Raw genomic sequence first — 72,089 nt, 5'->3', positions numbered from 1 at the left:
AAATTGTTACAATATTAATGACTATATTTCCTAGGGATATATTACAATCCTGTGACTTATTTATTTTTATAGCTGGAAGATTGTAGCTCTTAATTCCCTTCACCTATTTTGTCTGTTCCTTCACCTCTTTCCTCTCTGGCAACCACCAGTTTGTTCCCTATATCTATGAGTCTATTTCTGTTTTGCTTTTTTTGTTGTTGTTCATTTATTTTGATCTTCAGATTCCACATATAATCAAAATTCTAGGGTCTTTGTCTTTCTCTGTCAGATTTATTTCACTTAGCATAGTGCCCTCCAGGTCCATCCATGTTATCTCAAATGACAATATTTTATTATTTTTTTGTGGCTGAGTAATAATCAATTATATATATATATATATATATATATATATATATATATATATACACACACACATATACCCATTGATAGATGAATGAATAAAGAAGATGTGAGATCTATCTATCTATCTATCTATCTCACATCTTCTTTATTCATTCATCTATCAATGGGCAATTAGGTTGCTTCCATGTCATGGCTTCTGTAAATAGTGCTGCAATGAACACAGGGGTACATACATCTTTTTGAATTGTTTTTTTGTTTTCTGTGGATAAATACCCAGATGTGGGAAATGTTGGGTTGTATGGTAGTTCTATTTTTAGGTTATTGAGGAACTTCCATACTGTTTTCCAAAGTGGCTGCACCGATTTACATTACCATCCACAGTGCACAAGTGTTCCTTTTATTCCACATCCTCACCAACACTTGTTTCTTCTTTTTTTTTTTTTAATAATAACCATTCTGACATGTGTGAGATGATACTCATTGTGGATTTGATTTGCATTTCTCTGATGATTAGTGATGTTGAGCACTTTTGCAAGTACCTGTTGGCCATCTATATAGCTCCTTTAGAAAAATGTCTATTCAGGTCATCTCCCCATTTTCTAATTAGGTTGTTTGTTTTGTTTAGATATTGAGTTGTCTGAGTTCCTTTTATATTTTGGATATTAACCCCTTATCAGACATATTGTTTGCATATATTGTCTCATTCAGTAGGTTGCCTTTTTGTTTTGTTGGTGATTCCATTTGCTGTGCAAAACCTTTTGTTTTGATGTAGTCCCATTTGTTTATTTTTGCTTTTGTTGCCCTTGTCTGAGGAGACGTATCCAGAAAAATATTGCTAAGACTGATGTCATAGAGGTTACTGCCTATGCTTACTAGATCTTATGGTTTCAGGTCTTATATTTAATTCTCTAATCCATTTTGAGTTTATTTTTTATATGGTATAAGAATATGGTTCAGTTTCATTCTTTGTATGTAACTGTCCAGTTTTCCCAGCACCATTTATTGAAGAGACTGTCTTTTCCTCATTGTATATTCTTGCCTCCTTTATCATAGATTAATTGACCATATGAGCATGGGTTTATTTCTGTACTCTATTCTGGTTTCATTGAGCTCTATGTCTGTTTTTGTGCCAGTATATATATATATATATATATATATATATATATATATATATATATTCCTTTTTAGCTGTGTTGGGTCTTCTTTGCTGCAAGCGGGCTCTCTCCAGGTGCAGCGAGCAGGGGCCACTCTTCACCATGGTGTACAGGCCTCTCACTGCAGTGGCCTCTCCCATTTCAGAGCACAGACTCCAGGTACATGGACCTCAGCAGTAGCAGCATGTAGGCTCAGTAATTGTAGCTCATGGGCTCCAGAGTGCAGGCTCAGCAGCTGTGGTGTATGGACCCAGCTGCTCTGTGGCATGTGGGATCCTTCCAGACCAGGGATCAAACCCATGCCCCCTGCATTGGCAGGCGGACTCTCAACCACTTCATCACCAGGGAAGTTCCCATACTGTTTTGATTACTGTAGATTTGTAGTATAGTCTGAAATCAGGTAGCATGAAAACTCCAGCTTTATTCTTTCTTTATCAAGCTTTCTTTGTTTATTCAGAGATTTTGTGATTCCATACAAATTGTAGAATTATTTGTTCTAGTTCTGTAAAAAATGCCGTTGGTATTTTGATAAGAATTGCTTTGAATCTGTAGACTTGATTTGGGTAGTATGACATTTTAACAATTTTGATTCCTCCAATCCATGAACGCAGTATATGTTTTCATTTATTTGTGTTATCTTCAATTTCTTTCCTCAATGTCTAATAGTTTTCAGAATACATATATTTCACCTCCTAGGTTGAACTTATTCCTAAGTATTTCATTATTTTTGATATAATTGTAAATGTAATTGTTTTCTTTATTTCTCTTTCCGATAGTTTGTTGTTAGTGTTTAGAAATGCAAGAAATTTCTGTATATTAGTTTTGTATCCTGAAATTTTACTGAATTCATTTATTAGTTATAATTGTTCTTTGGTGACATCTTTGGGATATTCTATAGAATGTAATGTCATCAGCAAATAGTGACAGTTTTACTTATTTTTTCTCAGTTTGGGTCCTTTTTATTTCTTTTGCTTGCCTAATTGCTTTGGCTAATACTTCCATTACTCTGTTGGATAAAAGTGGTGAGAGTGGGTATCCTTATCTTGTTCCTGATCTTAGAGGAAATGTTTTCAGCTTTTCACTGTTGAATATGATGTTAGATGTGGGTTTGCCATATATGACCTTTATTATGTTGAGGTATGTTCCCTTTATTCCCACTTTGTGGAGAGTTTTTTATCATAAATGTATGTTGAATTTTGTCAAATGCCTTTTCTGCATGTATTGACATTATTATATGATTTTTATCCTTGGTTTTATTAATATGGTATATCACACTGATTGATTTATGGGTGTTCAACCATCCTTGTATCCCTGGAATGAAACTCACTTGATCACAATATACAATCCTTTTAATATATTATTGAATTTGGTTTGCTAATATTTTGTTGCTTAAATTTTTCATATAATCTGCATTTTCTTCCTTCTTTTTGCTTTACTTTGTTTGATATTTTTCTAACTTCTTAAGGTCAAAAGTTAGGTTATTGACTTGAGATGTTTCTTTTTCTAGCATAGGTGTTTGTTGTCATAAAATTCCCTCTAAACACTGATTTAGGCATATCCCATATTTTGGTATATAACATTTGTTTTTTAATTCATCTTAAAGTATTTTCTAAATGACCCATTGATTTCCTCTTTGAGCTAGTAGTTAATTAAGCATGTGTTGTTTAATTTCCATTCAGTTTTTAATTTCCCCCATTTCCTTTTGTTATTAATTTCTAATTTGATTTTATTGTGGTTGAAGAATATGCTTTGTATGATTTTAGTACCCTTAAATTTTTTGAGAGTTATTTAATGGTAAATATATTGTTTATCCTAGAGAATGTTCCGTGTACTGGAGAAGAACATGTATTCTGCTATTATTGGGTGGAATGTTCTAAAGATGTCTGCTATGTCTGTTATTTTATAGTGATGTTCAATTCTTTTATTTCCTTATTGATCTTCTATTTGTTATTTAAAGTAGAATAATGAATCTTTCAACAATTACTGTTGAATTTTCTATTTCTCCCTTCACTTCTGTTAGTTTTTTTCATCGTGAGTTTTGGGGTCTGTTTTTACGTGCATATATGTCTATAATTGTTATGTCTTTTTGATGGAGTCATACATTTATAATTATGAAATATCCTTCTTTTTGGCTAGTGACAATAATTGTCTTAAAGTCTGTTTTGTTTGATATAAGTATAACTATCCCAACTCTCTTTTGCTTGCATGGTAAATAATTTTTTCCATTCTTTTACTTTCAACTTGTTTGTGGTTTGGGTATGAAACTGAGTCTAATGTAGAGAGCATATAGTTTGATTATACTTTAAATTGATTTTGCCATTCTCTGGCTTTTAATTGAATGATTTAGTCCATTTATATTTATTGCAATGACTAATAAAGTAAGATTCATGTCTGCACTTTTGTTATTTCCTTTCTCTATGTCTTATAACTTGTTTCTCAATATCATCATTATTGCCTTTTTTGTGTTAGATATATTTAGTATGCCATTTTAATTCTCTTGTTATTTTTTTAATGATTACTTCATGGAATATCATTAACATCTTAATTTATAACAGTCTATTTCAGACAAATAGCAACTTATTATCAGTAGCACACAAAACCTTGCTCCTATATAGCTTTACTCCCCCTCCCTTTGTGCTATTATTGTCACAAATCAATCTTTATGAATTGCGTGCCTATCAATATAGATTTACTATTATTGCATCATACAGTTGTCTTTTAAATGAGATAATAAAAAAGAGTTACAACCAAAATATATTTATACTGTCTTATATATTTACCTAAATATTTACCTTTACTGACACTCTATATTTTCATGTGGATTTAAGTTATTCTTGAGTGTCTTTTTATTTTAGCCTAAATGACATCCTTTACTATTTTTGTAGTGCAGCTTCGATAGCAATAAACTTTAAAAGTTTCTGTTCATATGAAATATTTAATTTCTCTTTAATTCTTATTGCTTTTTTTCCAGTTTAGTTGAGATATTATTCACATATAACATATATAAATTTAAGGTGCACATTGTGATGATTAAGTACATGTATATATTACAAAATGATTACCACAATAATGTTAGTTAACTCCATCCCTTCACATAATTATGATTTGTGTGTTTGTATGGCAGGTAATAAAATGTAAAATTTACTGTCTTAAGAACTTTCAAATATATAATACAGTATTGTTAATTATAGCTAGGAGTTTGTACACTTTGACCAACATCTCCGCATTTCTCCCCCACCATCCTCTAGCAACCATCATTCCACTCTATTTCTGAGTTGAGATTTTTCATTGACAGATTCCACATATATGTGAGAACACACAACATTTGTCATTGTCTGTCTGACTTATTTCACTTAGCATAATACACTCAAAGTCCATCCATGTTGTTGCAAATGGCAAAATTTCACTCTTTTTTGTGGGTGAATAATATTCCATTATATATATAAATATACCACATTTTATTTACTCATTCATCCACTGATGGACATTTAGGTTACTTCCATAGCTTAGCTATTTTAAATCATGCTGCAATGAACATAGGGGTACAGATATCTATTTGCGATAGTATTTTCATTTCCTTTGGATATATACCCAAAAGTAGAGTTGCTGGATCATACATTAGTTATATTTTTAATTTTTTGAGAAATCTCCATACTGTTTTTCATAAATGCTTTACCAACTTAAATTCACCAACAGTGTACAAGGGTTCCCTTTTCCCCACATACTCACCAACACTTGTGATTACTTGTCTTTTTGATAATAAACATTCTTACAGGTGTGGGGTTATATCTCATTGTGGTTTTGGTTTGCATTTTCCTGATGATTACTGATGTCAAGCATCTTTTTTTGTTTGTTTTTTTCTTTGTTTTGTTTTTGTTTTTTGTTTGTTTGTTTGTTTTGTGTGGTATGCGGGCCTCTCACTGTTGTGGCCTCTCCTGCTGTGGAGCACAGGCTCCGGACGCGCAGGCCCAGCGGCCATGGCTCACGGGCCCGGCCACTCCATGGCATGTGGGATCTTCCCAGACTGGGGCACGAATCCATGTCCCCTGCATCGGCAGGCAGACTCTAAACCACTGCGTCACCAGGGAAGCCCTGTAATGACGTTTTAAATCAGTAAGTGTGATGCCTCAGGCTTTGTTCTTCTTTTTCAAATTGCTTTGACTATTTGGGGTCTTTTGTGGTTCCACACAAATTTTAGAATTTTTTTTCTTTCTGTGAAATATGTCTTTGGAAATTTGATAGGGAATTCATTGAATCTATAGAAGTATTGAAAGATAGTATGGATATTTCTAAAATGTGAATCCTTCTGATCCATGAATATAGGATATCTTTTCATTTATTTGTGTCTTCAGTTTCTTAAAATTTTCTGTACAGATCTTTCACTTTTTTGGTTAAATTTTTTCCTAAGTGTTTTATTTCTTTTTCATATAGTTTGTAGTTAGTGTATAGAAATGCAACTGATTTTTGTATTATGATTTTGTATCCTGAAACTTAACTGAATTCATATATTAATTCTAATAATTTTTGGTGGAGTATTTAGAGTCTTATATAATAAATATAGGATCCTATCATCTGCAAAAGGAAACAGTTTTATTACTCCCTTTCTGGTTTAGATGCTTTTTATTGACTAACTGCTATGGATAGAACTTCTCAGTATTATGTTGAGTAGGAGAGCTGAGAGTGAGCACCCTTGTTTTATTCACAATCTTAGCAGGAAAATTTCAACTTTTTACCATTGATTATGATATTTGCTGTGGGTTTGTCATATATGGCATTTATTATGTTGAGATATGTTCCTTTTATACCCAATTTGTTGAGAATTTTTATAGGAAAGAATATTGAATTTTGGCAAGTGTTTTTTTCTGCATCTATTAACATGACCATAAAATTTGTATCCTCTATTAATGTGGTGTATCACATTTATTGATTACTGTATGTTGAACCATTCTTTTATTCTAAGGATAAATCCCACTTAATCATGGTGTATGATCCTTTTAATGTAGTGTTGAATTTGGACTGCTGATATTTTTTTGAGAAATTTGCACCTATGTTCAACAGGAACATTGACCTGTAGTTTTCTTTTCTTGTAGTGTCCTTATCTGGCTTTTGTTCCAGGGTAATGTTGGCCTTGTAAAATGAGTTTGGAAGTGTTTCTTTCTCTTCAATTTTAAAAAGTTGTTCTTTAAATATTTGGTAGAATTTACCAGTGAGACCAACTGATCCTGGGCTTTTCTTTGTTGGGAGGTTATTGACCACAGATCTTATCTGTTTCTTCATGATTGGTCTCTTCAGGTTTTCTATTTTTTTCATGATTTAGTCTCAGTAGGTTGTATGTTTCTAGGAAGTTATCCATTTATTCTAGGTTATTCAATTTGTTGGTACATAATATTTCATAATAGTATTTTATGGTCATTTATGTATCTATGGTATCAGTTGTAGTGTCTTCTTACATTTGTGATTTCATTTATTTGAGTCTTTTTTTTTCTTAGTCTACCTAAAGGTTTGTCAATTTTTTTTATCTTTTCAAAAAAATCCAGCTCTTAGTTTCATTGATGTTTGTATGGTTTTTATGGTCTCCATTTGTTTCTGCTCAGATCTTTGTTATTTTCTTCCTTCTGCTAACATTGGGCTTAGTTTGTTCTTTTTTTCTAGTTTCTTGAGGTGTAAAATTAGATTATTTATGATCTTTCTTCTGTCTTGATTTAGGCATTTATCACTGTAATCTTCACTCTTAGAACTGCTTTTACTACATCTCATAAGTTTTGATCTGTTTGTTTCCATTTTTGTTTCAAGATATTTTTATTTTCTCTTTTGGTTTCTTATTTGACCCATTGATTGTTCAGGTGTGTGTTATTTCATATTTACACATTTTGTGAAATTTTCAATTTTCTTCCTGTTTTTGATTTCTAGCTTCATACCATTGCTGTTGGAAAAGATATGACCAATTTTCTTTAATTTTCTAAGGCTTGTTTTGTGACTTAACATATGCTCTATCCTGGGAATGTTCCATTTGCACTTGAGAAGAATGTGTATGCTGCTGCTGTTAGGTGGAATATTCTGTATATGTCTGACACAATCATTTGGCCTAAAGTATAGCTCAAGTCTAGTGTTTCCTAATTGATTTTCTTTCTAGATGACCTTTCCATTGTTGAACATGGGGTATTGATTGAAGTCTTCTACTACTTTTATATTATTATCTACTTCTCCATTCAGGTCTTTATTCACTCTTTGTTATATCCTCCTGATGCATTGACCCCTTCATCATTATATAATGACTTTGTCTTTTGTTACAGTTTTTGACTTAAAATCTATTTTGCCTAATACTAGTATAGCTACCCATGCTCTCTTTTTTCCATTTACATGGAATATCTTTTTCTATTCCTTCACTTTGAGCTCATGTGTATTCTTGAAGATGAATTGAATCTCTTGTTGGCAGCATATAGCTGGGTCTTATTTTTAAACCATTCAGCCACTCTATGATTTTTGATTATAGAATTTAGTTCATTTACATTTCAAGTAGTTATTGATAAGTAAGAAATGTACCATCTTATTAATTTTTTTCTGGCTATTTTGCAGCTACCTGTTCCTTTTTTAGTCTTTTGTTGTCTTTCTTTATGGACTGATGATTTTCTGTAGTGGCATTCTTTGATTTCCTTCTCTTTTTCTTTCGTGTAAATCTATCTACTGTAGGATTTTACTTTGTGATTACCATAAGGTTTACATGAACCATCTTATAGATATAGCAATCTATTTTATGCTTTCTATAATTTAACTTCAATCACATACAACTCTATCTTTTACTTCCCTCTCAATAATTTGTTTTCAGTGTCATAATTTACCTCTTTTTATACTGTGTATCCATTAACAAATTATTATAGTTATACTTACTTTTAAACTTATGTCCTTTAAATATTCATACTAGAGTTACATTATTAACACACCAACATATTACAGTGTTAGTATATTCTGAATTTAACTGTATACTTATATTTATCATTAAGTGTTATATTTTCACATGTTTCCTTGTTACTAATTTCATTTCATTCCATTTCATTTCAGCTTGGAGAACTCTTTTCAGCCCTTATTGAAGAACAGGGTTAGTGGTGGTGAACTCCCTCTGCTTTTGTTTGTTTGGGAATATCTTTATCTTTCCTTCATTCCTGAAAGACAACTTTGTAAAGTATTCTTGGTTGGCAGTTTTATATTTCAGCACTTTGAATATATCGTCCCACACTCTCCTGGCCTGCAAGGTTTCTGCTGGCTCCTCCGCTGATACATTTATGGGTGTTCCCTTATATGTGAGAAAAAAAATTACTTATTTTAAAATTATCTCTTTATCTTTGATTTTAGACAGTTTTATTAAGATGTGATTTTGAGAAGATTGTTTTTTAGGTTAAAACTTTGGGGAGACCTCTTAGCTTCATGGTCTTGGGTATCTAAATTTTTCCATAGATTAGGGTAGTTCTCAGACATTATTACTTTAGATAATCTTTCTTTTCCTTTTTCCCTATCTTCTTCTCCTGGGACTCTAGTAATGTGTAGATTCTTTTCTTTTCTTTTTTTGCTTCTCTGACTGTATGACTTTATATGACCTGTCTCCTATTTTGCTAATTGTTTTCTTCCACTTGGCCAAGAATTTCTATTTGATTTTCAGTGTAGTCATTGTAGTGTTCAACTCTAGAATTTCTGCTCAATTTTTTTAATGGTTTCTATTTCTCTGTTGAACTTATTTTGATCATGCATTGTTTTTCTAATTTCATTTTGTTGTCTATCTCTGCCTTCTTATAGTTTACCAAATTTCTTTAAGAGGATTATTCTGAATTCTTTGACAGAGATCATCATTTATTTAGAGTCAGCCATTGGAATTTTATTAGTTTCCTTTGGCACTGTCATATTTCTTTGATTTTTCATAATCTTTGTGGTCTTGCATTAGTGTCCACACATTTGAGGATATAGGCACAACTTCCAGTATTTACTGGCTTCAGAAAGCAAAGCCCTTCACCAGTCAGTCCATCCAGAGGTTCTAGGTGGGAAGCCTGGTGGTGTCTGCAGGCATGTTTGATGTTGGAATCCTTGGGCAGCCTGGTGCTAAGGAGGATTAAAAGCCTTGGACAGCAATACTCAGCTTGGTGATGAGCCCTGCTGGGACCCTGGGGTTACAGGTGGCTCTGTGGAGCCTGGAACTGTGGGTGTTGAAAGAGAACCTGAGGCCTCAGGAGTCTCCAGGACTGTGGGGACCAGCCAGTGTTCTGATGTGTTAGGAACCTGAGTTTGATGGAGCACTCTGTGAGCCTCTCATGGACACAGGATCCAGCTGGTGCTGGAGGGAACTGGTAATATGGGTTCACAAGAACCCACTAGCAGCTTGGTGCCACTGGCAGGCACAGGGTGACCTGGGGCCTGTGTTTGCAGAACCCCATTGAGAATTTGGAGCCAAGGATGCTGTTTAGAACTGTTTGGTTTCCTTTAGCAAAGGAAACCATAACCAAGACGAAAAGACAACCCTCAGAATGGGAGAAAATATTTGCAAACGAATCAATGGCCAAAGGATTAATCTCCAAAATATATAAACAGCTCATGCAGCTCAATATTAAAGAAACAAACAACCCAATCCAAAAATGGGCAGAAGACCTAAATAGACATTTCTCCAAAGAAGACATACAGATGGTCAAGAGCACATGAAAAGCTGCTCAACATCACTAAATGTTAGAGAAATGCAAACCAAAACTACAATGAGGTATCACCTCACACCAGTTAGAATGGGAATCATCAGAAAATCTACAAACAACAAATGTTGGAGAGGGTGTGGAGAAAAGGGAACCCTCTTGCCCTGTTGGTGGGAATGTAAATTGATACAGCCACTATGGAGAACAGTATGGAGGTTCCTTAAAAAACTAAATATAGAATTACCATATGACCCAGCTATCCCCCTACTGGGCATATACCCAGAGAAAACCATAATTCAAAAAGACACATGCACCCCAATGTTCATTGCAGCATTATTTACAATAGCCAGGTCATAGAAGCAACCTAAATGCCCATCGACAGAAAAATGGATAAAGAAGTTGTGGTACATATATACAATGGAATATTACTCAGACATAAAAAGGAATGAAACTGAGTCATTTGTTGAGACGTGGATGGGTCTCGAGACTGTCATACAGAGTGAAGTAAGTCACAAAGAGAAAAACAAATATCGTATATTAACGCATGTATGTGGAACCTAGAAAAATGGTACAGATGAACCGGTTTGCAGGGCAGAAGTTGAGACACAGATGTAGAGAACAAACGTATGGACACCAAGGGGGGAAAACCGCGGTGGGGTGGGGATGGTGGTGTGCTGAATTGGGCAATTGGGATTGACATGTATACACTGATGTTTATAAAATTGATGACTAATAAGAACCTGCAGTATAAAAAAACAAAGAAATAAACAGAAAAACACAACTAATACTAAACTCTCTTTGGGTTATTTGTATGGAAATATGTTAATATAAATGTTTCAGACATTACATTAAATTTCTAAAAATCTTATATGTTCTAGTATAACGTTATAAGTCATAATTTTAGTTATTACTTTAAAATGTATATCTCAGAAATAACTCAATTTCCTTGTCAATTGCATTATTATGAACTTTCATCAAATCTTTAACTGTGGGACGAGGGGAAGATGGCGGAAGAGTAAGATGCGGAGATCACCTTTCTCCCCACAGATACACCAGAAATACATCTACACGTGGAACAACTCATACAGAACACCTACTGAATGCTGGCAGAAGACCTCAGACCTCCCAAAAGGCAAGAAAGTCCCCACGTACCTGGGTAGGGCAAAATCAAAAAAAAGAATAAACAGAGACAAAAGAATAGGGACGGGACCTGCACCAGTGGGAGGGAGCTGTGAAGGAAGAAAGGAAGCCCTTTCACGGGTGGAGACTGCGGGTAGCAGAGGGGGAAAGCTTCAGATTCCTGGAGGAGAGCACAGCAACAGGGGTGCGGAGGGCAAAGCAGAGAGATTCCCGCTGAGAGGATCGGTGCCAACCGGCACTCACCAGCCCGAGAGGCTTGTCTGCTCACTCGACGGGGCGGGCGGGTCTGGGAGCTGAGGCTTGGGCTTCGGTGGGAGCGCCGGGAGAGGACTGGGGTTGGCAGCGTGAACACAGCCTGCAGGGGCTTAGTGCACCACAGCTAGCCCGGAGGGAGTCCAGATAAAAGTCTGGACCTGCCGAAGAGGCAAGAGACTTTTTCTTCCCATTTTGTTTCCTGGTGCACGAGGAGAGGGGATTAAGAGCGCTGCTTAAAGGAGCTCCAGCCATAAAAGGAAACGAAATTGCGCTATTTGTAATGAGGTGGATGTACCTAGAGTCGGTCATACAGAGTGAAGTAAGTCAGAAAGTGAAAGACAAATACCGTATGCTAACACATATATATGGAATTTAAGAAAAATAATTCGTGAAGAACCTAGGAGTAAGACAGGAATAATGACACAGACCTACTACAGAATGGACTTGAGGATATGGGGAGGGGGAAGGGTAAGCCGTGACAAACTCAGAGAGTGGCATGGACATATATACACTAACAAACGTAAAATAGGTAGCTTGTGGGAAGCAGCCGCATAGCACAGGGAGATCAGCTCTGGGCTTTGTGGCCACCTAGAGGGGTGGGATAGGGAGGGTGGGAGGGAGGGAGATGCAAGAGGTAAGAGATATGGGAACATATGTATATGTATAACTGATTCACTTTGTTATAAAGCAGAAACTAACACACCATTGTAAAGCAATTATACTCATTGTAAATATACACATTGTAAAGCAATTATACAATAAAGATGTAAAAAAAAATCTTTAACTGTGGTCATTTTTAAGTCCTTTGTCATTTGCAGACAGTTCTGGGTATACTCTGATGCTTTTGCAAATTTATTCCTATAAAAGTGTTTCATCTTCACGGAATTCATGGAAAAGTCTCTGACAAGTACACGTTTCTGGTAACTGACTATACTGCTGAATGAATATGTGTTTTCAGAACTCTAATGGAAAACTGATGAATTCATAAAAGTGCTAACAAAAGATCAAGATGAAAAAAATTAATTACATGGGACTGAGTGAACTCGTGAGGATGATTATAATTTTTGTGACTTTCCGTTTGAATAAAAAAAATAAAATTAAATTAAAAAAAATTAAAAAGAACTGTTTGAGCTGCCTGGAGTCACTGGAGCTAGCAGGCACTGTGTGGAGAAGTCAGAGGCAGCCTGTATTTGTAGGATCCAGCAGGGAGCCACCTAAAGTTGTAAGTCAGCCTGGTGCTGGGGCAGGTTGACTCTGGGGTCTGTGTTGAAGTAGGACACTCACTCTACTCTCCTTCTGCCACAGCAATGTTTCTCTCTCCACACTGGGTTGCCTGGGTTTGGAGGAGTAATGGTGGTAGTTTGAATCTATCTTTTCTACCCTCCCCAATGAGTCCTTTCTTATTTCTGTGCTTTACCCATGTGGTGTACTGTTTCACCTGAAATACTTGGCTTATGTTAAGGCATTTTCAAGCACAGATAGTAGTTCAGATTGATGTTTCTGGGGGGATGAGTGGTAGAAGTTCCTATGCCATCATTTTTCTCTTATTCATTTTTGAAGAATTGTTTTGATGGATAAATACTTGGTTGATAGTTATTTTCTTTCAGCACTGTTAATATGCTATCCAAGTGTCTTCTGACCTCCATGGTTTCTGATGATAAATCAGCATTTTAATCTTATAGAAGATCTTATGGATGTGATGAGTCACCTCTCTCTTGCTGTTTTCAGGATTTTCTTTGTCTTTCAACAGGTTGATTATGGATTATGGTATATCTGAGTTTGGATTTCTTTGGATTTCTTCTGCTGGAGTTCACTGAGCATCTTGGATGTGTATATAAATGTATTTCATACAAGTTAGGAAGTTTTTTTGCCATTATTTTTTCAAATATTTTTTTCCTCCTTTTTCTCTCTCCTCTTTTTGAACTCTCATTATGTGGTTTTGGTATGTTTGATGGTGTCCTACAGGTTTCTTAGGTTCTGTTTATGATAAGATATTTCAATTAACCTACCTTTCAGTTTACTGATTCTTTCTTGTCCTTGCTCAAATATGCTATTAAGCCTCTTAATAAAATTTTAATTTCAATTATTGTATGTTTGAACTCCAGAATTTCTATTTGGTTCCTTTTTAAGATTTTCTTTCTTTATTAATATTCTCTGTTTTTTGACACATTGTTCTCCTACTAACTTTTATTTCTTCATACATGACTTCTTTTTCTTTTTTTGAACATGTTTAAAATAGCTGATTAAAGTCTTTTTTAGTAAGCCCAATGTTTATGTTTCCTCAGGAACATTTTCTATTGATTGCTTTTTTTCTTGTGTACGGGCTATACTTTTTGATTTTTTTGCGTGTCTAGTATTGTTTTTATTGAAAACCAGACATTTAATTTTTTAATTTTTTAAAAAGTTTCATTGAGATGTAATTAATATGCCATACAATTCTCCCATTTAAAGCATACAACTCACTAGTTTTTGGTGTATTCACAGAGTTGTGCCTCCGTCACCATAATCAACTTTAGAGCATGTCCATCAACCAAGTAAGAAGCCCTGTACTTCTTAGCTGCCATCCCTCACCTCCTCCATCCCTCCCAGCCTTAGACAACCACTAGTCTACGTTCTGTTTCTATACATTTGCCTAACAATGGGGGTTTTGCTCACCAAAATTCTTGGGTCTTCCATCACTTGGGTCATTCCTGGGTGCTGATTCCCTGGCATATCTGGCCTGCCCAGAGGGCAGGCTCACAGGCTGAGCCCACCCAGAGAACACAAAACCCTTGAGGCAGAGAGGCCTGGAAGCTGAAGACATCAGTAGGGGTGTGTGTGTGTGTGTGTGTGTGTGTGTGTGTGTGTGTGTGTGTGTGTTTGGGGGTGTTTCAGGGCTGTGGACCAGATTCTGACAATATCTGCTTATCATGCTAATTCCCTATGCTGCCGGTGGTCCTCTTCCCATCCAAGTATCTTCTTTGTTTCCGTCCATTAAATGGCACCTCTTTCTTCCAAGATCCAGGACCAGTATTGTGAAAAGTCTCTCCTCCTCATCCTCATCTCATTTACTGCATCCTCTTCCCAGATGGGAGGGACTGTGGCTTTAGAAATAATGGTCAGGGCATGTGTTTCTGCTCTGAGACCTAAAGATGGAGATTGGACAGGTGAACAGAGTTCTGGGGGAGAGCATCCACAGGCAAATGGGGGAAGCAGAAATAGGCTTGGAGTTTGCATGGATCAGTTAGCAAGCCTGAGGGCCTGGAGTGGGACTCCTGAGGGTAAAGGCCATGATGAAGTGGGGAGAGAGGGTGAGAGCAAGATCCTGCATGCAGGTTCTTGGTGACCTTGGTAAGGAAAACCAGACATTTAAAATAATATAGTATGGCACTTCTGGAAATCACATTCTCCTCTCACTCTAGTGTTGGTTGTTTTTGTTGACTTTGTGTTTGTTGTTTGCTTGTTTGGTGAATTTTCTGAACTAAGTCTGTAAAGTCCATACTCTTTGTCATGTGTGGTCACTTATGTCTCTCTCCAATTAATTTGTTGGTCACCTAATGATTTAACAGAGATTTTCTTAAACATATGTAACCAATATGTCTCCCAATCTTTGCTAAGAGACCTATGTTCATGTTGGGACACACTTTGAACACTCAACTAGGCATTTTACCACTTTGCTTTAGCCTTCACTTCCTGCTAGCTCAAAGCCTCAAGGTTAGCCACTAATGACACTTAGTGCCTATTTAGGTCTTTGCTGAACATCCTGCACAGCAATAGGTGAGTACATGACCATTTAGATTTCCAAGAATATGTTTGAGCTTTTCAAAACCCCATATATATCTCTAATTTCTCAGCTTTTCATTCTAAGGAGTTTTATTAGCTAAATGTTTGCCTCAAGTTTTAATCATCATCCTAGTTACTCACAATGCTCAACAATTGCTTCTGATTGTTTTTGACATGCTCCCAGAGAAAAGACAATTCACACTGAGTGAGTTCTGAGGTCAAGTAAAGACAATCTTGCAAGTGAGGTCTTCCAGGGTAATCCAGCCATTTCAAATAAAAGTAATTCTCTTGGAATGGGGCTCTGTAAGAGTAACAACCTCATTCTGCTCCCTTCAATGCCAGACTGCTTGCTGGTTTTCGCTGTGACTATGGGCTTTTTGTATTCAAGTGTATCTTGTTGCTGTCAAAGGAGTGATAGGATTAGGCCAAGTTAACCTGCCACAGATCCCATTGTTCTTACCAGGATTCAGATGTATTTCTTGAACATAGGCTTCCCAGATTGGTGTAAGCCTTTGCTTAATTACTAGAGTTGTGAGTAAATTTATTCTGACAATTTTTGCTAGTATTCTCATTGTTTTTATAGAGGAGTGGGTTTTCAGAGGTCTTCACTCTGCCATTTTTGCTGATGTTTTTTGTTACCTGAAATTTGTACTTTTAATTTTTCTACTTTAAATTGAAACATTAAGGCCTCACAATTGTGAAGCCAAAAAAGGTAATTTTGAAAAGTGACTTTCATTTAAAAAAACTTACTGTAAATTGAGTCTTTTCTTTGACAATGTAACTTTCTTCAAGGAGTAAAAACAATACAGTGTAGTAAAAATAGCCTGGTCAAATGGAAATGTATGCATATTTTCATAGACATCAGGAGAGCCCCATTAATTTTTATTTCTTTTGACCTTATATTTATATACTACCATGATGTAAAATTAGACCTAACAAAATTAGACTCTTCATCAACAAAAAATTGTTTTGCATGACTTGACTACTCCTTGCCTGTGTTAAGTTACATTACACAAAAGACCCTTATTTATTAGATTCAGGAATAAAGAAGAAATATGACACCTCAATAAAATTTCACATAACAAGCATTGGTTATTTATTGTTTCATCAACATTTAAATAACCGGCATCGCACACAAAAAAGAGAAAGATGATTCGGTGAATGTGACAAGTACAAAGTATTATCTCTCTTGTAAATGGGACTAAAAGGAACTGAAATGCAAGGCACAATATTAAAAGTGTGAATTATGATTGTTTTATATTTTTTGAAAAGCAATGTCTATCAAGATACTGCTAGTTTCCTGGCACTGGTGACTTCTACTATTTCAAATTCTCAGAGTACTTATCAGAGCAATTAGCTACTATGTGCCAACAATGAAGTCTCTGTGTTTAGATGACTCATCTCCTGTTTTAATTGTTCTAGTTAATTTCCTATTTATCATCCTGCTTTCTTTGCTGAGTATTCTCAGTGTGACTTATTTCTTCTTATCACATATGCCCTAGGTCCTAAGGCCCAGTTGGTAACTTAACTTTGAGCTTATCTCCACATAATTTTTTTTAACATCTTTATTGGAGTATAATTTCTTTACAATGGTGTGTTAGTTTCTGCTTTATAACAAAGTGAATCAGCTATATATATACATGTATTCCCATATCTCCTCCCACTTGCATCTCCCTCCCACCCTCCTTATCCCACCCCTCTAGGTGGTCACAAAGCACCGAGCTGATCTCCTTGTGCTACGCGGCTGCTTCCCACTAACTAGCTATTTTACATTTGGTAATGTATATATGTCCATGCCTCTCTCACTTCATCACAGCTTACCGTTCCCACTCCCCATGTCCTCAAGTCCATTCTCTACATCTGTGTCTTTATTCCTGTCCTGCTCCTAGGTTCTTCAGAACCATTTTACTTTTTTTAGATTCCATATATACGTGTTAGCATACTGTATTTGGTTTTCTCTTTCTACTTACTTCACTCTGTATTACAGACTCTAGGTCCATCCACCTCACTACAAATAACTCAATTTTGTTTTTTTAGGGCTGAGTAATATTCCATTGTATATATGTGCCACACTTTCTTTATCTAGTCATCTCTTGACAGACACTTAGGTTGCTACCATGTCCTGGCTATTGTAAATAGAGCTGCAATGAACATTGTGGTCTACATAAAATTAATATGATGATATTATTTACTATCCAGAGCAGGCAGCTCCAGGTATTTTCCATTTGTCCTTATAACACTGGAGTGAGAAGGAGTTTATATGAAGTGTTCTTGTCTAACAGGGGTTCTGTATATGACAACAATGTGGCAGTGTGTATTAAAAAAGAAGTGGTAGGTGAAGAATCTATGGTAACTGCTTCATCCAAATAGGTTCCCAGCTCTCAGTAGATAGGTTTATTTTCACCTTTCTCTAGAAACCCCTGTACCTATTACAATCTGCTTTCAGATAGTAGATGACTTGGAATATCACACAAATTTTACCAAGGCAAAGAGAAATTAAATTGTATTTTTTAAGGATACATTGTGGAGAATGTTTTTGCAGTTCTGATAGAAATATTACTTAATCCATTCTTAACCCAGAAAAATATATTAAAAACACAATGAATACAGAAAATTTCTCTAATTTGAACCAGCATGGAAGTATAAACTAAATTGTTTCTTTTAAGTAATGAATTTATTAGTTTCAACTGCATATTATTCCTAGAACTGGGCCAACAGTGTTACAAATTTCAGCTTCTCAAGATATTTGCCTTAATGAAGTGTTTTTTATAATTGTTGTATCAGGTATTTGTATGTATATTAGTACTTGTAAAATGGCATACATTTAAAATAGTTAATGCTCATCTTAAACACATTCAGAAAGCTACATCTGATTCTTATTAATCACGTAGAATGTTACAGTTGCCATGTTATTACTAGAAATGAAGTTAAGTAAAAATGATCTTTACTCTCTAAGCACTCTCAATCTACTGTGAAAGACTAAAAAAATGAAAAGTAAGGGGTGCTACTAAAGCTCAGAAGAGAGGCATGTAACCCAGGCATAGAGGACATTTAACCCAGAGAAATACCTGGAGTTGCCTGCTCTGGATACTAAATAAGATTATTATATGAACTCTTATGAAGAGATAAGCCAAAATTCGTTATATTCTAGTCAAAAGGAACAACATGTGTCCACGCCCATAGATCTAAGAGAACATGGCCCATTCAGGAAGTACAAATAGTTCAGTGTGGTCGGAGCATAGATGGAGGGAAGGTTGATGCCAAAAGACAGACATATGTGTGGGGTATATGTGGGGCAGTGGTAGAGGATGTGTCTGACCGGGTAGGCAGGATCTAGGAGATAATAAAGGGTTTTGTATACCATATTAAGGAATAATGATTCAAACTGAAATTGATGTAGAGGTATTGAAACGTCTTAAGCAAGGGAGTATTCTAATCAGACCTGAGTTTTAGAATGAATGTAATACAGTTATTCCAGAGTAATTTGTTATAGAAACCCAAGCTAAGACAAAAATTGGTACCAAGAAGTAGAGTGCTGCAGTAACAAATACCTAAAAATTTGAAAGTGGCTTTGGAGCTACGGAACAGGTAGAGGCTGGAGGAATTTTAAGGTGCATGTTAGAAAAAGCTGATATTGCAATGAAGCGACTGCTAAAGGTGATAGTGGTGAGGACTAAGAAAGAGGCAAGCTGGAGAAAAGCTTACATTTTCTTAGAAAATGCATAAATCATCAGGAAAAGAATACTGCTAAAAATATGGATGGTAAAGGCCATTCTGATGAAGTCTCAGAAAGAAATGAGGAACCTGATGGAAACTGGAGTAAAGGTGGCCCTTGTTATAAAGTAGCAGATAATTTGGTTGAATTGCATTTGTGTTCTAATGTTTTGTGGAAGGTAGAACTTGTGAGTGATGAAATTGGATGTTTAACTGAAGAGGTTTCTAAGCATAATGTTGAAGAAGTGGCTTGGTTCCTCTTGGCTGCTACAGTAAAATTCAAAAAAAACAAACAAGTTGAAGATAGAATTGTTAAGCAGAAAGGAAGCAGAACTTAAAGATTAGGAAAATCTGAGCCTGTCCATATTAAAAAAAAATAAAAAAAACATGTTTGGAAGAGAACACTAATGATGTGTGATCAACTGATAAGAATTTTAGCGCAAGTGTGAACTAATTAGCTATCCCAGTAGGAACATGCCAGTTTCAGCTAAAGGGGACAGAGAAAGCAGGATGAAATGAAGGAAAGCTGTGAAATTTCTTGGATTTTACAGGATGAGATCATAGGGCCATTTAGGTGTTTAAGTGGGCTGTTGAGACAGGGGAAGAATGATCCTGAAGGTAATTCAGAGATTATCAAGGCTGCTGTCCTAGTTTTTAAAAGAGGGCGTTGGTATCATTTTGGTTTCAACAGGCCGAATAGCCTCTGCCGAAAGCCTTGGGAAGAGGACCACACAGAGCTATGGTAATGGGGTTGCTCCAAGTCTGGGAGGCATAACCCCTACCTGGCAGAGCTGCAGGGGCAGGACTGCCACATCAGTGGGTCCAGAAATTGAGACCTCCACCCCAGTGGGTCTGAAAGACAGAGCATAGAGCCAAAGCCAATCCTCTTTGATCTCATAAAGTTTGCCTTGCTAGGTTTTGGACTTGCTTGGGACCTATCACCCCTTTTATCTTTCCAAATTAACCCATTTGGAATGGGAAAATCTAGCCTATGCTTGTCCCACCATATATTTTGGAAGCACATAACTTGTTTGCTTTCACAGTTTCATAGCTGGTGAGGAATTTTGACTCAGTATTAATTGTACCTCTCAAGTCTCACCCATACCTGATTTAGATGATATTTAGGTGGGACTTTGGGCTTTAGACTTGAGAGTTGATAATGGAATGAGTTAATACTTTGCGGGCTCTTGGGATAAAGTGAATATATTTTGTATGTGAAAAGCATGTAAATTTTTAGAGACTATGGATGGAATGCTGTGGACTGAATATTTGTATCCCCCCAGTTCATATGTTGAAGCCTTAATCCTCAATGTGATGACATTTGGAGGTGTAGCCTTTGGGAGGTAATTAGTTATGAAGGTAGAGCCCACATGAATGGGATTAGTACCTTTATAAGAAGAGACACGGGAGAAATGATCTCTCTCTCCACTATGTGAGGATACAGCAAGAAGCTGGCTGTTTGCAGACCAGGAACACAAAATCTGTTGGAACCTTAATCTTGGACTTTACAGACTCAAGGACTGTGAGAAATAAATGTTTGTTGATTAAGCCACCAAATCTATGGTAATTTGTTATAGCAGCCCAGACCAACTAAGACAAATAGTGAACCCACCCACGTGTAGCTAATTTTGCTCATCTTTCTAAAAATTTCCTGCACAAGTCCTTCATGGTTTCACACTGTCTTCATCACAAAACACAACTCCTACGCCAGACTGTGGGTGGTAGGGTAATCAAGGAAGGCTTCTGAGAGGAGATATTGCCTGAGCTGAGTCATGTAAGAAACAGAGGAGCTATTTGTGCTAAGAAGGATGTTTTGACATAGAAGCAGCAGCACTGGCAAAGGTCCAGAAATATAAGGAAGCAAAGCACAGATAAATATATGATGGGAGTATAGACTGGTGAAGAACATGACAAAAAGTGAACATGGGGTGCATGTGGAAGAGTTGTGGGGTCTAGAGAAACTGGTACATGTTTCAGAGATTTTTAGAAGATAATATTGACAAGACTTTGTGTCTGACTTGATGAGTAGGACTCACAGGGATGAAGAGGAAGAGATTGAGATGACTTTGATTCTTCTGTTTTGGGCCACTGGATGGATGGTGGTGGCATTCAAAGAGACCACAAGAGGGTAAATGAGCAGATTTTAGGTAGAAGATACTGAGTTCAATTAGGGGTATATTGAGTTTGAGGTGTTCAAGTAGAGATTTCCAGTGGGCCTAGGGCTCAAGGAACTATCCTAGGGAAAAATTGCTTAGACTATTAAAACACTTCAAACCGTATTTTGATACTACAAATATAAATTTACATAAATTTTAGCTTAGAGCTTACCTAGTCTATTAAATGTTTTAGCAGTAGCAGCCCATTTGGTAATCATTCACTCTATTCTATACAGTATAAATAAACTAGAAACTACTTATTAATGTGTGACTTCAGAGTTTTAGATTTTATAAACTAGCTTTTGACATTTATATTTATACTTGTGCATACTCCATTAGACTGTAGAGAAGAGAGTAGTTGACAAAGAGAAAGTAAAGATATTTGTTTTTATTAATTCAATTTGCTTAAAACTGCATTTTTATTTATTTATTTATTTGGTTGTGCCAGCTCCTTAGTTGCGACACGTGGGCTCCTTAGTTGAGGCACGTGAATTCTTAGTTGTGGCATGCATGTGGGCTCTAGTTCCCTGACTTGGGACCGAACCTGGGCCCCCTGAATTGGGAGCTCGGAGTCTTACCACCGTGCCACCAGGGAAGTCCAAAACTGCATTTTTAATAAGCATAGTAGAGTAGTAGTAGAGCCTGGAAGCTGATTTTTTTTAAGATTTATTATTTATTTATTTATTTAATTTATTTTTGTCTGGGTTAGGTCTTCAGTTGAGGCACATGGGGTCTTTGTTGAGGCATGCAGAATCTTTCGTTGCAGTGCATGGGATTCTCTCTAGTAGTGGTGTGTGGATTTTCTCTCTCTAGTTGAGACACGTGAGCTCAGTAGTTGTGGTGCACAGGCTTAGTTTCCCAGTGGCATGTGGTATCTTAGTTCCCTGACCAGGGCTCGAACCCACGTACTCTGCATTGTAAGGTGGATTCCTTACCATTGGACCACCAGGGAAGTCCCTGGAAGCTGAAATTTATTAGAATAATTTCAAGAATAGACTAGAAGGTTGAAGATGCATGTATTCTATTTTACTTGCATTTTATTTATCATTTCCTTTAAGGAGAAGGAAACTAAAATAAAAATTTATAGAGTTGTTATACTAATGAGGTGCACTATCATGATTAGGATCATGACAGTAATGATGTCTTTCTTTTCATCACATTTATATCTACTTCTTACCAAATAATTCTGTTAATATTGTAATTGTTAGAAATAGCTCATTCTAAAACTTTATTTAGGCTCATAAATATTTGACATTAGGGAATCTTCCACTACAGAGACTTTTAAAAATAATGCAGGTGGCTAAATATCAAGATTTACTTAACTAGCCATTGCAAGAGAGGGGAGAGTTGACACAAGATCATCCCAGTGACAGCTTTGGAGCTTGATGAATACCAATGGATATCATTAAAACTTTCTCCCTAACTTGCTTTTCATCATAATAAATGCAGCAATTGTATAGGCCTTATTTCCTCTAAATCATATATTGTAAAATGCTTTAAATTATATTCATCTTTTATGGAATGGATGACTGCTGTTCAAAATGCATTACAGAGGCAGACAGGAAAGGGAAGAATTTTCTCAGAAATTTAAACTTATGAAAGCCTGGATTTGTGATAACTATGCATTCTGTGCTCCTGAAACAATAGCACCCATCTGTAGTTATCAATATCAAAGGCAACAAAGCAAGAGATAATCTGAAAAAAAAAGTCTTGAGAAAAGCAAGAGAAAGTCTGCTGGTACCCACTTAACAGATATTTGTAGCTAAGGGAAACTCATGTGAGGCACTTTGAAATGAAAGAAATCCCATTTTGTGGGTTTTAATGTCCTCTGCTGGTTTCTTGTGTGTAGTAAATGAATGTGCCCACTGGTATGGAACCTAATGCGCTTGTTAGCAGGCTCATATTGCTTATTTGTGCCCAGGGCCACAAAGAATTCAAATTGAAATGAGTGAGAAAGTCATGTAGATCAGACTTTCCTTTTTATTTTCATTTTGTTTAGTTTATTCATTCATAAAGTCCCTTATTTATTGATTGCCTACTATTGACTTCTGTGTTAGGTAGAGGTAGCCAGCAGGTACTGAGACAGTTAGTTACATAAATGAACTGGACAGTTCTTGCCCTGGGAGGAACTCAGTCTAATACTGGAGTAGTTCATTTAAGTAAATAAATGCACAGTGTAAAGAGTCCTCTAAGAGATGTCTAAACAAAACTGAAAAGAAGCACAGAAGACAGAGCAATTAGCTTCAAGGGAAAGTGGAGGAAGAGTGGCATAGGAAGAATAAATAATCTCCAGATCAATGTAATGTGTTTGCATCCTCTCTCCCTATGCTTTGCTTGCGATCATACTAGAATTTTCAAAGATTAGCATTTCTATTGCTCTTAGGGATTAGCAACTGTAGTTCATGTTCCTATCTGTACTCCCTTTACATCACCCCTATGAAGTATGCATAGTGGGTTTGACAAGATGTATTTGCCAGGAAAAAAAGGATATTTAATTTATTATGTCTATGAGAAAAGTATATTTTCTTCCTGTAACTCATATTATGAAAGATCTGCCTCATTTCTGACTGTGGTATTATGTCTTTAGGGCATATTTTCTGCCAAAAGTATCTATTTCTCCTTTTGTGAACATAAAAGTTGATGATAAATGTATTCAATTTAGAAATTTGTAGTTGGGTTATTTTTTCAGGATCAGAAATTTTCAGTTAAGTGAATTCAGCCATGCAAAGAGCCACAGGCAGACAGGAATGATTCTTGTTGAGGTACTGTTGTGTTTACCTGGCCTGCCAAATCTGGACTACAGATGTTGCTTGAGTTTATCTGTTTTCAATTTTTAACTTAACAACTTATGAAGAGGTCCTATGAAATCACCAATTAGTTGAAAGAAACCAAGTGCTTGCACAAAATTATTTAAAAGATGAATAGTTCCATGATGGAATCTGTAATTCCAAAAACCACTGAAAAGTTAAAGTGTTTTTCTTTTTAAATTGGTGCCAAAATTCATTTAGTGGTGGGCATGATCTGAACTAATTTATGATTGTTTATTATCTTTACTTATACATCTAATGTAAATATTTATATACTTCATGACAGAAATATTTATCGATTTGATTATGCGATGCTGCTCCAAATGGTGATGGGAGTGTTAATACATGCAATATATGTCCCATTACATTTTTTTTTTTTTTGCAGTACGCGGGCTTCTCACTGTTGTGGCCTCTCCTGTTACGGAGCACAGGCTCCGGACGTGCAGGCTCAGCAGCCGCTCTGCGACATGTGGGATCTTCCCAGACCGGGGCACGAACCCGCATCCCCTGCATCGTCAGGCGGACTCTCAGCCACTGCGCCACCAGGGAAGCCCCCCATTACATTTTAAAAATATGAACTGTCCCGATTTCTGAAGAATATCTAAACCTAAGGAATTGAAAAAATATAATAGCAATTGTATATCTAAGGTGATCCCTAATCTTTAGCTCAAAAGTATGCTTCTGTACGAGATCATTAAACAGTACTTCTCTTATGCATCTGGTAAGATTCTACTCATCCTTAGGAATTCACCTTAGCTGTGACCTCCTCTGTGAAGCCTTTTCTTACTCTCATAGTTAATAATTACTTCCTCAATTCTTGATTTATATGTCTAAAATACTTATTATATTGTATAGACGTTATTTCTTTGCAAGATGTCTCTACAATTAGACTATGAGCTCTCAAAGGGCACTACTTTTTTCTTTCACTGTGTTTAGTAGAGTATTTGTCACTGACTAGATTTTCAGTAAATTTTGAATAACCTTCTGGTAGATGCCATACAATTTAAAAATAATTAAAAAACTTGATATTTGCCTAGGGATTTCTTGATAGCAACCAATCATCTTATTCATTCATTTATTATTCTGGAGCATGTGCTATGTGTATAGAAAGCTGATATTTGCTATGAAAGAAATAAAATGAAGTTTAAATTTATTTCTTATTGTTCAAGATCTCACAATGTCATTGGCTATCAATAAATCCACATGCAAATTTAATAATAGGTTATCTGTTCTGTTTAAGGGCTAAAAGAATGCACAGACATTAAATGCTAAAGGAGATCAGAAAAGATATAGAATTATAGGGTAGAGCTTGCATAATCCACATGGGCCAGATATATGCATAGACCTTAGTAGAAGATGAAATCTACTGGAAATGGGCAAGGCTAAAGTAACTAACTGGATATAGGACCAAGCCTCATAAAAGAAGAATGGCAACATCAGTCAAAGTTCCAAAAGGTCATAGTAGAATCATAATCCTGCTTGGTGGACACTCAAGAATTCAATATGGTGGGTCAGTCATGGTCAAAGGAATCTCTAGCTAATACTTTTTTTTACAAGGTATGGCCAATTGACCTACATGTATCAAAATCACTAGTTGAGTTTATTTAAACTGCAGAGGCCTAGGCCCAATTTCAGACCTTTGAATTAGAATCCTTAGGAAATTAGAATTTGCTTGTAGTTTTATTTGCTTGTGTATTAGTTTTCTATTGTTATATAACAAGTTACCACAAAAATAGCACCTTAAAACATCACTCATTTATTATCTCACATTTTCCATAGGTCAGAAGTCTGGGCATGGCCTGGTTGGAAAATGTTAGATGAGGCTGCTATCTCATCTGTGGCTCAGGGTCCTCTTCTAAATTCATTCAAGTTGTGGACAGAACTCAGTTTCTTATGGTTGTAGGACTGAGATTCTCATTCTCTTGCTGGCTGTTGACCAGGGGTAACTCTCAGCTCCCAGAGGTTGCTCCAAGTCCTTGCTGTTGGGGCCCTTTCATCTTCAATTCAGCAACAGCACATTAAATTCTTCTGGTGCTTTGAGTCTCTGGTTTCCTCTTCTACAACTAGCCAGCTAAAAATTTCAGCTCTTTTTTTTAAATGAAAAATATAAAATCAATTTATTCACGAAAAGAGAAATAAGCCTGACAGGGTCTTCTAGTTTACCTACTTGTATGTCTTAAAAAAATACATATACAGATTTCTAACAGAATATTAATAGAGTATAATTAATAGTTGATATTAACAGAGTTAATTACCAGCATTGTAATATAGACTTTGATTTATGATATATCAACACTGGTTTAAAAAATCACCTATGTCAACAAAGTGAAGAAACCAGAATAAGTTGTATCAACATATTAAAAATCATAACAGAAAAATATAACATGATTTTGTTTATTGACTTGCTCCATGTCACAGAACTACCAAAATATCAGTGATCTCAAAATATGTAAATGCAATTAAAATATATAGTAAAATATCCAGCATTTTATCCAGTAAAGATCAGAGTAGGGAAGTAACTGAGGTCAGGATATTTATTTTCCCATTTATCTGCTCACTGATTTGCAATGGGTTGACTGTCTCCCTATACAGAAGTCATAGTTCCATTAACAGAACCCTCATTCGATCTATACCACTTTATGTTTTGGGAACTGATCTTTTAAAACTTTCTGCTTTTAAAGGGTTTATATGATTAAGACAGGTCCAGCAGATGTTCTCTGTATTTTAAGGTCAACTGATTTGTGACTTTATTCACAACTTCAAAATCCCTTCACTGTAGTACCTATATTAGTCTTTATTTGAATAACCATGGACCATGGACCAGGAATCTTGTGGAGAGCATCTCAGAATTCTGCTTCCCACAGTTTTTTTTTTTTTTTTTCGGTACGCGGGCCTCTCACTGTTGTGTCCTCTCCCGTTGCAGAGCACAGGCTCCAGACGCGCAGGCTCAGCGGCAATGGCTCACGGGTCCAGCCGCTCCGCAGCATGTGGGATCTTCCTGGACCGGGACACGAACCCATGTCCCCAGCATCGGCAGGCGGACCCCCAACCACTGCGCCACAAGGGAAGCCCCCACAATTTGTTTTTAAAGTAATATATACATATGACAAACACATTCAAAAAGTACAGAAGGGAATGTACTGTGAAAAGTAAATCTCCCTCCCATACCTGATCCTGAGTTTCCCAGCTCTCTTCTTCATAGTCATCTGTTGAGATCAGTTTCTTCTGAATCATTCCAGATCTAGTCTTGTCAAAAATCATGTTTTTTTTTCTCTACACTCATTAAAGTGTACTATACATATTATTATGCACTTAGATTTTTTTCCACTTGACAATGTATCTTGAAGCTCTTTAAACATCAGTACATCTAGACCCACTTTATTCTTTGTATTGGCCATGTATACAATTTGTGTGAAATGTCCTTCTAACCAGGCTCCTCCCCCACTCACCCATGGCTCACTTTCTCACTTCAATCAGCTCACTGTTTAATTTCAACTTTTTGAGAGTCTTTTTCTGATCACCCAATATCAAGTAGTTACACTCTCATCATAGCACACTATTTAATTGTCCTCAACCTTTACTATTTGAAATAATCTCGTTCATTTATCTGTTTACTTGTTTTTGTCTATTTTCCCACCATACAAATAGAAGGTAAGCTTCATGAGAACAGAGATCTCATCTATCACTGCTTTATCGTTAGCTCCTGAAATAGTGTTTGGCACATGGCAGATGTGCTATAATTCTTTGCTAAGTATGTAATTTCATTATATTAATTCCATATTTCATTCAACTAATAATTCGCTTAGTTTGTTCACTACTATAATGCTGAAATGAAAATCAATGTTCATTGTTCCTGTATTTGTAAATGTAGCTGTAAGATATATTTGTAGAAGTGTAATTATTAGGTAAAATGATATATGCACTTATTATTTTGATAAGTATTCCCAAATTACCCAACATAAAGTTTTTTTTTAATTAATGTGGACTCCCAATAAAAATGCAAGAGAAATATGTATTTCCTTCAAATCTTGCACAACAAAATTTATTGTCAAACTTTCAAAAGTTTATTTTCATGTTTATTGTTAACATTAGGAGTGATACTGATTTTTTTTATGTTTATAGCAATTTTTTAGTTTATTGTTATTGTTACTTATCCATGTCATTTTCTATTTTCCTATTGAGATTTTTGGGGTTTCCCCCTATTTTTTTGATTTCTAAGGGCTATTTGTACATAAAGGAAATGAACTTTTTGACTGTCATATGTGTTGTTAATATTTCCCCCAGTTTGACTTTTATATTTTGACTTGCTTTATGATATAATTTGCTATGCATTATTTTTTATAAAATTCATGTAGTCAACTACATGAATCATTTTATGTCTTCTGGATTTCTGTTTTGTATTTTGCTCAGGCAGTCTTTTCTCATCCCCAGAATTTCTAAGAAAAACAATCTCATGCTTCTTACTCCTTGAATTTAACTATTTATTTTTGAAAATATATCTTTAAGGAATTACTTATCAAATAATTTATCCTTTTTTACTCTGAGTTGAAGTTTCATCTCATCAGACACTTAATTTCTATATGTACTTGTGTCCATAGCTGATCTCTCCTTTCTATTCCATGTATCTTTCTATCTATTCATGTGTCTGTACCAATATATTTAGAATACTGTAGCTTTATAATATGTTTTAATATCTGGTAGCTCCAATTGACCTCCACCTCTAATATCTTCTTTTCCAGAATATTTCTACCTATTCTTGTATATTTATTTTCTCCACATGAATGATCCCATTGAATTTATGCAGAGAACTAACTTCTTTACATTATTGAATCTTTCTCCCAAGAGCAACGTACAGCATATGTTTTCTATTTTATTAGGCTCTATTTTATTTACTTCTTTTTTTTTTAATATTTGGTAAAAAATAAAATTTATGTCTTGAATTTTTCATGAAATTGAAGAATGGCTATCAAATTCTTCCTGATACTCCTGAAGCAATAATTATATATATATATATATGTATATATATACACATACATATATACATACATATATATATATATATATATATATATATATATACTTCCTTCTATGCTTCTATTGTTGCAAAATTAATAATTATCTCTTAGCAACCTGTGCTTTGAGGTCTTAAGCTGACTGGCTATTTGAGAAAGCATGTGACAGAGCTGAATCAAGCTGGCAGTCATTCACTAAATAGCTGTGAATATAGTCAGCCAGTAAATCATCCATAAATATTTTCCTTAATTACAAAATCCCATGCTATTATACAGAATTGTCTTATTGACAGTAAAAGTTCATACTTACCAGGCTAATATCTTTATAAATTTGGTGATTAACCTTGCTATACTCAACAGAAACTCTCTCAAACAGAATAATGCAGATAAGGGGACTTTCAACTGCTGGCTGTACAAATTCTTATGATTTTCCTCTTTGAATATCAATAGTAGAAAAATTTGGGATCTTTTATTAGCAAATGGATGTGTATTCAACTTCTACCACTTTTCCCATGAGGCACTGGTTGCACACATGTCAATTGATTCTCTGATGACAATAAATGTTGCTGTTGCTGTTGGTGGTGGTGGTGGTGTGTTTGTTTCATTCCTCTATGGCCAGTTTTATACTGTTTTGTAGCCTCTTTCAACTACACCTGGGTCATTGGCTTGACCCAGAATTGATGGCTTCAGTTCTTGTACAGCTAGATTGAAAATCGCTTGCAAATTCAAACCAGTTATCTTAATGTGTATGCTTTCAACTTCTCCATCCATATATGTTCTTGAACTCAGAGATTCCTGATTCAGCCTCAGAGTTTAACTGACAACCTTGGTAAAATTCTGTAGGAGTCCAAGTCTGGGTCTTGTTCAGCAGACTTTCCCTTAAGCAGATCTCTTCCATTCCTGAAGAGCCTGTCTGGTATTTCCAGTTAATAATGTTTTAAAATTTGCTTTCATGTGCAGGTTCTTTGAATTTTTAATATAGTTTATTGTAAGCATTTGTAATTGCTATTTTAAATAGTAGTTTCATTTTATTTATGTTAGAATTATTATTTTCAGAAGAGTGTTTTCAATGTGCACTAAAGATTGAGAGCCAAGGCTTAGGAGTAGGGGATGGCTTTAGGAACAGAGTGCAGGTCCTGAATCTAAGAAGAACTCAAGATCCAAATCAGTAAGTTGTGGTTCAGGGCCAGGCTTTAATCTAGTAGGAATATTGGATACATATAAGAAAACTCAGATCTTACCTCATAGATGGCCTCATAGGAATTCATACATAATTGTATCTAAACCACCTGTCACGTCGTGATTACTTGTATACCTATTTTTCTCTCTTACTAATTGTGAACTCCTTTAGGTTAAGGGTCACATCTAGTTTATCTCTGAGCCTCTAATGCAAAAATCCAGACATAGCCTGGCCATTGAATGAATTGTTTTCACTACTTATTTCTGCTGTGCTATCTTGTGACAACTACCCAATATTTCTTCCATGTGCTCTTCAAGGTCAAGTGATACTGACTAGGTAATTCAGCTACTTGCAAAATATCTAAAACTTCACTGGAAAGGAAGTTGATGAACCATGATTTAGACATATTGAGTTTGAGGTAATTGTAAGAGATTTAAGTATAAACACCTTGGAGGAGTAGAGAGAAGATCAGAACTGAAATCTTTTTCTATATAATTGTGATTGTCCCTGCAAAAGGTTCCATAACGTTGCCATGTCAAGAAGGATGGTTTAAAAAAATTTTGTACTGTGGAGTGTTACAGCAAGTGGCAATACTGACTTTCCTCCTCGGTTGAATCAGACATATGTAAATGTCATCAGACAGTACATTTGCAATGCTATTACTATAGGCTTTTTTTCATGTTTAAGCAACTTTATTTTTTAAAAGTTATTTATTGGAGTATAGTTGATTTACAATGTTGTGTTAGTTTCTACTGTACAACAAAGTGAATCAGCTATGTGTATACATATATCCCTTCTTCTTTGGATTTCCTTCCCATTTAAGTCACCACAGAGCAATGAGTAGAGTTCCCTGTGCTATACAGTATGTTCTTATTAGTTATCTATTGCATACATAGTATCAATAATGTATATATTTCAATCCCAATCTCCCAATTCATCCCACCCCCTTTCCACCTTGGTATCCGTACATTTGTTCTCTACATCTGTGTCTCTATTTCTACTTTCTAAATAAGATCGTCTATACCAATTTTTTTCAGATTCCACATATATGTGTTAATATATGACATTTGTTTTCCTATTTTTGACTTACTTCATTCCATTTGACAGTCTCTAGGTCCATCCATGTCTCTACAAATGACCAAAATTTGTTCCTTTTAAAGACTGAGTAATGTTCCATTGTATATATGTATCACATCTTCTTTATCCATTCCATTGTTGATAGACATTTAGGTTGTTTCCATGTCCTGGCTATTGTAGATAGAGCTGCAATGAACACTGGGGTGCATGAGACTTTTTGAATTATGGTTTTCTCTGGGTATATGCCCAGTAGTGGGATTGCTGGGTCACATGGTAGTTAAATTTTATTTTTTTTAAGGAACCTCCATACTGTTCTCCATAGTGGCTGTATCAATTTACATTCCCACCAACAGTTTAAGAGAGTTCCCTGTTCTCCACACCCCCTCTAACATTTATTGTTTGTAGATTTTTTGATGATGGCCAACCTGACCAGTGTGAGGTGATACCTCATTGTAGTATTGATTTGCATTTCTCTAATGATTAGAGATGTTGAGCATCTTTTCATGTATTTGTTGGCCATCTCTCTATCTTTGCAGAAATGTCTATTCAGGTCATCCACCCATTTTTTTATTGGGTTGTTTGTTTTTTTGAAATTGAACTGCATGAACTGTGTGTATATTTTGGCGATTAATCCTTTGTCAGTTGCTTCGTTTACAAATATTTTCTCCCATTCTGAGGGTTGTTTTTTCATCTTGTTTATGGTTTCCTTTGCTGGGCAAAAACTTTTAAGTTTCCTTGGGTCCCATTTGTTTAGTTTTGTTATTATTCTCAGTACTCTAGGAGGTGGGTCAAAAAAATCTTGATGCAATTTATGTCAGAGAGTCTTCTGCCTATATTTTCCTCTAAGAGTTTTATAATGTCTGGTCTTACATTTAGGTATTTAATCTATTTTGAGTTTATTTTTGTCTATGGTGTTAGGGAGTGTTCTAATTTCATTCTTTTACATGTAGCTGTCCAATTTTCCCAGCATCAGTTATTAAACAGGCTGTCTTTGCTCCATTGTAAACTCTGGCCTCCTTTGTCACAGATTAGGTGACCATAGGTGTGGGGGTTTATCTCTGGGCTTTATGTCCTATTCCATTGCTCTATATTTTTGTTTTTGTACCAGTACCATACTGTCTTGATTATTGTAGCTTTGTAGAATAGTCTGAAGTCAGGAAACTTGATTCCTCCAGCTCCATTTTTTTTCCCCTCAAGATTCCTTTTGCTATTCGAGATCTTTTGTGTTTCCATACAAATTGTAAAATTGTTTGCTCTGCTTCTTTGAAAGCTTCCATTGGTAATATGATAGTGATTACAATGAATCTGTGGATTGCTTTGGGTACAATAGTCATTTTCACATTATTGATTCTTCCGATCCAAGAACATGGTATATCTCTCCATCTGTTTGTGTCAACTTTGTTTTCTTTTATCAGTATCTTATAGTTTTCTGAGTACAGTTCTTTTGCCTCCTTTAGTAGGTTTATTCCTAGGTATTTCATTCATTTTGTTGTAAGGATAAATGGGATTGTTTCCTTAATTTCTCTTTCTGATCTTTCTTTGTTAGTGTACAGAAATGCAAGAGATTCTTGTGTATTAATTTTGTATCCTGCAACTTCACTAAATTTGTTGATTAGCTCTAGCAGTATTCTGGTGGCACCTTTAGGATTTTCTATATATAATATCATGTCAAATGCAAACAGTGACAGTTTTACTTCTTTACCAATTTGGATTCTTTTATTTCTTTTTCTTCTCTGATTGCCATGGCTAGGACTTCCAAAACTATGTTGAATAATAGTGGTGATAGTGGGAAACCTTGTCTTCTTCCTGATTTTAGAGGAAATGCTTTCAGTTTTTCACCATTGAGAATAATGATTGCTGAGGGTTTGCCATATATGGCATTTATTATGTTGAGGTACGTTCCCTCTGTGCCCCCATTTTGAGAATTTTTTATTATAAATGGGTGTTGAATTTTCTCGAAAGCTTTTTTCTGCATCTATTGAGATGACAATATGGTTTTTATTCTTCAGTTTGTTAATATGGTGTATCACATTGATTTATTTGCATATATTGAAGAATCCTTGCATCTCTGGGATAAATCCCACTTGATCATGGTGTATGATCCTTTTAATATATTGTTGGATTGGGTTTGTTAGTATTTTGTTGAGGATCTTTGTGTCTATGCTCATCAGTGATATTGGTCTGTAATTTTCATTTTTGGTGATATCTTTGTCCAGTTTTGGTATCAGGGTGATGGTGGTCTTGTAGAACAAGTTTGGGAGTGTTCTTCCCTCTTAAATTTTTTGAAATAATTTGAGAAGGATGGGTGTTAACTCTTCTATAAATGTTTGATAGAATTCACCTGTGAAGCCAGCTTGTCCTGGACTTTTGTCTGTTGGAAGATTTTGAATCACAGTTTCAACTTCATTACTTGTGATTGATCTGTTCATATTTTCTATTTCTTCCTGGTTCAGTCTTGAAAATTCTTTTCATTTCTAATTTTATTGATTTGATTCCTCTCCCTTTTTTCTTGATGAGTCTGGCTAAAGGTTATCAATTTTGTTTATGTTCTCAAAGAACCACCTTTTAGTTTTATTGATCTTTGCTACTTTGTTTTCATTCTTATTTCATTTATTTCTGCCCTGATATTCATGATTTCTTCTAGTAACTTTGGGTTTTGTTTGTTCTTCTTTCTCTAGTTGGTTTAGGTGTAAGTTTAAGTTGTTTATTTGAGATTTTTCTTGTTTCTTGAGGTAGAATTGTATTGCTATAAACTTTACTCTTAGAACTGCTTTGCTGCATCCCACAGGTTTCAGGTTGTCATGTTTTTGTTGTGATTTGTTTCTAGGTATTTTTTTTTATTTCCTCTTTGACTTCTTCAGTGATATCTTGGTTATTTAGTAGCAGATTGTTTAGCCTCCATGTGTTTGTATTTTTTACAGTTTTTTTTTTTGCCTGTAATTGCTTTCTTATCTCATAGCCTTGTGACCAGAAAAGATGTTTGGTATCATTTCAATTTTCTTAAGTTTATGGAGGAGTTATTCATGATCAAATATGTGAGCTATCCTGGAGAGTGATCTGTGTTCCCTTGAGAAAAAAAGTGTATTCTGTTGCTTTCAGATTGAATGTCCTATAAATATCAGTTAAGTGTATCTGATCTAATGTGTCATTTAAGGCTTGTGTTTTCCTTATTAATTTTCTGTCTGGATGATCTATCCATTGGTGCAATTGGAGTGTTAAAGTCCCCTGCTATGATTGTGTAACTGTCAATTTCCCCTTTTATGGCTGTTAGCATTTGCCTTATTTATTGAGGTGCTCTTATGTTCGGTACATAAATATTTATAATTGTTATATTTTCCTCTTGGATTGTTCCCTTGATCATTATGTAGTGTCCTTCTCTGTCTCTTGTAATAGTTTTAATTTTAAAGTCTATTTTGTCAGATATGAGAATTGTTATACCAACTTTCTTTTGATTGCCATTTGCATGGAATATCATTTTCCAACCCCTCACTTTCAGTTAGTATGTGTTCCTAGGTCTAAAGTGGGTCTCTTGTAGACAACATATATGGAGTTCTTGTTTTTGTAGCCATTCAGCCAGTCTGTGTCTTTTGGTGGGAGCATTTAATCCATTTACATTTAAGGTAATTCCCAATAGGCATGTCCCTATTACCATTTTCTTAATTGTTTTGGGTTTGTAGATCTTTTTCTTCTCTGTGTTTCCTGCCTACAGAAGTTCTTTTAGCATTTGTTGCAAAGCAGGTCTTGTGGTGCTGAATTCTCTTAGCTTTTCCTTGTCTGTAAAGCTTTTGATTTCTCTGTCAAATCTGAATGAGATCTTTGCTGGGTAAAGAAATCTTGGTTGTAGGATTTTCCCTTTCAACACTTTAAATATATCCTGCCACTCCCTTCTGGCCTGCAGAGTTTCTGCTGAAAGATCAGGTGGGGACTTATGGGGACTCACTTGTATGTTATTTGTTGCTTTTCCCTCATTGCTTTTAATATTTTTTTCTTTGTATTTAATTTTGTTAGTTTGATTAATATGTTTCATGGCATGTTTTTCCTTGGGTTTATCTTGTATGGGACTCTCTGTACTTCCTGGGCTTGATTGATTATTTCCTTTCCCATGTTAGGGAAGTTTTCTACTATCATCTCTTCAAATATTTTCTCAGACCATTTCTCTTTCTCTTCTTCTTCTGGGAGCCCCATAATTCGAATGTTGGTGAGTTTAATGTTGTCCCAGATATCTCTGAGACTGTCCTCAATTCATTTCATTCCTTTTTCTTTTTCTTCTCCATGGCATTTATTTCCACCATTCTATCTTCCAGCTCACTTATCCCTTCTTCTGCCTGTTATTCTGCTATTGATTCCTTCTAATGTTTTTTAAATTTCATTTATTGTGCTGTTCATTGCTGTTTGTTCTTTAGTTCTTCTAGGTCCTTGTTAAATGTTTCTTTTATTTTCTCCATTGTATTTCTGAGATTTTTGGATCATCTTTACTATCATTACTCTGAATTATTTTTCTGGTAGATTGTCTATTTCCTCTTAATTTATTTGGTCTTGTGGGATTTCACCTTGCTCCTTTGTCTGCAATGTATTTCTCTGTGATCTAATTTTGTCTGTCTTACTGTGTTTGAGGTCTCCTTTTGGCAGGCTGCAGGGTTGTAGTTCCTCTTGCTTTTGTTTTCTGCTCCCAGGGGGTGTGTTTGGTCCATTGATTTGTGTAGCCTTCCTGGTGGGAGGGACTGGTTCCTGTGTTCTGGTGGATGGAGCTAGATATTTTCCATCTGATGGGCATGGCCACGTCAGGTGGTGTGTTTTGGGGTGTTCATGGTGTTAGTATGACTTTAGGCAGCCTATCTCCTGATGGGTGGGTTTGTGTTCCTGTCTTCCTTGTTGTTTGGCATGGGCCACTGGAGACTGCAGGCATTTGGGTGGAACCAGGTCTTGGAGTTGAGATGGAGACCTCTGGGTGAGCACTTGCTGAATAATTGCCGGGGACCAGCCCCAGCTGAACAGGTTTCACCCAAAGGGGAGACGGAGTCGGCGTGGACAGAGCACAAGACACCTCAGAGGATGCAAGGATCTGCCAAATTTATTCGCATAATTCTCAAGTACTTATACTATAAAGTAATCTCATTTTCCATCTTAAAAACTTCATTCCCATGCCAAAAAAATCCCCTACATGAATCATAAAAACAAAAGTAATTTACATCAGCAGGTTAAACAAGTTAAGTAATCTTCTTATTGTTTCCAGTCTCCTTCGTCCCCTGTGGTTAGGTACATCTTGGTCACATCTAGGTCAGGAACTCTGTTTGTTCTTCTCAGGAGATTAAAGTGTTCTTGTACCTGCACATTCTGCTCAATCAAGCCATTATTCTGTTAATACTTAAAAACAATAATACAACATTTCATCCACAGATTTTCTCACCCTATCATTATAATCAAAACAATGTACATTATTTTTTATACTTCTAAAAGGCCTTGGGAAATTATAAACAGCTGCCATATAGCCTATTCTATTTAATATTAAATTCTATTTAGTATTGAATAAACCCACCGTTGCATAAAACCTCGCCACCATACCCAGGTATTTCCCAACATGTTTATAACTCCACTGGGAGGCCATAACTCTTGCAATTTTTCTTTTAAAGTACAAAGCTGCTGCAGAAATGTTCCCACCATTGTATCTCCCCAAGTCCAATGCCCTGGCCTGGGAATGAAAATTTCAAATATAATCATTAAAGGAGCCGGAGTAGCTACAATCCTTCTCTTGGTTTTTACCCTAAATTGGGGTCTTTCCTAAACCCCTGCATTAAAACTATACATTTTTCCCAACACCAATAGCAATCCTATAAAAATCACCTTAGGCAAAAACAGGGGAAAACAAGGGGAACCACACAGAGCAAAGCTTTGCTTCCACACAGAGGAAAGCTGTGGTCCACGGAGAAAATGGGAAACAAAGCCCTGCTGCGGCGGAAGAGCAGTTGCCATTGGCCAGGTCTCTGGTCTGCTACCTGGGTTCCCATCTGAGCTGGGCGTGGGAAGCGAAGCAGCCATGGGGACAAGAGACCTCCCTCAAAAGGGGTGAGGGTTCAGGCTCCTGCAAAGTTGGGGGGGTGAGGGTCTATGCCCCACCTCTGTTGGCCCCCAAGTTCTCTCCTGATGGCCCCTCTGCGACTGTGCCTGTCTTAGGTTGTTCCTTCCCTGAGGAATCTTACCCGTCTCTGGCTAACCAGCCATCCTCCGGGGCCAAGCAGGGAGATGTGAGGTGTGCGAGTGAGCGAGGTGCAGCGCCCCCAGAGAAGGTCAGTTCTCTGTCACCTTGGTAGCCTATGCCCCCGTGGCCTCCACGCCCAGCACCTGCCCTGGGATTCCCTCGCCAACTGGCGGGGCCCCGGCTCTGGTCACATGTCTTCGGGAACCCAGGTTTCTCCTCCAGAGAGGGCCCAGCTTACAGCACTGGGCAAGAGAGACCAATTACACGGCACCAGCCACCAGGAGGGAGCTGCTCTTCATGGAACAACAGGGTAGGGGGAGTGTAGAAAACCCTGTGTTCAGGAAGCTTTGCAAACGAGAGCTTTGCTTTTCCATTTTTATGTCCAACAGCATCAGCTTTGCAGAGGAGAACTTTGCCTCTCCATATTTATACCTGACAGCACCAGCTTTGCTGACACTAAGGGTCTCGTCCGTGCTGAGACTCAAAGGCACTTCCTATGTGGCTCCCGACAAATAATATTCCCTAGGGCCGGGAATTCTCTGATGTTCCAGTGTCCTGAACTTGGTGCTCCCACCCCAGAGGTTCAGTACTGATGCCTGTCCTGGGATCCAAGACCCCACAAGCCACACTGCTCAGTAAAAAGTGGGAAAAAAAATAAAAGAAAAAAGGAAAAGAAAGAAAAAGGGCAGGAAGAAAACAAATGAAAACAAGCCGACAAATAAGACTCAAGACAAATAGGAAAGACAAAAACAAGCAAACAGCAATAGCAACAATTAAAAAGAAATGAGCAGACAAACAAAACCCCAGGCAAATGGTAAAAACAAAACAAAAAATGAAAAATCCAAAGAAATAGACACACGCAAAGTAAGAAACAAAAACAAAATCAGAGACAACAACAAAAAAAGAGAACAATGAGACATACAAAGAATCCCAAAACAAGATCAAACAATTAAAAGCAAAACTAACAAAACAGAAAAACAAAATGAAAGCAGAATACAAACTGAAGGAAAAAGCAAACAAAACAAACACATGCAAATAATAGGAAAAAATGATAAAAAGAAGAGCAAATAGAACAAAGAAAAAAGGTAAAAACAAAATAGAACAAAGGAAAGAAAAAAACAAGGAAAAAATACAGAAGAACAAGAAAGTAACACAGAAATAGAAATATACAAAAAATTAAAATACATTAAAAATTTAAAAATATAAATAAAAATAAAAGTAAAAACAGATTTAAAAAAACAACAGAACAAAACAAAACATAAAAAAATAGTAATAATTCTATTTTCCTGGGGTCTCATCTGTCAGTGTCCTTGCCCCCACTGTGAGTCACAGACAACCTCTGCCTCCCTAGGAGGCCCTCCAAAACCTCTAGGTAAGTCTCTGGTCCCTTTATGGGCATTGTGGGAGCAACTCAGACTCTGACCTGGTCCAACTCCCACGTGTACTTGTCCCCAAAGTCTATGGTTGCTAGAGCTAGATTGGTTTCAGTTGTGGGAACGTTTGCTGCCCATTCAGATATTCCGTAGATGCAGGGTTTACCAAGCTGATTGAGGGGATTTAATCTTTAGTTTGTGCAGCTTCACAGAAAGATTTTTGTTCCTCTTCCTAAGTCCCCCTGCCCCTGGGACTCAGCTGTGGTTTTATCCCCCTCTGTGTGTGGGCCACTCACAGGAGTCTGCTCCCAAGGCTGCCCTGGAGCAATTGAGTCTTCCCTGGTGAGGACAGTGCATGGAGTTGGCATGGCTGCCTGGGTCGCAGGGCCCTGGCAGTGACAAGTGCACAGGAAAGCTGGCGGCCACAGGTGGGAGAGATTCGGCCTTAGGGGGAGCCTGTCCTAGTTTCTGGCAGCTGGCACGAGATAGTCAGCCCTGGTGAGGGCTTTTTCTAGTGCCTGGTGGGGAAGAGGGCCAGCACGTGGGGAGAGAGGCTACTGTGGTGGCTCCACTTCCTGTGTGTCACTCAACTGTGGTGCCTTGCTTCTATGGCAGTCTCGGTTTCCTCCACAAGCATTCCTGGTTGTGGATTACCTCCCTCCCTTCCCTTCAGACTGTCTCCTCACAGCCAACAGCAGTCCTCCCCCTGAGTTTGCTCTCCAATCCCCATGTTCCAGCTCTCAGCCCCCATGTGCACTATGGACACACATCCAGTCTGTGGCATGCAAGGCTGTGGCATGCACTGTCTGTGTAGGTCTCACTCTGTCCTGTCTGTCACAGACCAGCCATTTCACCCTCCTCTGACAGCCTCAGATGCTCCCCTTGTGTTCCAACTGATTTCCCTGTTGGTGAGGGGGCTTCCTTGGATGCAGGAACCTCTCCTCTGCTTCGGCTCCCTATCAGGGGCACAGATCCTGTCCCACTTCCTCTCCTCTTCTTTTTCCTTCCTTTCTTTCATCCTACCTGGTTATGTGGAGATCTTTCTTGTCCTTTCTGGTGTCCAAGGGCTTCTTCTAGTGTTCAGTCAGTGTTCTGTGAGCACTGTTCCATCTGTAGATGTATTATTGATGCATTTGTGGAGAGAGATGGGCTCCAAGTCCTCCTACTCCTCCGCCATCTTGGTTTTTTCTACCATAGGTATTAAAAATTTAAAATACACTGCAGGTCACAGCCAGACAACATCTTATTTTTCATTTTATCTGAGAGTCTGTTTCAGGTTGACTAAAATTATAATAAACTTCATTAAGCACTGATAGTAACCATTAAATATTGTTACCTGATATTCCTGAAAAGATTTCTTCCTTAATAAACTAACAAAAATATCTTTCCTAATTCAAACTTTATTAAGCTTGTATTCCAGATATGTTCTTTAATGGTATAGAGTAGTTTTTTTTTCTATGACCATTCTGTAACATGCTTTTGGTGAGTCTACAGAGATGCACTTAATCTAAGTGTTCAACCAGTTCTTAAATGAACATTTTTTGAATATAGTAATTATAAACTTAGAAAGTGGTAAGCCTGCATGATGGATATATGAGCTATAAGTAAAAATGCTGTTAAGGTGTTTCCTAATCTTTAATTCCAATAAAAATATTAGATCATATATAATTAATGCCATAAATAATTAATGACAGAAAGTTTTAGTAAAGGGGATGTTAATACTGGTATAGAATTTGGTGCTTTGTGACCACCTAAAGGGGTAGGATAGGAAGGGTGGGAGGGAGATTCAAGAGGGAGGGGATATAGGGATATATGTATATGTATAGCTGATTCACATTGTTATACAGCAGAAACTAATACACCATTGTAAAGCAATTATACTCCAAAAAATGTTAAAAAAAATAGTCTCCACCATATTGGGTCATTAAATTAGGCATTACAATCTTGAACTTTTCTTACTTTACTTTAGTTGTACACCCATATCATTCAAAAATTTGTTTAAAAGTAGCATGACTTTATTTATGATACTTCATCTTTTTCCAAAATGTGTTGTCTTTGTCATGCTTAGATTTCAGTAACTAATGAAAAAGTAAATTAAGTAATCTGATTATAAGTAAGTATTTGCAAAGATTATTTTAAAAGAAGTATTGGTATAGAACAATGGAAAGTCCATTCTATCCCTGTGGAAGGTCTTTCTTGGTAATTGAAATTATTTTTTTTTTGATTTTTTTTTGAAATTATTTTTGAATAATTTTCACTATAGCCTGCTTTACTGAAGATCAACCCTGACTTCCAGAGTTATCTAATCTAAAACTGGACATTTGAGTCAGCATTGCATAATGGTTAAATGGTATATGAGTTCTGAAGGAAGATGAATCTGGGCTTTGAATTGAGGCATCATTGTTTACTAGTTGTGTGGCCTTCTGCAAGTCATTTAATCCTTCTGAGTTTCTATTTCTGGTATTGTAAAATGAGGACAATTATTGGACCTTTTTTTATGGAAAGAAATGAAATAATGCAAGTAAAGTCTTTGGAATGGTTCTGGCATATAGTAAACAATAAATTGTAATATTATACAATTATTACAATGAAATCCCCACAGATGTTTTCAACTCTGTTTTTATTGTTTTTATACTCTATAATTTGATCACATCAAAAATTTAAAAACTCTTGAAAATATCCTATATTAAAATGAATCCCATTGGCCTTGTAGAGCACCCGTAACACATAAATAAGGCTGGCTGCAGTGGAAGATAATACACATTTTAAACTGTTTTAAAAAGCTAGGAATTACTTACATAAGACAAATATGTTATTTGAACTTGCTGGAACAATTCTAGTTTTAATTAGCTTTTGAGCAGCTTCTAAACTGATATACATTTCACTTTTTATTAAAAATGAAAATAATTCATTCAACTTTTAATTGAAAGTGAGAGTTGACACAGACATGGTAACAGTGAAAGTGGTAATTAAATGGCAGCTACTGTAATATTCAATGCTCTACAGAATGGAAGGCAGGAGAAAGGAGCACCAAGACACAGATCTCACTGAAAACATGCTAGTATCCAAGGCCAGTCTCTGCTATTTCAATTACGATAACTTGTCAATAGCTGTAAGAGAAAGGAGAATGACTTGCAACATATTGGTAATGATAACCAGTTGTTCCTGGTGCATTCAAGAAGTGATTATCACAAATGTGTAAAAATTAAAAAAAGATACATGGATATATATATTTTCAAAGAACAGTATGGCTTAATTAGAGAAAAAAGTATAGCATGTTCATGTAAGAATTACCAGCAGCTGAATTTTTTCAGCTCAGTTAAATATGTAATTTTGTATTTTGAAATTTCAATTAGGAAAAAACAAAATGAAATCATGCACAGAGAGATTATTTCTACTCTATCATAATGAAATCTAGAGTTGTGAACACTCTAGATTCAATTGAACATATGGTTATTCAATGACAAACTCATTGTATGATATGCTAATCTCAGGAGAAGTTAAGACACTCAATTTACTACAGTCTTTCTTAGAATATATTCATGTGGAGAACACCCCAAATATTTTCATACAGGTAGTCCTGCTTGATTTTGGAAAGTATGTTTTCTAGTTATCCTATTATCTCTGTCCCACAGTAGTCTGCTCCCAGGGCAGGAAATTTACATGGAACTTGTCACTGTCATATGTGCTTATCAATTTTCTTTAACCTTCCTTCCTTTCTGTGATCACTCATCTTATTCTACTCTTTTCCCTCTTCTATTTATCATAGAAACACATAAAATTAGGGCTGGAATGTTGTTTGAGATCATTAGATACAACCACATCATTTTACAGATTAAAAAGAATGTTAAAAACACTTAACATTACAAGATAAATTGAAGGCAAAGTCAGGCTTTGGACCCATATCTCCAAACATCAATGTTTTTTGACATACAGGTTTCAACTATAGCTTGAGCCTTCTAGAATCACTTGATGATAATATACAGGCTTCAGATACTGTTGTTAGTTCTTCATTCATTTGGGGACTCAGCAAATATTCATTGAGTACTATGTATTAATGTGGGGAGGGAGGATACATAGTGAACAAAAGCAGATGTTAAACATGGTCCCTGCCACCAGGAAGGCTACAGTCTAGTGAGGGTGGCAAACATTTACTAAGTTATATATACACTCATATAAAATAAAGCCTGCAAAATCCTAACAGGGTCATCATGCTATGAAAGTGTGTAAAAAATAGAACCTAACCTATGGGACATGTATAAGGGAAAGTGTCAGGTATGGATTCCTTAAGGATTAACTGAGATTGAGCTGAGAGCAAATAACTGAAAGGATTCAAAAGGTAGAAAGGGATGAGAAGGGGAAGGAAAGAACATTTAAGGTAGCAAGCAGCATATGTGATAGCCCTGTGCCAGGAGAAAGCACAGGGTACTGAGAGATGTCTACTGTGATCATGAGAGAGAGAGAGAGAGAAAAGAAATATTGTACACCCCTAGCTGCAGGATTGGGAAGGTCGGACCATTTAGGGCCAGCTTTCTGATATTGATATTAGGTATAAAATAGATAACTAATGAGAACCTACTGTATGGCACAGGGAACTCTACTCAATGCTTTCTGGTGACCTAAATGGGAAGGAAATCCAAAAATGAGAGGATATATATACACATACAGCTGATTCACTTTGCTGTATAGTAGAAACTAACACATTATCCAGCAACTATACTCCAATAAAAATTTAAAAAGAAAAAGAAACCAAAAGATAAATGCTAGTCTTCACTGATCTGTGGTAGACAATTCTTTTAAAATAAGTACCATCCATTTAAATGGTGTGACAAAAATGTGGGGAGTAAGGAAAAGAAGAAATAATAATGGAAAGGGGAATTAAAGGAGTGCAAAAACAATTAAATAGCTTACGAGTAATTTACATAATGAAAAATACAGTTAGTTTCCAATTTAACTAATTTTCACCTCTTTTCCACCAGACTACATACACAGGCATATGAAAAAGGAATGTTTTTGAGGGGGAGGCTGTGGCATGCTAAATTTTGCGTGCCTGAAAGCTTAGTTTATTCAGTGGCAAAATGCCTGGACCACTACAGTCAATTCAGAAATATTTTACTACTTTAATAGCTAGGGGGCTTCCCTGGTTGTTCAGTGGTTAAGAATCTGACTGCCAATGCACGGGACATGGGTTCGAGCCTTGGTCTGGGAAGATCCCACATGCCGGTGAGCAACTAAGCCCATGCACCACAACTACTGAGCCCACTTGCCACAACTATTGAGACCCACACGCCTAGAGCCCGTGCTCCACAACAATAGAAGCCACCACAATGAGAAGCCCACGCACTGCAACGAAGAGTAGTCCCTGCTCGCCACAACTAAAGAAAGCCCGCATGCAGCAACGAAGACCTAATGCAGCCAAAAATAAATAAATAAAATAAATAAATTTTAAAAATAAAATAACTAGAGACTATTATCATATATCCGTAATAAGCACTGTTCTGTATAGTGAGGGAAGCAAGGTCACTGCCTGAGTATCATGTATTTGGTAGAATGGGATAGGAAGTGTAATGTGCAATTTGGGGAAGGGAATATCATAGAATAAAATCTGTCTTCTGCTTACAGAATTAGTATAAGTAGTTCTCTAATTTTGTGAGCATAAATGTACCTTATTAAATTCTAGCTTAATCTAAACCATTGATAAATTTGGACTAGGTGTATTACAGAATACATCTCAGAAAACTTCAAAAGAGATTTAAACTAGAGTATGATCTCAATAAGGAAAAATCTGTGCATAGAGAAAAGAATAACTGGCTGGAACTGCACCAAAATGTTATAGAGTGATTATTTCTAAGTGATGATATTTTAGGAATTTTTTTCTTTTCTGTACTTATTAATATTTCCAAATTTTTACATAAACATATTTTTCACATAACCATAACAAAGTTATTCACATTTAAAGAAAATATAGAGGAGCAAAATGAAAAAAACAAAAATAACCCAGAGATAACTAATTTTAACATGTACTGTATTTCTTTGTGGTTAAATTAAAAAAAACATTTATATGAGTATGTTTTAGCAAAAATGAAACTGTGATATACATACTATTTTGTTACTACCTTTCACTTAATATGTTGTGAATATCCTTCTGTGCCATTACTTTTCTACTCATTCTTCTTAGTGGTTGTAAATTTTCTGTTGTATGAGTATGGCTTTTCCCCAAAATTATTTTTTTAAACAAGACAAAGATTTCAAACAGTATAGGAAAACTACATATTAATGCTTGTACAAATCAAGATTTTTTTATGTCATTTAGGAAGGACATCATATATTTTTTGTCTCTTTCCTATGCCTTTCTCTACACATAAGATATTCACTCACACTTTAACAACTCATCAAATATATAGATTGACTGTGTCTCAAGTTCAGCTCCAACGGTGCAGATTCCAAACCTGATTTACATGTGGTAGTATTTAAGAGCTATCATTGAGAGAAGAGGGTATTGTGCAATTTCTTTACAATAGGGGCATGTTTCATGTATTTAAAATATATGACAATATTTGAGAAACAAAGCACCCAGTCCTAAGGAGACCTCTTTTAGAAATCTCATTTTGTTCTGAGGTAAAGTAAACCTGACTAACAGATGTTTGGGGGTTTCAAACCCTCAAATAAAGGTTTTTTACCTATTCTTAAAATTTGCCAGGTCTAAACCTTGCTGATAAGTGCTAAATTAACTGGTAATGAAGTTGGTAGTGGAGGTTGGGGTGATGTAAGAGCTGAGCTTCTGAGAAATACATGAGAGAACCCCATGTTTCTGTTATACACCAACAAATAGCATGTGGAGTATAAAAGAGGGGAAAGAGACAATGGGCAGTTGTGGTTTTCTTACTGCAATTTGAGGTTGGAAGTTGGAGAGGCCAAATGTGATTTTGATGCTAAAAGTCATTCTAACTGGCTTGGTATATATACAAGTGACAGTACACTTCAGATTTCTTCATTAAAAAAGTACTACTGGGTCTCCCTGGTGGCGCAGTAGTTGGGAGTCCGCCTGCCGGTGCAGGGGACAAGGGTTCGAGCCCTGGTCCTGGAGGATCCCACTTGCTGCAGGGCAACTGGGCCCATGCACCACAACTGCTGAGCCTGTGCTCTAGAGCCCCCTAACCACGACAGCTGAGCCCGTGTGCCACGGCTACTGAAGCCCGCACATCTAGTGCCCAAGCTCCACAGCGGGAGAGGCCTCCTCGGTGAGAGGCCCATGCACTGCGGTGAGGAGTGGTCCCTGCTTGCCGCGGTTGGAGAAAGCCCATGCGCAGCAAGAAAGACCCAATGTAGCCAAAAATAAATAATAAATAAATAATTAAATTTAAAAGAAAAAGTACTACTGTAGCCTGTCTGGTGAATCTAGGAAATTTTTAAATTTTTCTTTGATATAAAGCAAAGTGTTTACTGGTACATAATCCAAAAATATTAACCTAAGTTAGATGACTATAAAATCTATTAAATATCAAGTGTTATGTATATCAGCTGAACAGTTGATTCATTTTACATTGATTATTTGCTATTTTTATTTTCCTAAATTTGGTGAGTAAATAAAAATACACAGCCAGAGCTGATTAAATAAGAGTTAACACTTTTATTTATGAACTTAGATTAATTTCAAAGTCTTAGTTATAATTTTGAATGCATTTCCCTTTAACAACACAATTGCTTTCCATTCAAAAGGGGAAAGTACTCTCTGAAAGGCAATTGATCTATTTAAAGAATTATGGTTCCTTTGAATCTGTGGGTGCATCATAGTGTTTCTTTGATACTGTTGATTGTACTCTTTCCAAAAGCAGCTAAGCCAAATTGATGAAGGAAAAAGATGCTTTTTGTTCCTCTACAACCCCATCATAAGAGAAACAGTCAGAAATTAGACTTAATAGCTCATAATGGAGGCTAAAAATATAATTAACACTTACAGGAATGACTGCTTTGGAAGTAATGGTCAAACTCTGTAGAGTGGCCAGATACGCGGTTACCATGTTGGTTTGGTTTTCAAACATAGATTAGACAATAGTCCAGATTATAAAAGCGATTCATATGAGAAGTTACTGAGGGATAGAACTTCTGGGGCTGGAAAGAATCAGAGGCAGTGTTTTACAAAGTGTGGTGTTTAGGCCACCTGCATGAGGGAAATTGAATGAGGTTTTATTTATTTACTTACTTTTTGTTTCTTGTATTTTCATCATGGTAAGAACACTTAACATGATATTTACCTTCACAAATATTTAAGTGCACAATAGAGTATTGTTAACTATAGACACCATGTTGTACACCAGATGTAATAGAAACTTTATACCTATTGAACAGCAACATCCTATTTCCACCCAACTTCCAGCCCCCTGCACCTACAGTTCTGCTCTCTGTTTCTGGGAGTTAAAATACATTAGATACCTCATAAAAGTGGAATATTTGTCCTTCCATGACTGACTTATTTCACTTAGCATAAAATTCTCCAGGTTCATCCATATTGTTGCATATGGCAGGATTTCTTTCTTTGTTTTCAAGGTTGAATAGTATTCCACTGTATGAATACCAGTTTGTTTCAGGAGTCCATAAGGTGAGACAGAACCCGTGATTTGGGTAGTGTACCAAAAGGCTGGGGACTTAGACATTTTACTCTCTTTTCTCCCCATGCCTTTCCCCCAAGGGAGAAGTCACTGACTAAGAGATGTCTCTCAGGCTGAGCAATGCTAACTTGAAGGAAGGGTTGACATGGGTAAGGCAAAATTGCTCTTACCTGTTTCAGTGTGGTTGTTCTTGGTTTATGTGTTTATCTGGGATAATGCAACTTCTTAACTCTATTCAGGCCTTCTTATAAAGGTATTTTGGTCTTTTTAGTCTACATGTTATTGTTTAATTAGTGTTTCTATGGGGAAACAGGGCTGGGACTTGCTAATCTTGACAAGATTCTGCTATCTTGCTGATGTCATCCTTGGGATGCTTTTAAAAATGCAGAATAATAGGTCTCTCTCCAGACCTAGTGAATCACAGGAAATCACTGTGGACTTGGCAGGGAAAATGCATTTTAATAAAGAGGTACAAAATGCTTAATTGTCTGACGCTGGCTGGACGGGGGCAAAGAGTGTAGATATGATTTTTAGATGGACCTGGACAAAATCCCAGCTCCCTCACATCCTAGCTGTACCATGCTGCACATCGCTTCTGTGTACTATGCTCCTCCTTGCTCTGATATACCCTCTCTTGTTCCTCTTCTATGTAACTGTCCTCTACCTGTTCAAGCTCAGCTAGTTTCCTGTTATCCTCTTTTCCTTAGCAACAAGAGGCCCCTCAGTGTGTGTTATTACCCCCAGCCCCTCAACTTCCCCTGTCTTCTGAACCTGTGCAGGGTAGTTATCCAATTGGCATTTATCTTGTCACTTCTTCCCCCACCTATCTTCCAACCTCAGCTTCCTAACTAACATGACCTCTGGTCTTCCTCCCTGGTTATGGTTGTCATCAGGTAGGCACTCACTGCTCTGATCTTTCAGAGGCCTCATACTGGGTATTTTGTAAATTCCCCAGCTCCCAGTCCTTGTTGTAACTGGAACTAAATAGGAACAGAAGGTCAATGCAAGACCTGAGTGTTAATCTGATAACCCTCCCCGCAGCAGCATACATGGCTGTCCCATTCCATCTCCCCATGTGCCCTGGATTCCCAGTACCAATGCCTCTCCACCTCCTGTCCCATAGCAACAGGAGAGATCACATCTTGTAGGAGTGGATGGCATCGGTCACAGATGCCTTCACTGGAGGCTGATGTAAGCCTAGCCTTAGAGGGAAGGTAGGATTTCCATAGGCAGAGATGGAGGGACCAGACATTGCCAAAAGAGGAAACAACAGGATTGAAGGCATGTCCTGGGGACCAGTATAGTGCTAGAAATGCTAATAACATTATCTCATTGTTTCTCCAAGTGTTGCCCTTGCAACAGTTGATTGGAATTACCAGTAGTGCTTATTAAAAATTCATATTACTGCACCTTACTTCAAATCTACTGGCCCAGAATCCCGAAGGTTGGGTTCAGAGAATCTACCTTTTCACAAGCTTTCTATATAATTCAATGGAACTATAAATTTTGGGATCACAGGATCTGAGGAGAACTTCTAAACAATGCAGGTTTACACTCCTTCTTTGGATGTAAGACAGAAATAGTACAATCTATTTAAACAGAAACAATTTAATAAAATATTTTTTAACTAGGTATAAAGTTAACTTAGTAACAAAAAAGGCCTAAGAGGGAGCTCAAATGAAGCAACTACATAAAGCAGTTACTACCCTTGGGGCTGTGGGAACAAAGGGATGATATTAGAATTATTAAAACTTAGAGAAGGAGCACTGTGCAGCTGAAAGCCAGACTGCTGAGGAGAGAACAGTCCTTGGCTGGTACTGGTTTCTCTGAACTCTAAGGAGAACCTTATGCAATTGGGACATCTGGGGAAAAGATACCTGTTGGCTGGTGTTAATGTCTTTGAGAGGGGATGATGAATCTGGCTTTGCAAATAATAAAAATTTGCACACAGGATTCAGCAGCTACTACAGGCAATAATGCTGTTTCTAAGGTGACGTGTGGCTGTGGCTCCGTGCTATAGGAACCTCAAGCCAACTGGAAACTGAATTAAATAAACGTTGCAATTTACCTCTAATGCAGCCTACCAGAATACTTTAATAAGGGGTCAACTGGTAAAGTAAAATTCAACACACAGAGTACCAGTTCCAGCAACACAAAATGGAGAGAAGGCTGTGGGGCTAACAGACAATAGCTTGATAACTGGCTCAAAGTCAAACAAAGAAATAATAATTTTCCTATTTGTATTTGTGGAAAACTCATGAAGCTATTTTCTCTTTCTCTCTCTTCCCTTCCTTCTTCACTTCCTCCTTCCATTCCTTCCTCCCCCCCCCCTTCTCTTTTTATCAGGGTCACACTTAACCTCAGTCTTGGATTACCTTATAATTCTTATGGTTTTACATCGACTTGAATAAGAAAATTGGCTGGATGTTCTATTCATAGTTGCAGAAATGTCATTTTGAAAACATGAATAAGGAGCCAGGAGGAGGTGGTGTCCAGTCAAAGCAGAGCCATTAGTCAAAGGACAAGACTTAAATTCAACGGTTGGAAAAAGAATCAAACAAGTCCCACTCTTCATTATTGAAAGTGAGAGAGAGAAAAGACACTCAAATTTTGAAAAATGGTTAGCAGATGCCTGTTACTTCTTTTCCAGGCAATATGGATTAGTATTTCAAGAAATACCTGGCTGTGAACAAATATCCAACTACCCGTCCTGAGTAGGAGTTTTCGATACCTAGCATTTCAATACCTTTGAGTTTTAATGAAAAGTATAAAACTAACTTTTTGTTTGTTAAAATCTGTTACCTATCCTTGTCCATGCTAGCTTCTTGCTCTAAAGGTAACCATATTTGATTTGCTGAAAAATTTAAAGCAAGATCTTGGAGTTGTATACTTCTGGGTGAGAATCTCCACTTTTACTAGCTTGTAACATTGGATTAGTGATGTAATCTTCCTGAGCATTAGTTTCTTTTCTCACTTGTAAAAATATGATAATAATCCCTATGTTTTATGGTTATCATAAAGGTTAAAAGAAGTGATGATGCCAAGCATATTATTGAACACAACACTAAGTAATTGGTAGCTATCAATTCTTATTTATATTCATAAAGTTCTAATTGTTTTCAGGCATCTTGATCCTCATACCATCATGGAATTTTAGACAAAACAAAGCATGGTTTCTAGGTTAAATAGGTAAAAAATAAGTGATTATTGTGGCTTCACAACTGGATAAAAAAGAAAAAATATAGTCAATTTTTGAGGTGTCCACATGACAAGACGTATATTGAAAAAATTCAGAGATTTGAAAAATAGTTTTAGCTTTCATGAAGAAGGCAGATGATACAGGAGCCATTTGTTAATGAATTCATCTTGTGATGCACATATTTCACCAAGACACTGGGAGAAATCCTGATTTGGGCTAAGATGTAGTTTTTAAGAAAAGTGAAAAACGTTAAGAACACATTAAATCCATGGGTGACTTTTAATCAATGAGGGCATCAAAATTAAGGCTATAAATTTACCTTCAATTTTAGTTCAAACACAGTATGCACTGTAAAATGGTCCCATATAGAATTAGAACCAAAGTATGTTAAGAGAAGTGTTAATAACAAGCTTAATATACATCACCTGAAAACAGAAATGAAAGACTCACTCTACCATATGAAAAGGTGTAAGGGGAGTAATTAACATAGACTGTATATTACTAACAAAGTGCAAACCTGAGGGATTTCTTTAGCAAATCTTATTTCATTGTGCACAGGGTGGTAAGTAAAAATGACCATTTGTGCATCATTAGCTTTTGGAAATACAGTTTATAATCCAGTAGAAATATGCAAATGGTTTAACAATAGATTAAGATATGAAAAGCTTCATAGCTGAAGCTTCACAGTACCTGTTTGCCCCAACTTTGCTAATAGTATTGTGTGGATGAAGCTATGTCTAACTACTACAAGAAACCATGGTAGAATTTGATGAAGGATTTGCTACAGAGGTTCAATATAGTTATTGTTACTAAAGTACACAACAAATATATAATTAAACTCTAGCTATGGATAGGACCAAATTATAAATGGCAAATAGCCACATAGTTATATGTATAATCAGAAGATGAATCATGTTTAAGTGACATGGATTAGAATTTCTCAAAATGGAATACTCAAACCATCTGTCCTAATCATCTGAAGTGCTTGCTTAAAACACAAATTCTGGAAATGCCATTTCAAGCTTATTGAATTAGAATATTTTGGTGAGAATCTATGAATCTGCATCTTAAACAGCATCCCAAGTGATTTTTATGGTTACTAAAATTTGAGAGCTAAAATTAAACAAAACTCCATTGTTACAGCTCTTCAAGTACAATCCCAAGATTATTTTAGAATATATTTGCTAAAATATATGTAGGGAAAAAAACATAAAAATGAGTAAATAAATATTGGAGAATAAAACAAATAATCTTTTTGATAAAAATTAACAACAGTGGAAACATGTCAATGTTTGTCCCAATTGGTAAAACTACTAAAATCTATATAGTAAAGAAAAGAAAGCACATAAGCCTAACAAGAAGTACTTCTGTATAGTGGGTTAAAATCTCTGCTCTCCAACTCAACACCTGTATGACTTTGGGCAAATTACTGAACTGCTCTATACTTCAGTTTTCATATCATGAAGATAAAAATGAACCTATCTCATAGGATTGTTTTAAGCTTAAAACATAGTAATGTACATAAAGTCCTTAGAACAGCACTTGAACATATTATTGGGTGTGCCAAAAAGTGCCTTCAGTTTTTAAGTAAAAATAAAAGACACATTTTTCATTTTCACTGAGAACGTTATTGAACAATGTATTCACCCTTTTGTTCTACTACTTTCTGCCATTTTTCAAGCAACTTCATAATTCCATTTTCCCCAAGCTTTTTATCTTTTTGAGCAAAGACCTGTTCCATGTGCCTTTTACAGTCTTCCAGGGAACTGAAATTTTTTCCATTAAAAAAATTGCACAGGGAGGTCAGCTCGGTGCTTTGTGACCATATAGAGTGGTAGGATAGGGAGGGTGGGAGGGAAATGCAAGAGGGAGGGGATATGGTGATATATGTATACATATAGCTGATTCACTTTGTTATACAGCAGAAACTAACACAACATTGTAAAGCAATTATACTACAATAAAGATGTTAAAAAATTTTGTATAGACTGAAATAAATGGAAATCCGAAGGTGCAATGTCTGGTGAATACGGCAGATGAATCAGAACTTCCCAGCCAAGCTGTAAGTTTTTGCCTGGTCATCAAAGAAACAAGCGGTTTTGCGTTATCCTGATGGAAGATTATGCATTTTCTGTTGACTAATTCTGGACACTTTTCATCAAGTGGCATTTTCAGTTGGTCTAATTGGGAGCAGTACTTGTTGGAATTAATTGTTTGGTTTTCTGGAATGAGCTCATAATAGAGGATTCCCTTCCAGTCCCACCATGTACACATGGTGTATATGGATGGATGAAGACTGGCCTTTGGTGTGGCTGGTGGTGGTTCATTTTGCTTGTCTCATGATCTCTTCCATTCCACATTGTTGTACAGTATCCACTTTTTATTTCTCATCATAATTTGTTTTTTTTTTTTTTTTTTTTTTTGTACACGGGTCTCTCACTGTTGTGGCCTCTCCCGTTCCGGAGCACAGGCTCCAGATGCGCAGGCTCAGCAGCCATGGCTCACGGGCCCAGCCGCTCCGCAGCATGTGGGATCCTCCCGGACCGGGGCACGAACTCGTGTCCCCTGCATCGGCAGGTGGACTCTCAACCACTGTGCCACCAGGGAAGCCCCATAATTTGTTTTAAAAAAGGAACATTTTCATTAGGCCCCGTTTATTTATTTTTGATTTATTTATTTGGCCTTAGGAAACAGATACAAAAAATATTGGTATGATTTATGTCAAAGAGTGTTCTGCCTATGTTTTCTTCCAGGAGTTTTATGGTTTCAGGTCTTACATTTAGGTCTTTAATCCATTTTTGAGTTTATTTTCGTATATGGTGTGAGGAAATGTTATAATTTCATTCTTTTACATGGAGCTGTCCAATTTTCCCAGCACCACTTTTCAGAGAACAGCTTTTATCCATTGTACATTCTAGATTATTTGACCATAGGTGTGTGGGTTTATTTCTGGGCTCACTATTCTGTTTCATTGATCTATTTGTCTATTTTTGTGCCAGTATCATGTTGTTTTGATTACTGTAGCTTTCTAGTATAATCTGAAGTTTGGAAGAGTGATACCTCCAGCTTTGTTGTTTTTCTCAAGATTGCTTTGGCAATTTGGGAACTTTTGTGGTTCCACATGAATTTTAGGATTATTCGTTCTAGTTCTGTGAGAATATCATGAGCATCTTAATAGGTATTGCATTAAAACAGTAGATTGCCTTGGGTAATTTGGTAATTTTCACAATATTAATTCTTCCAACCCAAGAGCATGGGATATCGTCCCATTTTTTGAATCATCTCAAGTTTCCTTCATCAGTGTTTTATAGTTTTCAGAATATAGGTCTTTCACCTCCTTTGTTAAGTTTACTCATATATATTTTATTCTTTTTGATGCGGTTTTAAATGTGATTTTTTTTTACTTTTCTTTCTGATAGTTCATTATTACTGTATAGAGAGACAACTGATTTCTCTATATTAATCATATCTTGCAAACTTTGCTAAATTCATATACTAGTTTTAATAGCTTTTGCATGGAGACTTCAGTGTTTTCTACATAATGTATCATGTCATCTGCAAATAGTGACAGTTTTACCTCTTCCCTTCCAGTTTGGACACCTTTCTTTCTTTTTTCTTTTGGACACTTTTTTGTCTGATTGCTGTGGCTAGGACTTCCAAAACTATGTTAAACAGAAATGGTGAGAGTGGGCATCCTTGCCTTGTCCCTGAATTCAAAGGAAAGGCTTTCAGCTTTTTACCACTGAGTATGATGTGGGCTGTGGGTTTCTCATAAAAGGCTTTTTAAAAAAATATTTATTTAATTATTTTTGGCTGTGTTGGGTCTTCGTTTCTGTGCGAGAGCTTTCTCTAGTTGCGGCGAGTGGGGGCCACTTTTCATCGCCGTGCATGGGCCTCTCACTGTCGCGGTCTCTCTTGTTGCGGAGCACAGGCTCTGGATGCACAGGCTCAGTAGTTGTGGCACACGGGCCTAGTCGCTCCGCGGCATGTGGGATCTTCCCAGACCAGGGCTTGAACCCATGTCCTCTGCATTGGCAGGCAGATTCTCAACCACTGCACCACCAGGGAGGCCCTAAAAGGCTTTTTTATGTTGAGATATGTTCCCTCTATAACGACTTTGATGATGGTTTTTATCGTGAATATATGTTGAATTTTGTCAAGTGCTTTTTCTGCATCTATTGAAATGATCATGTGATTTTTATTCCTCCTTTTGTTAATGTGGTTTATCACATTATTGATTTACAAATGTTGAACCATCCTTGTGACCTTGGAATAAATACAACGGGTCATAATGTATGATCCTTTTTATATATTGTTGGATTTGGTTTGCTAATTTTTGTTTGTGATTTTTACATCTATATTCATCAAAGACATTATTTGTTGTGTCTTATTCTGATTTTGGTATCAGGGTTATGGTGGCCTCAGAGAATGAATTTGGGGGTGTTCCATCCCCTTCAATATTTTAGAGTAGCTTGAGAAGGATAAGTATTAGTTCTTCTTTATATGTTTGGTAAAATTCCCTTGTGAAGCCATCTGGTCCTTGACTACTGTTTGCTGAGAGTTATTAATTACAAATTCAACTTCACTATTAGTAATCAGTCTGTTCAAATTGTCTTTTTCTTCTTGATCCAGTCTTGGCAGTTTCTATGTTTCTAGATATTTGTCCATTTCTTCTACATTGCCCAATTTGTTGGCATATAACTGTTTGTACTATTCTCTTATGGATTTTTTGTATCTCTGTGTTATTGGTTGTTATTTCTCCTTCTTCATTTCCTATTATGTTCATTTGGGTCCATTCTCTCTTCTTAGTGAGCTGGCTAAAGGTTTATCAATTTTGTTTCTCCTTTTAAAAAACCAGCTTTTCATTTCATGAATCTTTTCTCTCTATTTTATTTATTTCCTCTCTGATCTATATTATTTCCTTCCCCCTGCTGACTTTGGGCTTTATTGGTTCTTCCTTTTTTACTTCCTTGAGGTGGTAGGTTAGGTTGTTTACTTGAGATTTTTCTTGTTTCTTGAGGAAGGTCTCTATCATTATAAACATCCCTCTTAGAACTGCTTTTCCTGCATCCTATCAGTTTTTGAGGGATGTGTTTCCATTTTCATTTGTCTCAAGGTATTTTCTGACTTCCTCTTTGGTTTTTTCATTGACTCGTTTTTTTAGTAGCATGTTGTTTAGTCTCCATGTGTTTGTTCTTTTCCCATTTTTCTTTCTATAGTTGATTTCTAGTTTCATACCATTGGAGTTAGAAAAAATGTTTGATATAATTTCTATCCTCTTAAACTTGTTGAGACTTTTTTCTGTGGCTTAGCATGTGATCTGTCCTGAAGAATACTCCATGTGCACTTGAAAAGATTGTGTATTCTCCTGCTTTTCAATGGAATGTCCTATAGATATATATTAAGTCCAAATGGTCCATTGTGCTGTTTAATACCACTGTTGCTTTATTGAACTTCTATATGTATGACCTATCCACTGATGTAAGTGTGTGTTAAAGTCCCCTACTATTATTGTATAATTGTCAAATTCTCCCTTTATGTCTGTTAGTATTTGGTTTATGTATTGAAGTGCTCCTGTATTGGGCGCATATTTGTTAATGAGTGCAATGTCCTCTTTTTATATTGATCCTTTTCTCATGATATAATGCCTTTCTTTGTTTTTTCTTATAGTCTTTGTTTTGAAGTCTATTTTGTCTGATGAATATTGCTACTCCTTTTTCTTATTTCCACTTGTGTGAAATATCTTTTTCTATCCCCTAACTTTCAGTCTTCATGTGTCTTTAGTTCAGAATTAATTCTCTTGTAGGCAGCAAATGGAAAGGTCTTTATTTATCCAATCAGCCACCCTATGTCTTTTGATTACAGCATTTAGTCCATTGACATTGAAAATAATTATTTACAGGTATGTACTTATTGTCATTTTATTACTTGATTTCTTGTTGCTTTTCTCATTCTTCTCTGTTCATTTCTTCTTTTTGTTTTTCCCTTGTAGTTTGATGATTTTATTTAGTAATATTTTTGCGTTCCTTTCTTTTGGTTTTTGTGTATCAATTGTGCATTTTTTTATTTTTGATTACCATGGGGTTCATATGCATTGACGTATAATTTTATCTACTTGTTTTAAACTAGTAGCTGTTTAAGTTCAAGCACATTCTAAGATATCTACATTTTTTACTCCTCTCCCCTACTTTCTGTGTTTTTGATGTCATATTTTACATCTTCATGTTTATCCCTTAATTATTCATTGTAGTTATTGTTTCTTTTACATTTTTCTTTTAATCTATGTACTGTATTATTTAAGTAGTTGATCCTTAATTCTTACTACTATATATTTGCCTTTCCTAGAAGGATTTCCTATGAATTCTTACTCCTTTTGCATTTGGAGAAGATTCTTCAACATTATTTTTTTAGGGTAGTTTTAGTATTGATGAATTCTTTTAGTTTTTGCTTATCTGGGAAGTTCTTTATCTCTCCTTCCATTTTCAATGATAATCCTGCTCAGTAGAGTGTCCTAGGTTGAAGGTTTTTCCCTTTCAGCACATTGAATGTATTATGTCCCTCCCTTCTAGCCTGCAAAATTTTTGCAGAGAAATCAGCTGATAGCCGTATGGGAATTCCCTTGTATATGACTGTTTGTTTTCTCTTGTTGCCCTTAGAATTCCTTATCTTTGATCTTTGCCATTTTAATTATGATATGTCTTGGTGTTTGCCTGTTTGGGTACATCTTGTTTGGAACTCTCTGTCCTTCCTGTGTCTGGATATCTGTTACTTTTTCACGTTTGGGATGTTTCCAGCCATAATTTCCTGAAATACATTTTGATTCCACTTTTCTCTCTCTTCTCCTTCTGGAACCCCTATAATGTGAATGTTGGGATGCTTAATGGTATCCCAGAAATCTCTTAGATTGCTTACAATATATTTTTTTCTGCTGTTCTGATTGGGTGATTTTCATTGTTCTATCTTCCAGATGACTTATGTGTTCTGTATCACTTAGTCTGATACTCATTCCTTCTCATGTGTGTTTTTTTTTAATTTTAGCTATTGAATTCTTTATTTTTGATTTTTTTTTATACGTTTTAATTTTTGTTAAATTGTTCAGTATTTAGATCAATTATTTTCCCTAATTCATTAACACTTTTATTACTAATGTTTGGAATTCTTTATCTGGTAAATTGGTAGTTCTGTTTCATTATTTTTTCAGGGATTTTTTTCTTGCTCTTTCAATTAAAAGTAGCTCCTCTGCCTTTTCATTTTACTTAGCTTTCTCTGCCTCTATGAATATAGGTGAAACAGTTAACTGTCATGGTCTTGAAGGAGTGTTCTTATGTGTGAGCTTCTTTAGTCAGACTGCATGTGCCCAATGCCTTTAGTGGGAGAGCTGGATTTGATGTGGATGCAAGTCATGTCTTTCCTTATGATTTGCTGGCCACTATCACCTTGGTATGGGATGGGGCTAGAGATTGAGAAGCTAGAGCTGGTACTGGATATGAAGCTGGATTTTCTTTCTGTTTAGTGGTCATCACTGCCCTGTCAGTTGCATGGTCTATTCCCAAGTGCTGGAGTAGAAGCAGTGAGGGTTGGTCTTGAGTTGGCTCTGTCCTCTTAAAATGTGTGTTTTCCCCTTTCTCTGAACCAGGACCTTTGTCCCAGAGGAGGGGAATGCTGAAGCAATTGGGGCCCTTGCACATTCAGAGGTCTCATGCCCTGAATGTGTAGGCATCTGCAACTCTGCTCAGATGCAGCCCATTGTCATGTCTTTTCCCAGGCCATGACTTCCCCAGATCCAATGCCACACTGTGGCTTGCTCTGAGCAGGGATGGAGTGATCATTTGGCTTGGGCTGGGTCACACTGTGCTGGGGCATAAGGCAAGGTGGTGTTGGGTAATCTGACAACTGCTAGGGCAGAGCTTTCTCTGCCCTGCCTCAGGAGCAAGACCCCTTTGCCCCTACAACTGATCACCGTCCCAAGCCTCTACCAGTCCCACCACTGCCCTTTTGTGGGACTACTCCACAGGGGAAGTTGGACCTGTGTGTTTTCTCTGTATGTATTGGGGGTGGGGTTGAGCTATTCTGGAACAGCTGCCATCAGAAGTCTGGGATTTATCTGGGGCACCACTTGAGTAAGCACAAACAATGGCCATGGGAGTCCCACCCAGGTTCTGCCCTGGGACCAGGTCACCTCTTTGTGCCAAGGTCAAGCCTTTTCCCTGGTCCTGGCTGCCCCAGATCCAGTGCTGTTCTGTGGCATGCGGTGAGTGAGGCTGGAGAGTTTGCTCTGCTCAGTGTGAGACATGAGGCAGAACAGTCACAGTGAACCTACAGCTTCTAGGGAAGACCACCCTCTGCTCTACCTGGGGGCTAGCCAGCATGTGCACATTCCTCATGAGTGGAGTCCAGGCTACTCCAGCCTTTTTATTTCTCCCAGTAGTCAGTCCTCCAACCAGCCAAGGGGGCTTATCTGCTCTGCATAGGACCCCATGACTAGGGTGCTCAGTCTGTGGTTTGACACATTCACTCCCAATGGTGGGTGCCTGCTGGTGTAATCTTCCCTTTCCTCTGAGTCCTCTCCCAGGTCCCAACCCAACGGATTTTCTTTCCTTCCTACCCAATTACTTGTGTATCTTTTTTACAGCCTTGGTTGTACAGGAGTCCTTCTGCCACTTTCCAGTTGATTTTCATTGAGAATTATTCCGCTGCAGATATATTTTTGAAGTGTTAGTAGGGGGAGGTGAGCTCCATGTCCTCTTTCTCTGCTATCTTATCTCCACCAATATGATTATTATTAATAGTAGTAGTATAGAGTGGTTAAAGCTCACTATGAATGAAAGTAAAGTTAGATCATTTCAGCAACCATAATAGACCCCACTTATAGAATTTTTATATTTTGACAACCAAACAAAAATACTTTAGATATTTAAATTATCACCAGAATTTTAACTCAAAGAGACTTGTGTTTAATATGTTTGACTAATAGAATTCAGACAATTGTACTGAATTTAAATCACATTCATCTATGTAAAAATGAAATTTTATTCTCTATCTGGATAGCACTTTAAAATATTCTTGATGCCTTACCCCATGTTTACCATCTTTTTTTAAACTTTTAGCTAGTGCAAAAGTTAAGTCAGAAATGTTTATACCTGTTATAAAGGTGAATAAAAACACAGTGGTATGATATAGTGAAAAAAATGGAGTCAGACTGGTGTCAGGTTCCCAGTTACGTTGCTTATGTGATGTGTGAGCTTTGGCAAGAGACATAACCCATCTGAACATTGTTTTTTCTCATTTATCAGTTGTGGACTATACTTTATACTTCAAGAAGGCGTTGTAAGATAAAGTATTTGAAGTACCTAGTACAGGGCCAAATTTGTAAGTGATGCTCAATAAATAGGTGATATACCAAAATTCACCATGTTTTCTAATAGGTTGACCATATAATTTATCATTCAAATGGAAACATGTTTTTTTCTATGCCAAATATTAAACTATACAGGTCTCAAAGACAAGTATAAAATAAGACTGCACCAAACAAACTGGGACATATGTCCAGTTTACTTCATGGTAGAGCTGGAAATCTAACCTAAGGGTCTTGAACTCTCCGAATAGTGTTCTTCCATCTAATTCTCTCAATTTGTCCTACAGTTAACTGAATGGACATTTCTGCATTGATTCTATTTTCCTTTTCCATTTCTCTCTTCTACTGCCACCACAACCTTGGAGGCCCAAAGACCATAGTCACAAGGTAGAGCAGGGCCACTCAACTCACTTGTGACTCTACATGAGCAACAAATAAGCCTTTATTATATGAAACTACTGAGATTCCATGATTTATTTGGTACACCAGTAAGGCCTATCCTGTCCTGATTAATAATTAAACCACATAGCTGTCTTTATTATTCTAAATGAAATTTGAAGATACTATAATGTATTCCCAACTCTGAATTAAAAAAAATCAATTAAATTATCTATTTCTAATATAAAATTTAAAAGAGAATAATTCTTAACAAAATAGTAATATCTCAATATATAAATGATTAGTCACAACAACACTAGAAGTGACAAAGTGATAAAGTAAACTTGCATGTATAAATACAATAACTGTGAATATGAGAGTTAGAAATGCAGACTTATATAGCTGTGTTGCATTGACAACTTAAATATCACATGTGGCATTGCATTTAGTGATGTGATTTTCTATAATAGTGAACAGCTCTTGGTAAAGCTCTGAAAAAAAACCCCAGAAAAACACACTCTTTTATTTATAAGGCAGTTGTATCTCTGGAAAATTCAGTGTATATTGAAATCTTGCAAAAATATTTTGCATTTATATGTAAGGAGTTCGTTTTTAGGTTCTGATAATTATAAGATTTTACACTTATATTTAAACCATGTGACATATGGGAAAGTGATGCAAGATATGGGACACCATATCTTGAGTGGAACTGCCTCATATATTTTGGGAAGTCTAGCATCCCCTGTACCCCACCTAAATGCCCAGAGAACCACCTCCATCATACTTTGAACAAAAAGCACCCTCATGAATTTCTAAAATAGCAGTGTTGAGAACCATTGTGAATCATAGTTGGGAAAATGAACTTGAATTTGCGAAGGACACAAAGTTTTAGTGAAATAAAATTGAAAAGAAATAAATATAAAGAAAATATACACTATATTTATTTCATGCTTACCACCTAAGTTTTTTCCAGGTCTTCCCCCACCTGGTTTTATCATTATTAATATTTACAGATAGTTTCTCTTTAACATTTAAAATTTTTCAACAACCCTGTGAGGTAGGCAGGTCCAGTGTTATGATTTCTATTCTAAGGAACCCAGCTTCAAAATTATAAAAGAGGTCAGACTAAAAGTTATAGTTTGGTTTTCGGTTTCGGTCGGAGCGCAGGGAGAGGACTGGGGTTGACGGCTTGAACATAGCCTGAAGGGGTTAGTGCACCACGGCTAGCCGGGAGGGAGTCCGGGGAAAAGTCTGCACCTGCCGAAGAGGCAAGAGACTTTTTCTTCCCTCTTTGTTTCCTGGTGCGCGAGGAGAGGGGTTTAAGAGCGCTGCTTAAAGGAACTCCAGAGACGGGTGCGAGCCGCGGCTAAAAGCTCGGACCCCAGGGACGGGCGGGAGATGCTAAGGCTGCTGCTGCCGCCACAAAGAAGCCTGTGTGCGAGCACAGGTCACTCTCCACACCCCTTTTCCGCGGAGCCTGTGCAGCCCGTCACTGCCAGGTTCCCGGGATCCAGGGACAACTTCCCCGGGAGAATGCACGGCAGGTCTCAGGTTGGTGCAACGTCACACTGGCCTCTGCTGCCACAGGCCCGCCCCGCACACAGTGCCCCTCCCTCCACCCTGGCCTGAGTGCGCCAGAGCCCCCGAATCAGCGGCTCCTTTAACCCCGTCCTGTCTGAGCAAAAAGCAGACGCCCTCCAGCGACCTACACGCAGAGGCAGGGCCAAATCCAAAGCTGAGCCCCTGTGAGCTGTGAGAACAAAGAAGAGAAAGGGAAATCTCTCCCAGCAGCCTCAGAAACAGCGGATTAAAGCTCCACAATCAACTTGATGTACCCTGCATCCGTGGAATACATGAATAGACAACGAGTCATCCCAAATTGAGGAGGTGGGCTTCGAGAGCAAGATCTATGATTTTTTCCCCCTTTTCCTCTTTTTGTGAATGTGTATGTGTATGTTTCTGTGTGAGATCTTGTCTGTATAGTTTTGCTTCCACCATTTGTCCTAGGGTTCTATCCGTCCACGGTTTTTTTTTTTTTAATTTTTATCTTAATAATCAATTTTAATTTTAATAACGTTATTATACTTTACCTTCGTTCTTTCTTTCTTTCTTTCCTTCCTTCCTTCCCTCCTTTAGACAATGAATCAGCTCAAATTGAGGAGGTGGTCTCTGAGAGCAAGATTTATGATTTTTTCCCCTTTACCTCTTTTTGTGAGGGTGTATGTGTATGCTTCTGTGTAAGATTTTGTCTGTATAGCTTTGCTACCAACATTTGTCCTAAGGTTCTATCCGTCCTTTTTTTTTTTCTAAATAAGTATTTTTATTATACTTTATTTTATTTTACTGTATGTTCTTTCTTTCTGTCTTTTTTCCTTCTTTCCCTCCTTCCTTCCTTCCTCCCCCCTCCCTCCCTCCTTTCTTTCCTTCTTGCCTTCTTTCCTTTTTGCTTCTTTCTTTCTTTCTTTCTTCCTTCCTTCCTTCCTTCCTTCCATCCTTCCTTCCCTCCTTTCTTTCTTCATAATTCTACTAATCTCTCTACTTTATCTCCCTTTTATTCTGAGCCATGTGGATGAAAGGCTCTTGATGCTCCACACAGGAGTCAGGGCTCTGCCTCTGAGGTAGGAGAGCCAACTTCAGGACACTGGTCAACAAGAGACCTCCCAGCTCCACATAATATCAAACAGCAAAAATCTCCCAGAGACCTCCATCTTAACACCAGCACCCAGCTTCACTCAATGACCAGCAAGCTACAGTGCTGGACATCCTATGCCAAACAATTAGCAAAACAGGAACACAACCCCAACCATTAGCAGAGAGGCTGCCTAAAATCATAATAAGGCCACAGACACCCCAAAACACACCACCAGACGTGAACCTGCCCACGAAAGAGACAAGATCCAGCCTCATCCACCACAACACAGGCACTAGTCCCCTCCACCAGGAAGCCTAACAACCCACTGAACCAACCATAGCCACTGGAGACAGACATCAAAAACAGCAGGAACTACGAACCTGCAGCCTGCAAAAAGGAGACCCAAAACACAGTAAGATAAGCAAAATGAGAAACAGAAAAACAAAGCAGATGAAGGAGCAAGATAAAAATACACCAGACCTAACAAATGAAGAGGAAATAGGCAGTCTACCTGAAAAAGAATTCAGAATAATGATAGTAAGGATGATCCGAAATCTTGGAAATAGAATGGACAAAATGCAAGAAACAGTTAACAAGGACCTAGAAGAAATAAAGAAACAAGCAATGATGAACAACACAATAAATGAAATTAAAAGTACTCTAGATGGGATCAATAGCAGAATAACTGAGGCAGAAGAACGGATAAGTGACCTGGAAGATAAAATAGTGGAAATAATTACTGCAGAGCAGAATAAAGACAAAAGAATGAAAAGAACTGAGGACAGTCTCAGAGACCTCTGGGACAATATTAAACGCACCAACATTCGAATAATAGGGGTTCCAGAAGAAGAAGAGGAAAAGAAAGGGACTGAGAAAATATTTGAAGAGATTATAGTTGAAAACTTCCCTAATATGGGAAAGGAAATAGTTAATCAAGTGCAGGAAGTACAGAGTGTCCCATATAGGACAAATCCAAGGAGAAATATGCCAAGACATATAATAATCAAACTGTCAAAAATTAAATACAAAGAAAGCATATTAAAAGCAGCAAGGGAAAAACAACAGATAACACACAAGGGAATCCCCATAAGGTTAACAGCTGATCTCTCAGCAGAAACCCTACAAGCCAGAAGGGAGTGGCAGGACATACTGAAAGTGATGAAGGAGAAAAACCTGCAACCAAGACTACTCTACCCAGCGAGGATCTCATTCAGATTTGATGGAGAAATTAAAACCTTTACAGACAAGCAAAAGCTGAGAGAGTTCAGCACCACCAAACCAGCTTTACAACAAATGCTAAAGGAACTTCTCTAGACAAGAAACACAAGAGAAGGAAAAGACCTATAATAACGAACCCAAAACAATTTAAAAAATGGGAATAGGAACATACATATTGATCATTACCTTAAATGTAAATGGACTAAATGCTTCCACCAAAAGACACAGATTAGCTGAATGGATACAAAAACAAGACCCTTATATATGCTGTCTACAAGAGACCCACTTCAGACCTAGAGACACATACAGACTGAAAGTAAGGGGATGGAAAAAGATATTCCATGCAAATGGAAACCAAAAGAAAGCTGGAGTAGCAATTCTCATATCAGACAAAATAGACTTTAAAATAAGGACTATTAAAAGAGACAAAGAAGGACACTACATAATGATCAAGGGATCGATCCAAGAAGAAGATATAAAAATTGTAAATATTTATGCACCTAACATAGGAGCACCTCAATACATAAGGCAAATACTAACAGCCATAAAAGGGGAAATTGTCAGTAACACATTCATAGTAGGGGATTTTAACACCCCACTTTCACCCATGGACAGATCATCCAAAATGAAAATAAATAAGGAAACACAAGCTTTAAATGATACATTAAACAAGGTGGACTTAATTGATATTTATTGGACACTCCATCCAAAAACAACAGAATACACATTTTTCTCAAGTGCTCATGGAACATTCTCCAGGATAGATCATATCTTGGGGCACAAATCAAGCCTCGGTAAATTTAAGATAATTGAAGTGTATCAAGTATCTTTTTGGACCACAACGCCATGAGACTAGATATCAATTACAGGAAAAGATCTGTAAAAAATACAAACACATGGAGGCTAAACAATACACTACTTAATAATGAAGTGATCACTGAAGAAATCAAAGAGGAAATTAAAAAATACCTAGAAACAAATGACAATGGAGACACAACGACCAAAAACCTATGGGATGCAGCAAAAGCAGTTCTAAGGGGGAAGTTTATAGCAATACAAGCCCACCTTAAGAAGCAGGAAACATCTCGAATAAACAACCTAACCTTGCACCTCAAGTAATTAGAGACAGAAGAACAAAAAAACCCCAAAGCTAGCAGAAGGAAAGAAATCATAAAAATCAGATCAGAAATAAATGAAAAAGAAATGAAGGAAACAATAGCAAAGATCAATAAAACTAAAAGCTGGTTCTTTGAGAAGATAAACAAAATAGATAAACCACTAGCCAGACTCATCAAGAAAAAAAGGGAGAAGACTCAAATCAATAGAATTAGAAATGAAAAAGGAGAAGTAACAATGGACACTGCAGAAATAAAAATGATCATGAGAGATTACTACAAGCAACTCTATGCCAATAAAATGGACAATCTGGAAGAAATGGAAGAATTCTTAGAAATGCACAAACTGCCGAGACTGAATCAGGAAGAAATAGAAAATATGAACAGGCCAATCACAAGCACTGAAATTGAAACTGTGGTTAAAAATCTTCCAACAAACAAAAGCCCAAGACCAGATGGCTTCACAGGCGAATTCTATCAAACATTTAGAGAAGAGCTAATACCCATCCTTCTCAAACTCTTCCAAAATATAACGCATGCAGGAATACTCCCAAATTCCTTCTACGAGGCCACCATCACCTTGATACCAAAACCAGACAAGAATGTCACAAAGAAAGAAAACTACAGGCCAATATCACTGATGAACATAGATGCAAAAATCCTCAACAAAATACTAGCAAACAGAATCCAACAGCACATTAAAAGGATCATACACCATGATCAAGTGGGGTTTATTCCAGGAATGCAAGGATTCTTCAATATACGCAAATCTATCAATGTGATAAACCATATTAACAAATTGAAGGAGAAAAACCATATGATCATCTCAATAGATGCAGAGAAAGCTTTTGACAAGATTCAACACCCATTTATGATAAAAACCCTGCAGAAAGCAGGCATAGAGGGAACCTTCCTCAACATAATAAAGGTCATATATGACAAGCCCACAGCCAACATCATCCTCAATGGTGAAAAACTGAAAGCATTTCCACTAAGATCAGGAACAAGACAAGGTTGCCCACTCTCATCACTCTTATTCAACATAGTTTTGGAAGTTTTAGCCACAGCAATCAGAGAAGAAAAGGAAATAAAAAGAATCAAAATCAGAAAAGAAGTAAAGCTGTCACTGTTTGCAGATGACATGTTACTCTACATAGAGAAACCTAAAGATGCTACCAGAAAACTACTAGAGCTAATCAATGAATTTGGTAAAGTAGCAGGATACAAAATTAATGCACAGAAATCTCTGGCATTCCTATATACTAATGATGAAAAATCTGAAATTGAAGTCAAGAAAACACTTCCATTTACCATTGCAAGAAAAAGAATAAAATATCTAGGAATAAACCTACCTAAGGAGACAAAAGACATGTATGCCGAAAATTATAAGACATTGATGAAAAAAATTTAAGATGATACAAATAGATGGAGAGCTATACCATGTTCTTGGATTGGAAGAATCAACATTGTGAAAATGACTCTACTACCCAAAGCAATCTATAGATTCAATGCAATCCCTATCAAACTATCACTGGCATTTTTCACAGAACTAGAACAAAATATTTCGCAATTTGTATGGAAACGCAAAAGACCCCAAATAGCCAAAGCAATCTTGAGAAGAAAAAAGGGAGCTGGAGGAATCAGGCTCCCTGACTTCAGACTATACTACAAAGCTACAGTAATCAAGACAGTATGGTACTGGCACAAAACCAGAAAGATAGATCAATGGAACAGGATAGAAAACCCAGAGATAAACCCACGCACATATGGACACCTTATCTTTGATAAAGGTGGCAGGAATGTACAGTGGAGAAAGGACAGCCTCTTCAATAAGTGGTGCTGTGAAAACTGGACAGGTACATGTAAAAGAATGAGATTAGAACACCCCCTAACACCATACACACACAAGAAAACTCCAAATGAATTAAAGACCTAAATGTAAGACCAGACACTATAACACTCTTAGAGGAAAACATAGGAAAAACACTCTTTGACATAACCCACAGCAAGATCTTTTTTGACCCACCTCCTAGAGTAACAGAAATAAAAAGAAAAATGAACAAATGGGACTTAATTAAACTTAAAAGCTTTTGCACAGCAAAGGAAGCCGTAAACAAGAGAAAAAGACAACCCTCAGAATGGGAGAAAATATTTGCAAATGGATTAATCTCCAAAATATAAAAAGAGTTCATGCAGCTCAATATCAAATAAACAAAAAATCCAATTAAAAAATGGGTAGAAGACCTAAATAGACATTTCACGAAGGAAGACACACAGATGGCCATGAGGCACATGGAAAGATGCTCAACATCACTAATTATTAGAGAAATGCAAATCAAAGCTACAATGAGGTATCACCTCACACCAGTCAGAATGTATATTATCAAAAAATCTAGAAATAATAAATGCGGGAAAGCGTGTGGTGAAAAGGGAACCTTCCTGCACTGTTGGTGGGAATGTAAATTGATAAAACCACTATGAAAAGCAGCATGGAGATTCCTTCAAAAACTGAAAATAGAACTACCATATGACCCAGGAATCCCACTACTGGGCATATACCCTGAGAAAACCATAATTCAAAGAGAGACATGCACCACAATGTTCATTGCAGCACTATTTACAATAACCAGGACATGGAACCAACCTAAATGTCCATTGAAAGATGAATGGATAAAGAAGATGTGGCACATATGTACAATGGAATATTACTCAGCCATAAAAAGAAACAAAATTGAGTTATTTGTAGTGTGGTGGATGGACCTAGAATCTGTCATACAGAGTGAAGTAAGTCAGAAAGAGAAAAACAAATATGGTATTCTAACACATATATATGGAATCTAAAAAGAAAAAAAAAATGGTACTGGTGAACCTAATTGCAGGGCAGGAATAAAGATGTAGACATAGAGAGTGGACTTGAGGACTCGGGGTGGGAGGGGGAAGCTGTGGCGAAATGAAAGTAGAATCGACCTATATACATTATGGAATATAAAAGAGTTAGCTAGTGGGAAGTGGCAGCATAGCACAGGGAGATCAGCTCTGTGCTTTGCGATGACCTAGAGGGGTGGGATAAGGAGGATGGGAGGGAGGCTCAAGAGAGAAGGAATATAGGGACATATATATGCACATGGCTGATTCACTTTGGTGTACAACAGAAACAAACACAGTATTGTGAAGTAATTATACTCCAATAAAGATTTATTAAAAAAATAAATAAATTGGAACTGCACTTGAGTAAATTATAAATCATTGAATTCTGGCAAGTAGTGTATTAAATAGTTTCACAGAAAATTGGGACGTTTGGACTAACTTGAGAAATTTTTGACTTATGAATGGTTCTTATTTACTTTTATTTGTCCTATAGTAAAAACATACTAGAATGGTGATAATAATAGCACTAAGAATGGACTGTTACGAGATTTCTGGTGATTTTCTTTTTTTTCTGTACACGGGCCTCTCATTGTTGTGGCCTCCTCTGTTGCGGAGCACAGGCTCTGGACGCGCAGGCTCAGAGGCCATGGCTCACGGGCCCAGCCGCTCCACGGCATGTGGGATCTTCCTGGACCAGGGCACGAACCCGTGTCCCCTGCATTGGCAGGTGGACTCTCAACCACTGCGCCACCAGGGAAGCCCCTCTGGTGATCTTTGATTGAACACTTGAAACATTTTAATTTACCATTTCTCATGAACTACATGAATATTTTAAGTAATAATTTGAATTTGTTAAGTAATATTTCCATTCTCATGGTAGTTTATCAAAGACCTATGAGATCTCAATTTTTAACTTTAGATTGCTATGACATAATGTGTGGGACTTGTAACTTGATATAAGTTGATAAAATTTGAACCAATAGCAAATAAATTCAATATATTAGTTTAAAATATGTCTTGAACCTGATGGTAATTTTTGTCAGACTTTTTAAATGAGTAACGTATTTGGAAAAGCTTGTATAAATACGAGAGGGGTAGATTAGTATGTAAGGTTCAGTGGATGTTTAAGTTTAGTAAATCATATTATAATTTTTTTAGGGCCTTATAATAATAGATATTTTTCAAAGACATATGTATTTGATTACTTTTCAAGTTACACAGTCACAGTTGTACACACACACACATGCACACATACACACAGTTATCCACTTTCTCAATTGTTAGAATGAGAAAGGCAATCTTTAAAGTTTTTTTAACTCACCAGGCACATGTATCAGCACAGCAGCCAGTTTGGCAGCTATAGAAATACAATTATGCAAATTAGATGTGTGTTCCCTGAAGAGGCCTAATGGGAAGATTGACCTATATACAGCTTAATTTGTTCTCATGCTTCCTCTTTATTGTCTTCCAGCTGCACAAGAAATTAAAACTTGTTAAATTGTATTGCTCCCCAATTATATATCAAAGGTGCTCTGTCCTTCCATGACAAAACAAATCAATCGGGTTTTTTAAATACTATTTCTCTCTGTTAATTTATCCATGGTGCTGGAATATTTTTTTTAAACCCACATTTGTTTATTTATTTATTTTTGCCTGTGTTGGGTCTTCGTTTCTGTGTGAGGGCTTTCTCTAGTTGTGGCAAGCGGGGGCCACTCTTCATCGCGGTGTGCTAGCCTCTCACTGTTGCAGCCTCTCTTGTTGCGGAGCACAGGTTCCAGACGCGCAGGCTCAGTAGTTGTGGCTCACGGGCCTAGTTACTCTGCGGCATGTGGTATCCTCCCAGACAAGGGCTCGAACCCGTGTCCCCTGCATTAGCAGGCAGATTCTCAACCACTGTTCCACCAGGGAAGCCCATGTGCTGGAAGATTTTAAACAATGTGTATGAAGCACCTTTTAAAATCAACATATCACTTAAGAACTGATGACAGTGAGTTTTAAGTTGTGTGGTTGAGAGATTGCAGAATATCTGGGTTATGCATGGAAACAAATTATTCTCTATTGTTTTTGATAATCTGTGTAAAATGTCTCTTATTTGGAAATATGTTCTTTTCCAGGTAGGTAAGTATATGTGCAAATAGCCATTTGGGCCTTGCACTAGTTTGGATTTTGTTACCACTAAAAACCTTCATAATAAATTAGGTTTCAGTTTGTTAAGCAGACCAAAGTTTAGTGAAAACGGAGAATACCTTGGCTTCATGGCAATCATGAAAACAGCTTTCTGACTTCTCCAACAGAGAAGACATATGTCTTCTTTAACTTTTTCATTAACTTTTTTAAATTATGCTGCTTAGCTAATATTTCTGTGTACATGATATTTATGTTTCTAATGCAGTTGTTTCAAAAAAGAATTTTGGAAATAGACACACTTTGAGTACTTTTAAATACTCTTCACCTCACTACAATTTTGGAAACTTTAATATTTGTTGAGGAATGGGTCTTGTATTCTGGGATTTGACTGACCCATGACAGGATTTCTTATAAGGTCTCTTCCCCATGCACACTGATAAAAACAAACAAACAAACAAAACTGGGTTGAAAGATGTCCTTGATCTACTGTTTGCTGACTTAATTGTTATGATACAGAGTGAATATAATTAGAAAATATGTAGCTTGTACCATGACCTACTGATGATGGTAGGTCAGTGCTTCCCAATGATAATATCTTGCTGAACACTGTGGCAAATGGCTAATCCTCCGTGTCCAGAGACTGCTGGTCCAGGGCTCCATACTCTACTCAACGATAATAAGGGCTAAGAGAATCAATGTCCCAGCATACTCAGAGTTCTTATGGGGAATAGGAAGATTTGTGCTATATATTAGGAAGATCAGTATCCTGTTGCCAACCTTAAAGTTGGAACACTAATAGGTCTAGTGAGGGAAATCTTTTTTAGGAATAATCATCATGTCTTACAAGCAGTCAAGTTGTTTTCACTTGGGAGAATAACCAAGTTATTTAGGCACAAATGGTGCTCTTCCACAAAATTGTCATCACCTCACCCTCCAAGAGGCTCCACAATTCTCAGTTATTTTAAAACGGATTTCCAAACAACCAAAATCTATATATTACAACAAATAGTCTTATTTTGTTGATTTGCTTTATATGAGTAACATAATAAATGGGTTGTCCCCAGGCTACATTCAAAGGACTGAAATAACCATCCTAATGAGATCAACCCATTTGGCCATAAGTAAATTGCTCAGCATTCGACAACTAGGTGGCCTAAAACACTGAAATGAAGGTCAAATTTATTGGAATCATGCTTTAATAATCACAGAGTATTCCTTTAACATCACATCTAGTGCCATCTGAAGCATCAACTCAATTTTTTTCTAGTCATGCTCTTAACAAATGAGAGTTTAATATTAAACACACTGTTTGAATAAATATATTCTTTGGATACTAATTCCAGAGTAAGCCTTTTCCCTCATGAAACATTAGATCTATTAATTACTGTCCTTGCTAAACAGTGATTGTTTCTGAAAGTGATATTATTTTTAACATGTATTATTTTCCTATTGAGTCAATGTTATACACCTTCTGCCAAAAATATAACTGAAGAACAAGATTAAAGATTAATTCAACAGGTCTTTCATGGACTTGTTGACTTTTTGTTAGTTTCTGTGGCTATCTGGTATAAGTCCAAAAACTCCAATAATAACTCCTGGTTAAAAACAACAACAACAACAGCAACAAGAATAACACATCTTCCTGAGTGGCTCACTGGTGTTTAGAATTCTAGTTATGGATTCACTTTTTTGTTTCAATGATATTTAATTAGGTATGTCCAATTTTATGTAAATGCATAGGCAATATGAATGTC

The sequence above is a fragment of the Pseudorca crassidens genome, chromosome X, assembly GCF_039906515.1.
Source record: "Pseudorca crassidens isolate mPseCra1 chromosome X, mPseCra1.hap1, whole genome shotgun sequence".
Lineage (NCBI taxonomy): Eukaryota > Metazoa > Chordata > Mammalia > Artiodactyla > Delphinidae > Pseudorca > Pseudorca crassidens.
This window is presented reverse-complemented; position numbering follows the sequence as displayed.